Raw genomic sequence first — 58,247 nt, 5'->3', positions numbered from 1 at the left:
TGGTTCTGGAGCAGTTAGATACCATAGACAAAACAATGAACCTCAATCTAACCTCATGTCTTTATTAAAAAAAAAAAAGGATCAGCCAGGTGTGGTGGCTCTCGCCTGTAATCCCAGCACTTTGGGAGGCCGAGGCAGGCAGATCACGAGGTCAGGAGATCGAGACCATCCTGGCTAACAAGGTGAAACCCCGTCTCTACTAAAAATACAAAAAAATTAACTGGGCCTGGTGGCAGGTGCCTGTAGTCCCAGCTACTGGGGAGGCTGAGGCAGGAGAATGGCGTGAACCCGGGAGGCGGAGCTTGCAGTGAGCCGAGATGGCACCACTGCACTCCAGCCTGTGCGACAGAGCGAGACTCCCTCTCAAAAAAAGAAAAAAAAAAGATCATAGATCTCAATGTAAAAATATGAAATTTAATGATAAATTCTTCAGGTCCTAGGACTTGATGAATAATTATTAGACATGACACCAGGAAAGCACAATCAATTATAAGAATTTATTAATTGGGTGTTATCAAAATTTATCAAAATTTAAAACTTTTGCCCTGCATAAGAGCCTGTTAATAAAAAGACAAGGTAAAAACTGGGAGAAAACTGCAAACCAAACCTGATAAACCATATCTGACAAGGAGGTCATATCTAGAATATTGTTTAAAGTTTTCAAAAGTCAACAACAACAACAAGGAAAAACAATCCAATTAGAAAATGGGCTAAAAGCACGAACAGATATTTCACTGAACAGGATATATTGATGGAAAATGAGACAATAAAATAACTTTTATCAGAGGAATGCCAGTCCTTTTAAATTATCAAGCCCAGAGAGACATTAAAATAAGATAGCAGGCCCCACGCGGTGGCTCATGCCTGTAATCCCAGCACTTTGGGAGGCCAAGGCGGGCGGATCACGAGGTCAGGAGATCCAGACCATCCTGGCTAACACGGTGAAACCCCGTCTCTACTAAAAATACAAAAAATTAGCCGGACATGGTGGCAGGCGCCTGTAGTCCCAGCTACTCTGGAGGCTGAAGCAGGAGAATGGCGTGAACCCAGGAGGCAGAGCTTGCAGTGAGCCAAGAGCGCGCCACTGCACTCCAGCCTGGGCGATAGAGTGAGACTCTGTCTCAAAAAAAAAAAAAGGAAAACTGCATGTCCTGCACATGTACCCCGGAACTTAAAATAAACACATAAGTACATAAATAGAATTTTAAAAAAATCTTAATTGTATGTGGGTAGGTCCCTTTGATTGAAAGTGAGATAGAAGGCTGGGTGCAGTGGCTCACGCCTGTAATCCCAGCACTTTGGGAGGCCGAGGCGGGCGGATCACGAGGTCAGGAAATCAAGACCATCCTGGCTAACATGGGGAAACCCCGTCTCTACTAAAAATACAAAAAGAAATTAGCCGGGCGTGGTGGCGGCGGATGCCTGTAGTCCCAGCTACTCAGGAGGCTGAGACAAGAGAATGGCTTGAACCGGGGAGGTGGAGCTTGCAGTGAGCCGAGATCAGGCCACTGCACTCCAGCCTGGGCAACAGAGAGAGACTCCATCTCAAAAAAAAAAATAAATAAAAATAAAAAAAGGAAAGTGAGATAGAAATAATTTTTTAAAACTTACTATTCAAAATTTGCAAAACTAAATAAGAGTAAAAGAACTTTACATTTTGTCCTTGGATTGATATAAGACAAAAACATTGTGTGGGAAAGCTGGAGTTGAGGACAAATGAGATTCTGAGAATAAAAATCCCTGGTACATAGCCAAAATTTCAGAGTCAACTTCAGATTTTCGAAGGCCATAAAATAGGTAACCTCAAGCCACCGACTCCAACAGATAAAAGGAACCAGGTAATATCTGTGTTCCAGGGAGAAAGAATAGAAAATTGGCTGAATTCTATCACTGACAAAACTTAGGGGGAAGGAGGGATCTGGAAGGTGGGAGGGTGGAGGGATCCCCGGCTTGGGGGGTGGGGAGGGGCTGTGCTTCAGCCTCCCCCTCCCACTGCCCCTGCCCGCCCACTGCCCCTCCCCAACAAAGGAGCCCTTTGTGATGTGAAGGCCCCAGCTCTGTGATGCAGGCCTGGGCCCCAGTCCCTAGTCTCCATGGGGATGCCCAGAGCTCAGTTGCTTGAAAGCAATGCGCCTATTCACATGGAGAATCTTCCCTTTCCTCTAAAATTACTTAGTGCCTCATCGCTAAATGCCCCCAGCTCCACACCATGGGCGTTGGATATCTTCCTCACCTTGGTGTTCGCCCTGGGGTTCTTCTTCCTATTACTCCCCTACTTATCTTACCTCCGTTGTGACGACCCACCCTCACCATCATCTGGGAAGAGAAAGGTAAGGAGCCCTCAGTCCGGACCCACAGAGCTTGATTCTCTCCTTTCTTTTTATTATTAGTTCCACTTTTCCAAATCCAGTGGAGAGACTTCTGCGATGGGAAGCCTCAGGAGAGACCAGAACATCATCCTTCCAGGGAGAGGCAGGGCAGCCAGGGGTTGGTAGAGGTAGATCGTGTACAGGGATTTCCATCCCAAGCTCTCAGTCCATCTGTGGGGGAGAGCAGGAGGCATCAAGGCAAAACCAAACCAAAAAGAGACAGCAGTCATTTTGAGCTATGTATTCATCTCTTGAAACTGCTTGCTATTGCCACAAGTAGCTATAAATTAACTTAATAATGCCATACTGGACATGGTAACCCACATCCTAGAGCTTAACAATTTATAGCCAATCACTAATTAATGTTATTTCTTTTTCTTTCCTTTTTTTTTTTTTGAGACAGAGTCTCGCTCTGTCTCCCAGGCTGGAGTGCAGTGGCACAATCTTAGCTCACTGCAAACTCTGCCTCCCGGGTTCACGCCATTCTCCTGCCTCAGCCTCCCAAGTAGCTGGGACTACAGGCGCCGCCACCATGCCCAGCTCCACCACGCCCAGCTAATTTTTTGTATTTTTAGTAGAGACGGGGTTTCACCATGTTAGCTAGGATGGTCTCGATCTCCTGACCTCGTGATCCGCCACCTCGGCCTCCGAAAGTGCTGGGATTACAGGTGTGAGCCACCACGCCCAGCCAATGTTATTTCTATAACCAATGAGAATTCCTGACAAATCGCTTTGTATCAGCCCACTCCTTGTTTCCCTTTTCTGTTTCTAATAAAGGCCATATAGAGTTCCTATCCAGGGTTTCTTGGGTCTGAGTCTTTTGGGCAGCTGTCCTCACTTTCCTTTATTGTTGTTGTTGTAGTTGTTGGAGAGACAGGATCTTGCTCTGTGGCTCAGGCTGGAAGACTAGAGTGCAGTGGTATAATCAAAGCTCACTGTAACCTTAAACTCCTGGGATCAAGTGATCCTCTCACCTCAGTTTCCCAATTAGCTAGGACTACAGCATGCACTACCACGCCTGGCTAATTATTTTTGGTTTTTGTAGCGACGGAGGTCTCACTATGTTGCCCAGGCTGGTCTTGAATTCCTGGCCTCAAGCAATCCTCCTGCCTTGGCCTCCCAAAGTGCTGGTATTACAGGTGTGAGCCACAGTGCCCAGCCCAGCCTCTTACTTTTAGGTCAACAGAAATAAGCACATTAAAAGATCTGGTTCCACTCCCATATGTAAAGAGCCTGGATTCTCCCACACTTACATGAGTGTTACCTCCAGGAGCCCCACCAGGTGCTCATTGTGAACAGAAAATAAATTCCTTCGTGCACCTGACAAGGAGAGAGGGAAAGTTACCATTTGACATACAACTAGAACATAGGGCTCTGTTTAAGAAAGACCTGTCCTTAAAAGGAAATACTTAACAGACCCAGGGGAAGGGCAATTACACAATTCAGCCCACATTAGACTTCCTGTCTCACATAAAGGGTTAAAAAAAATGGCTAAGAAATTCTTCTGAAAGTCAGAGCTCAGGGACTCAGGCGCACTAGAAAATGGATATGTAATCATAAAATTACACACTGCTTTCCCTCTACAATGCCTTACCACCACATCAGCAAGGTTCCAGTATAATAACTGTGAATTATAACTAAGAGAGCAGTGATTGTTCATTTAAGAGGCACCTTAAAACAACAATATCAAAATATTCCTACCATTCAGTAGTCTATTTAATGGGTATGAGGAGACCTCAAGCACAATTTGGACTCGAATATTGCATCCTTAAAATATTATTTAGCTAAAGCTAATGTAAAATATGAGAAACTATCTCCCTAAACAACATCTTTAGACAATATTCCAAATTAGCTCCCAATGTTGACAGTTTCAGTGCCCCTTGGACATTTTTCTTGATGGCCTAAAGCAAGAAGTTGCAAACATGGTATGTAAACAAAAAATTGACTGAAAAAATTATCCCATTGTATGAACTTCAACATTTTGTAAACATTTTAAAGAGGCTGCACCTAACAAAAACAAACAAACAAACAAAAAGCCCTCATAAGAAAATGTTTATCCTCTTTGTCTAAAAGAGATCATTTTGGTTAACGTGCGAGGCACCCTCTACTTCATCTCCCTATTTGGGGCATTAATAATTCTGGCTTTCTTACTGAAGTAAAATATACATAACAAAACTTACTATTCTGGCCATTTTAAAGTGTGCAGTTCAGTGCTGTTAAGTCTAATATGTTAACATTGTTGTAAAACCATCACCACCATCTGCATCCCAGACATTTTTTTCTTCATCTTCCCAACAGAATTTTTTCATGTTTCCAACTGAATCATACCTATTAAGCAATAATTCCCCATTCCTTGTATACCCAAACCTGGCAACCAACATTATGCTTTGTCTCTAGAATTTGACTACTCTAGGTACCTCATATAAGTAGAATTATACGGTATTTCTCTTTGTGTATCTGGCTTATTTCATTTGGCACAACTTCTTCAAGATTCATTGATATCGTAGCATGTATCAGAACTTCATTCCTCTCTATGGCTGAGTAATGTTCCCTAGTATTTATATACCTCCTTTTGTTAATCCATTCACTGTGGATGGACGTTTGGGTTATTTCTACCTTCTGGTTATTGTGAAATGCTGCTATAAACATTGATGTGCTAGTAATAGTTTGAGTTCCTGCTTTCAATTCTTTGGTGGTATATACCTATCTAGAAGTGGAATTGCTGGATCATATGGTAATTTGATTTTTAAATTTTTGGGGAACTACCAAATAGTTTTTCACACCAGCTTCACTATTTTACATTCCCACCAGAATGCACAAGTGTTCCAATTTCTCCACATCCTCATTAACACTTGTTGCTTATTTTTTTCGGATAATATACATTATAATGGATGTGAAATGATATCTTATTGTGGTTTTGAATTAAATTTCCCTAAAGATTAGTGATGTGGAGCATCTTGTGCATTTGTGTATGTTCTTTGAAGAAATATCTATTCAAATCTTTTGCCCATTTTTGAATCATCTTGTTTGTATCTTTTGTTGTCAAGTTTTGGCAGTTCTTTATATATTCTCGATATTAATCTTGTATCAGTGTGTATGATCTGCAAACATTTTGTTGCAATCCATGAGTTGCCTTTTCACTCTATTGATAGTGTCCTTTGATGCACAAAGTATTTTTATTTTGATGAAATCTATATATTCTTTTATTGCCTGTGCTTTTGGTGCCTTTGATCCAATAATCATTGCCAAACTGAAGTCAAAAAACTTTTCCTTTATACTTTTTCTTCTAAGACCTTTATAGTTTTAAGTCTTATGTTTAGGCCTTTGATCCAGTTTGAGTTAATTTATGTATATAGTATACATAAGGGCCCAATGTCACTCTTTGTATATGGATACACTGTACCCAGCTTTCTCAACACCATTTGTTGAAAAGATTGTCCTTCCAAATGGTCTTGGCACCCTGGTTGAAAATCATTTGAACATAGGTACAAGGGTTTATTTCTGGGCTCTCTATTCTGTTCTTTTGATTTATATGTCTGATATCTGTCTTCCTTTTTTTTTTTTGAGACAGAGTCTCACTCTGTCACCCAGGCTGGAATGCAGTGGCATGATCTCGGCTCACTGCAACCTCCACTTCCTGGGTTCAAGCAATTCTTCTACCTCAGCCTCCTGAGTAGCTGAGGCTAGAGGCACGTGTCACCATGCCCAGCTAATTTTTGTATTTTTAGTAGAGATGGAGTTTCACCATGTTGGCCAGGCTGGTCTCAAACTCCTGACCTCAAGTGATCTGCCCACCTTGGCCTCCCAAAGTGCTGGGATTACATATATATCTGTCTTTATGCCACACTGTGTACCATGCTGTTTTGATTGCTATAGCCTTAAAGTAAGTTTTGAAATCAGGAAGCATGAGTCCAACTTTATTCTTCTTATTCCAGATTGTTCAGGCTATTTGGACTTCCTTAATACTCCTTATAAATGTTAGGATACATTTTTTGATTTCTGCAAAAAACATCATTAGAATTTAAATAGGGATTGCATTGAACCTGCAAATTGCTTTGGAAAGTATTGCCATCTTAATATTAAATATTGTAATCCGGCTGGGCACCATGGCTCAAGCCTGTAATCCTAGCACTTTGGGAGGCCAAGGCGGGAAGGCGGGTGGATCATGAGGTCAAGAGATCGAGACCATCCTGACCAACATGGTGAAACCCCGTCTCAACTAAAAATACAAAAAGTAGCTGGGCGTGGTGGCGCATGCCTGTAGTCCCAGCTACTCGGGAGGCTGAGGGAGGAGAATTTCTTGAACCCAGAAGGCAGAGGTTGCAGCGAGCCGAGATCGCACCACTCCACTCCAGCCTGGCAACAGAATGAGACTCCGTTTCAAAAAAAAAAAAAAAAAAAGGGAAAACTGCATGTCCTGCACATGTACTCTGGAACTTAAAATAAATACATAAGTACATAAATAAAATTTAAATAAAAATCTTAATTGTATGTGGGTAGGTCCCTTTGATTCAAAGAAGTGAGATAGAAGGCCTGGCACAGTGGCTCACACCTGTAATCCCAGCACTTTGGGAGGGTGAGGCAGGCGGATCACGAGGTCAGGAGATCCAGACCATCCTGGCTAACACTGTGAAAGCTCGTCTCTACTAAAAATACAAAAAGAAATTAGCCGGGCGTGGTGGCGGTGGACACCTGTAGTCCCAGCTACTCAGGAGGCTGAAGCAGGAGAATGGCTTGAACCCAGGAGGTGGAGCTTGCAGTGAGCCAAGATCATGCCACTGCACTCCAGCCTGGGCGACAGAGAGAGACTCCATCTCAAAAAAATAAAAAAATTAAAAAAAAAGGAAAGTGAGATAGAAATAATTTTTTAAAACTTACTATTCAAAATTTGCAAAACTAAATAAGAGTAAAAGAAATTTACATTTTTGTCCCTGGATTGATATAAGACAAAAACATTGTGTGGGAAAGCTGGAGTTGAGGACGAAGGAAATTCTGAAAATAAAAATCCCTGGTACATAGCCAAAATTTCAGAGTCAACTTCAGATTTTCAAAGGCTATAAAATAGGTAACCTCAAGCCACTGACTCCAACAGATAGAAGGAACCAGGTAATATCTGTGTTCCAGGGAGAAAGAATAGAAAACTGGCTGAGTTCTATCACTGACAAAACTTAGTGGGAAGGAGGGATCTGGAAGGTGGGAGGGTGGAGGGATCCCCGGCTTGGGGGGTGGGGAGGGGCTGTGCTTCAGCCTCCCCTTCCTACTGCCCCTCCCCAACAAAGGGGCCCTTTGTGATGTGAAGGCCCCAGCTCTGTGATGCAGGCCTGGGCCCCAGTCCCTAGTCTCCATGGGGATGCCCAGAGCTCAGTTGCTTGAAAGCAATGCACCTATTCACATGGAGAATCTTCCCTTTCCTCTAAAATTACTTAGTGCCTCATCGCTAAATGCCCCCAGCTCCACACCATGGGCGTTGGATATCTTCCTCACCTTGGTGTTTGCCCTGGCGTTCTTCTTCCTATTACTCCCCTACTTATCTTACCTCCGTTGTGACGACCCACCCTCACCATCATCTGGGAAGAGAAAGGTAAGGAGCCCTCAGTCCCGGACCCACAGAGCTTGATTCTCTCCTTTCTTTCTATTATTAGTTCCACTTTTCCAAATCCAGTGGAGAGACTTCTGCGATGGGAAGTCTCAGGAGAGACCAGAACATCATCCTTCCAGGGAGAGGCAGGGCAGCCAGGGGTTGGTCGGGGTAGATCGTGTACAGGGATTTCCATCCCAAGCTCTCAGTCCATCTGTGGGGGAGAGCAGGAGGCATGAAGGCAAAATCAAACCCATGGGCTCAGCAGCCAGGACCGGTCATGAGACGGGGGAGGTCTCTGGTCATGAGACGGGGGAGGTCTCTGGTCATGAGACAGGGGAGGTCTCTGGTCATGAGACAAGGGAGGTCTCTCTCCGAGGCCAGGCCCTGAGCCCTGGCTCATCAGCCCCTTCCTGGGGCAGGTGGCTCAGGGCCCAGCCTCCTCTGTGTGGGGTGATATGGGGCCTGTGCTGGGACCCCGAGGGCCTCCTCCTACCGGGGCCCGGCGTCTCCTCTGGTCTCCTGGCAAGCAGAATCCCACCTGACAGCTCAGTTGTGCCTGCAGGCCTGAGCCTGGGTGTTCCTGGAGCAGAGAAACAGGGACTGATGGCATCCATGGTGGACCTCATATTGAAAATCTGTGTGTGTGTGTGTGTGTGTGTGTGTGTGTTTGTGTGTTATTTTTATTTGTTTTATTTTTTGAGACGGAGTCTCGCTCTGTTGTGCAGGCTGCAGTGAAATGGAGCGATATGGGCTCACTGCCACCTTTGCTTCCAGAGTTCAAGCTATTCTCCTTAGTGTCCTGAGTAGCTGGGGATTACAGGCGCCCGCCACCACGCCTGGCTAATTTTTGTATTTTTAGTAGAGGTGGGGTTTCACCATGGCCAGACTGGTCTCAAACTCCTGACCTCAGGTGATCCACCTGCCTTGGCCTCCCAAAGTGCTCAGATTATAGGCGTGAGCCACCGCGCCCAGCCCCCTCTTCCTGTTTTTCTAAGAAGAAAAGCAGTTTATCATCCATTTAAACATGAGTGGGAGGAAGCACACAGAGCTCCTTGGGCAAGACAGAGAGAGCCATGCGGTTCGTGAGTGCAGTGTGCTGTGGCTGGACTGGGGGACGAAGAGGGAGAGCCGGTCCTAGCTCCTCGCCGTTTCTTGTCTCCCAGCGTCATCTTGTCTCCCCTCATCATCTTGTCTCCCCACGTCATCGTGTCTCCCAGTGTCCAGTAGGGCGGAGGGGGAGACCCAGAGGCAGGATGAAAAACCACAGTCTGAGAGGTAAGGCTCTGCCAGGGCACACTAGAGTTAATTTGATCTCATCTGTCCGGGAGGGAACTGACTCTGAAGAAGTCAGTTGAAGAAACCTGAGGTGGGGGCTTCTAGGAAGGAAATCAGAACCCCCGGGTCCTTCTCAGATTCCATGCCGGAATGAAGCCATGGTGGGCCAAGGACTGAGTGTTACCCAGCAGGGGACAGTGTGTGTGTCCTGGGGAGACCAATGCCTGCCTGGATGTGGAGGGGGGTGAGGGGCCTCCCGCTCCCTGGGAACAGCTGTTCAACTCTGCTAAGCCTGATTCCTCTTTGAGACTACCCCAGTCCTTTCTCCCCACAGGGCAGTTGTGAGGACTGTGGGGGTGGAGGGTCCATGTGTGGAAGCCCTTTGTGAATGACAAAGCCCTGTTCTCTATGCCTTGCTATTACCGTAGGGGCCATGTGGCTTTGGACACAGATGGGTGGGTTCCAGGGTCTAATTCCCCATGGTCTTCCCTGAAGAAACATACACTCAGCCTCCTGTGAGATCCCAGGCCCCTCCCTCACTGCCCTAACCAGGTCTGATTTCCAGCTTGTAGAGAGTGCCCAAGAGGCCTGGAGGAGACTTTGGACCTGCTTTCACAACTGCAGAGGTGAGGCACTTCCCCTTCCCTGCGTCCTTCCTACCAGGGCTAGGATGCGACCCCAGGGCCATAGGCAGCCTGGAGCTGACCTGGGATGGGGAGACCAGGGGGACAGAGGATGGGAGTAAAACCCTGGGGCAAGGAGTAGCAGGAGAATTGGGCGGTCAGGGTGTGGGGTGGTGGAGGGGCTGTGGCCCGAGCACCCACTGTGCCCTCCGAACCCACCTGCTCCTGGCTGCAGCTTTTGCCTCCTGTCTCCTGCAGCCTCCTGGGGCCACACCTTGACAAAGGTGACTTTGGTCAGCTCTCCGGTCCAGACCCCCCAGGTGAGGTGGGCAAAAGAACACTTGATGGAGCCTCCCGGTCCTCTCATGAGTCTATGGAAGACGCTGCTCCCATTCTCTACCCATTAGCTTCCCCGGATCCTCGAACCAAGCATCCTCAGGATCTGGCCTCCACCCCACCACCAGGCCCAATGACCACCTCAGTCTCCTCCCTAAGTGCCTCCCAGCCACCACCAGAACCTTCCCTTCTCCTAGAACGCCCCTCACCCGAGCCACCTGCACTTTTCCCTCACCCACCACACACCCCTGATCCTCTGGCCTGCTCTCCGCCTCCTCCAAAAGGCTTCACTGCTCCTCCCCTACGGGACTCCACTCTGATAACTCCATCTAGCTATGACTCAGTGGCACTTCCACTGGGCACCGTCCCTCAAAGCTTGTCTCCACGTGAGGATTTGGCGGCTTCGGTCCCAGCCATCTCAGGCCTTGGCGGCTCAAACAGTCAAGTTTCTGCCTTCTCCTGGTGGCAGGAGACTACCAGAACCTGGTGCGTCTTCAACTCATCAGTCCAGCAAGATCATCTTTCCCGCCAAAGGGAGACTACAATGTCCCCACTGCTTTTCCAGGCCCAGCCCCTATCCCACCTGGGACATGAGTCCCAACCCTTTATTTCATCCAAACCCGAATTCTGGCCCACACCTATGGCTCAGACCAAGGCTCAGGTCCATTTTCAATCCTCTTTTCCAGTCCTATCTCCTGCTTTTCCATCCCCGATCAAGAACACTGGAGTAGCTTGCCCTGCACCGCAGAATAAAGTGCAAGCTCTCTCCCTACCGGAAACTCAGCACCCTGAATGGCCTTTGTTGAGGAAACAACTAGAAGGCGGGTTGGCTTTACCCTCTAGGGTTCAAAAATCTCAGGACGTCTTTAGTGTCTCCACTCCTAACCTTCCCCAGGAAAGACTGACATGCATTCTGCCTGAGAACTTTCCAGTCAGTCCTGAACTCCGGAGACAACTGGAGCAACACATAGGGCAACGTGGAAGGATCCAAGAGTCTCTGAATCTGATGCAGCTTCAGGATGAATCACCAGGGACAAGTCAGGCCAAGGGCAAACCCAGGCCCTGTCAGTCCTCCACGTCCACAGGTGAAAGCAGCAAGGAGGCACAGACGGTGAAGTTCCAGCTAGAGAGGGACCCGTGCCCACATCTGGGGCAAATTCTGGGTGAGACCCCACAAAATCTATCCAGGGGCATGGAAAGCTTCCCAGGGAAGGTTCTGGGGGTGACCTCTGAGGAGTCGGAAAGGAACTTGAGGAAGCCCTTGAGGAGTGACTCAGGAAGTGATTTATTAAGACGCGCAGAGAGGAATCATATAGAAAACATCCTGAAAGCCCACATGGGCAGGAAGTTGGGCCAGACCAAAGAGGGCTTGATCCCCGTGCGTGTGCGTCGATCCTGGCTTGCTGTCAACCAGGCTTTTCCCGTGTCCAACACCCACGTGAAAACCAGCAATCTAGCAGCACCGAAAAGTGGGAAAGCCTGTGTGAACACAGCCCAGGTGCTTTCCTTCCTTGAGCCGTGTACTCAGCAGGTGCTGGGAGCCCATATTGTGAGGTTTTGGGCCAAACACAGGTGGGGTCTACCCCTCAGAGTCCTCAAGCCCATTCATTGCTTTAAACTGGAAAAGGTTTCATCCTTGTCCCTTATACAGCTTACTGATTCCTCCTCAGACACCTGTGAATCTGGGGCTGGCTCAAAAGTTGAGGTGGCCACGTTCCTTAGAGAGCCACCAATGGCAAGTCTGAGAAAGCAGGTGCTGACCAAATCATCTGTTCACATGCCAGAGAGTCTTCAGGCCTCCTCACCTGCGTGTAAGCAGTTCCAGAGGGCCCTGCGAGGGATCCCATCTTGGAATGATCATGGGTCCTTGAAGGCTCCTACAGCTGGACAGGAGGGCAGGTGGCCATCTAAGCCCCTCACATACAGCCTCACAGGCAGCACCCAGCAGAGCAGGAGCTTAGGAGCCCAATCTTCAAGGGCTGGAGAGACCAGGGAGGCAGTGCCACAACCCACAGTCCCCTTGGGAACCTGTATGATGGCAAACCTCCAAGCCACAAATGAGGATGTGCATGGTTTCGAGGCTCCAGGCGCCAGCAAAAGCTCTCTACTCCCTAGAATGTCTGTCTCCCAAGACCCAAGAAAGCTGCGTCTTATGGAGGAGGTTGTTAGTGAATTTGAGCCTGGAATGGCCATGAAGTCAGAGACCCAGCCTCAAGTTTCTGCTGCTGTTGTGCTCCTTCCAGATGGGCAAGCATCTGTTCTGCCCCATGCTTCAAAGAATTTGGCTTCTCAAGTGCCCCAGGGCCATCTCCAGAGCATGGCTACTGGGAACATGCGGGCTTCCCAGGAGCTACGTGACCTCATGTCAGCCAGAAGGAGCAATGTGGGGCACAAGGAGCCCAGAAACCCAAACTGTCAAGGCTCATGCAAGAGCCAAAGTGCATTGTTTCCCCCTACTCACAAGAAGGAGAACTCTAGGAAGCCCAACTTAGAAAAACATGAAGAAATGTTTCAAGGATTGAGGACTCCTCAACTTACCCCAGGCAGGAAGACAGAAGACACCCGTCAGAATGAAGGCGTCCAGATACTGCCATCAAAGAAACAGCCTCCTTCAATAAGCCACTTTGGAGAAAACATCAAGCAATTTTTTCAGAGGATTTTTTCAAAGAAAGAAAAGAAGCCAGCACCAGTCACTGCCGAGAGCCAAAAAACAGTAAAAAACAGATCATGCATGTACGGCAGCAGTGCTGAAGCTCAGAGGCTCATGACAGCAGTTGGACAGATACTGGAGGAGAAAATGTCACTTTGCCATGCGCGCCATGCCTCGAAGGTAAATCAGCACCAACAGCAGTTTCAAGCCCCAGTCTGTGGGTTTCCCTGCAAGCACAGTCACCCGTTCTACTCAGAACCCAGCAGAATGCTGAGCTATGCAGCCAGCAGTCAACAAGCCACTCTCAAGAACCAGAGTTGTCCCAACAGAGACAGGCAAATCAGAGATCAGCAGCCCTTGAAAAATATCCGGTGCAACAGGGCCTGTGAAATCCCCAACTCTTGCTCCTCAAGAAAGCTGTATCCTCAGTCAGTCCCCCTCAGCACCGGCTGAAGACACCCGGTGCCTCCAGCCACCATCACCACTGCCCAAGGCACTGTCTTTTTCAGGCAGGTATCTAATTTGGTCAGTCACAAATTCCTTTTTAGCCTTCCCTAGAGAAAAACAAGTCACCAAGAAAAAATTCACTCTATGTAGAGAAAAAGTATTTTCTCTCGTGTTAGTACACACAGAAAACTTAATATTCCACAATATATATGGTTTTTTATTCATAAGAGGGTGATGGCTTTTATTTGTGCTGTGCTTGGTGTGGGTTTGGTTTCTAGAAGCAACAGGACATGGAGGGATGCTGACAGTGGTGCTGTAAGCCCATCTTCATCCTGAGTTCCTTCACTGAACCTTATGTTTCTGTAATACCATCTTTACACAAACAACAAAAAATTCTAAAAACAAGATGAGAAAAACCTATGAAGATCCCACTCTGAAATAAGGTTCAACCCATCTTTCCACTACTTACTGTCCACCTCAAACTTTATGCAGCTGTAGGGAGAAGGTTTGCAGAGATGTCACAGGGCTGAAATCTCCATGCAGGCTCCAGGAAGTGCCACAGCCCAGTAGCTTCATGTGTCACAAAATAGTGGAAGTTTGGGTGGGGCAGTGCTGGACCCTGAGTTCAGAAGTAGGAGAAGTCTTGACTCTGGATATCCTGGTGGAGAATAGATAATGTCTGCTCCCGGGAAGCCCCTTCTCTCCCTGACAAAGGCTGGGATGGAGATGGGCTCTCTTAGCTCAACCAACATGCAAAGCAGAGAATCCCCATCCCACTGCCTCTCCCTTTCTCTCACTCTGGAGTAGTGGTGGGGACAGCCTTCCAGCTCTGTGCATGTGTAGGTGGGGGTTGGGGGGCTGGTGGGGCGGCCTTCATGGAGGCTGCTGAGGGCGATGAACTCCCCTGCTCCAGATGAGTGAATGACCCTGCCGGGAGGTCAGACCCTGCAAGGGCTGTGGGGGTATCAGGTGGAGTGGGCTCCAGGTACACCCTCAATGCACTGGGCAGGTCTCAGGCCAGGCTCCCTGGACCCCACCTGGGTGATGTGGTCACTCCCTGGGGGACTGCTGTCAGGCCCCGGCCACCCACCCTGGGCAGCACTGTCCCATCGCAGGACTGGACTTTCTGAGTCCTGAGACAGGACAGTGCTGCCCAGGCCTGACAGACTGGGAGGACCTGTTAAGTGCTCCATCCCTAGACCAGCCTCCCACACAGCACAGACAGTCTCTTACCTTTACCTTCAGGAATGATCCTTCTCGCTCTCAGGCAGCCAAGGCAGAGCTGAGGACCTGTGCCAGCCTGGGAGTCAGTCCCCTCCCTAAATGGGCCTGAGGGAAGCACCATCCCTGTCCCAATGCGCCTCAAATTTCAGCCCAGGTACACATAGGGAAGGGAGGATGGGGCCTCCCTGCTGGCTGACACTGGAAAAGCGGGACGTGGGAGAAGAGGGAGCGCAGGGCTGGCAGGGGATGCTCCAGGCCCATGGAGAGCTCGGGCTGCACCATGGGGCTGCCCCTCCTGGGCTGGGGGCTGTACCCTCTGCAGGATCTGAGAAAGTCCAGTCCTGAGATGACACAGCACTGCCCAGGGTTGGTGGCCGGGGCCCAGCCGCAGTCCCCCAGGGAGTGACCACATCACTCGGCCAGGGTCCAGGGAGCCTGGGCCGAGACCTGCCCAGTGCACTGAGGGTGCACCTGGAGCCCACCCCACCTGACACCCCCACAGCACTGAGAGGGTCTGACCTCCCAGCATGCACCTGCCTCTCCCTGCACCCCAGCTGCCCACCCTGCCTGTTCCCTGGCTTCCTCCATCCTGTGCAGCCCATAGACTGTGACCATCTCACCGGCCACTCTGGCCCTCCCTTTGCATTTGTCCTGTCAAAATCTCTGAGCAAGATCTCCCAGGTCCATCCAAACACCTGCTTTGTCCACTTTTGACTGGGCCTTTGGGCACCACTGGCCCATCCGAGCTGTCCACAGGGCCTTCGATAATGTGCATTGCATCTGGCATCTCCCAGCAGTGCTCAGCAGCCCCCGCACCAGGTCCCTGCTGACGAGATCCCGCACCTCAGGTCCTCCCTCACCACACCCTCACTGATTAGAACCCCATGACCACGCCCCACTAACCAGGCCCTGCTGCCAGGCCCACAGTGACCAGGACCCTACTGACCAGGACCTCACTGACCAGGACCTCACTGACCAGGTCCTTACTGACAAGGCCTCATTGATCAGGTTCCACCGATCATGACCCCATTGCCTGGCCCCACAGATGAGGTCCCACTGACCAAGCCTCTGGGGAACAGGCTGCCACTGACCAGGCCCTTATTAAGCAGGCCCAAGGTGACCAGATACTTCTGACTATGACCCTAGTGAGTAGGCCCCACTGAATGGGCACCCACTGCTCAGATCCCCGCTGACCAGGTCACCCCATAGACCAGTGCTACAGAAGCCACCACTGACCGTGCTCTCTCTGAACAGGCCTCCACTGATTAGGTTCCACTGACCAGGCTGCCCTGATCAGGGCCCCACTGACAAGGGCCTCACTGATGAGGACATGGCCACCAGGCCCTGCTGACTAGGTCCCCTGTGACCAGGCCTCCACTGAATAGCACCCGTTGACCTGGTCAACAGTGACCCAGCCCATGCTGACAAGGCCACCACTAAGCCCCAGCTGACAAGGTCTCCACTGACAAAGCCCTGTAGCCTAGTTTTACACTGACCAGACACCAAACAAGTGGCTGCCACTAGGTCCCCACTCACCAAGATGCCCACTACTAGATCCTCCTAATGAGACCCTCTCTAAGCAGACACCTGCTGACCATGCCCCCAGTAAATAGGCCTCACTGACCAAGTCCCAACTGACTAGGTCCACTGACGAGGCCTACACTGATCAGGGCCCTCCTAACTATACCAGAAGGCCAAGCGACAATGAGATATTTCATATGGCAGGAGTAGGAGCAAGACAGAGAGAGGAAAGAGGTGCTACATCCTGTTATACAACCAGATCTCATGAGAACTCACTATCAGGAGGATCAGCATCAAGAAGATTAACCATTGGTGAAGGAACCACTGCCCATACCACCACCCACTGTTTCCAGGCAGAAGCCTCCTGCAGAGCCAGAGCCTCTTGGGAAACTTCCACTATGGCAGTGCAGAAGGAAAATATGGGCTTGAAGCCCCCACACAGGAGGCCACCATCCTCCAGACCCCAGATTCATAAGCCCACCAACAGCTCACACCCTCAGTATGGAAAGGCTACAGGCACTCAACACCAGCCCAGCCCATGGAAGCAGCCATGGGGGCTGAAGCCTGCAAAGCCACAGGTTCACTGTCCTAATAGAGGTTTTCCACAAGCCTCTGCCTCTACAGCAGACTACTCCGCCTTCCTGCTACCCCCACCCTCCCACCACCCTACTGCCAACCTACTCCCCACCCTACCCACCCCTTTTCCTTCTAACCCCAACCCCCTCTTGCCATGAGTAAATCACCTCCCACCAAGTCTCACCTCCAACATTAAGAAGTACAATTCACACGAGTTTTGTAAAGAAACACAGCCAAACCATACTATTCTGACCCTGATACCCCAGAATCTCACATCCTTCTCACAGAGCAAAATACATTCATGCCTTTTCAAAAGTTTCCAAAAGTCTTAACTCATTCCAGCATTAACTCAAAAGTGAAAAGTTCAACATCTCATCTGAGACAAGTCTACAGTCCCTTTTGCCTATGAGTCCCTGAATTTAAAAGGATGTTCTTTTCTTTCAGGGTACAATTATGGTACAGGCATTGGGTAAGCTTTCTCAATCGAAAGGGAAGAAATTTCCCAGGAAAAAAACACAAATAGGATCACAGGCCCAATGCAAATCCAAAACCCAGGAGGCCAGTATCCATTCATCTCACAGCTCCAAAATCATGAAGAAAACTCACTATCATAAGCACAGCAATAAGGAGGTGGTGTTTAATCATTTGTGAAGAATCCATTCCCAACCACCACTTTTCACCCTTCACCCCCACCATAATCCCCTCATTCTCCCTACCCCCACCTTCCAACCCCTACTCTCCACCATGATTAAATCACCCTCCACCAGGCCCCACCTTTAACTTTATTATTCTGTCCCTGGCTCCCAAATCTCATGTCCTTCTCACATTGCAAAATACAATGATGCCTTCCCTACAGCCCCTCCAAATCTTGTATCATTCCAGCATTTATACAAATGTCCAAAGCTTAAAGTCTCATCTGATACAAGGCTACAGTCCCTTAGGTGCATGAGCCTCTGAACTATAAAGCAAGTTAACTATTTCCAAGGTACAATGCTTGTGCAGGCAATGGGTAAGCATTCTCAGCTGAAAGGAAGAATTTTGCCAGAAAGAGCAAAACACAGGACTTACAGGCCCCATGAAACTCCAAACCCAGAAGGCTAGTCATTCAATCCTACAGTTCCAAAATCATCCTTTCTGAAACATTGTCCCACATCCAGGGCACAGGGATGTGAGGGCTGGGCTCTAGAGGCCCTGGGCTGCTATGCACCTGTGGTTTTGCAGGGTTTATGCCCCATGGCTGCACTCATGGGCTGGGCTGGTGTTGCATGCCTGTAGTTTTTCCCAGCTGATGGTACAAGTTATTGGTCGGTCTATGAATCTGGGGTCTGCATGACGGTGGCCTCCAGTATGGGGGCTCCAACCCCATATTTTCCTTCTGCACTGCCCTAGTAGAGGTTTTTTATGAGGCTCTGCCTTTTTGGGATGCTTTTGTCTGGTCACCCAGGCATTTCCATACATCTTCCAAAGTCTACAGAGAGGCTTCCAAGCCTCTAGTCTCATGATCCGTCCACCCAGTGGCTTAACACTATGAGGAAGTTACCAAGGCTTCTAGCCTGCACTCTCTGAAGCAGTGACCCAAGCTGCATCTGTGCATTTTCAGCCATGGCTGGAGCTGGAGCTGCAGGGATGCAGGCAGCAGTGCCCTGAGGCTGCACATAGAGGGGGGTCATAGGACTGGCCCAGGAAACCATTCTTCTCTCCTAGGCCCCAGGGCCTGTGACAGGAAGGGCTGCTGCAAAGTTCTATGAAATGCCTTCAAGGCCTTTTCCCTATTTTCTTGGCTATTAGCACTGGGCTCCTTTTTATGCAAATTTCTGAAGCCTTCCTGAATTTTCTCCCTGAAAATCAGCTTTTCTTTTTGACCACTTGGCTGGGCTGTAAATTTTCCAAACTTCTGAGTTCTGTTTCTCATTTAATATAAGAGTTGGGACTTGTTTAATATAAGTCCCATCCACAGGTCATTTCCTCAGTCACACATCAGAGCACAGGCTGTTCAATGCAGACAGGACACCTCTAGAGATTTGCTTCCTAGAAGTTCATTCCACCAAATATGCACTAAGTCATCACCCTCAAGTTTAAAGTTTCACAGATCTCCAGGGCAGGGTCACCGTGCCACCACATTCTTTGCTACAGCAAAACAAAGGTAACCTTGGCTTCTGTTCCCAGTAAGTTCATCATTTTTATCTGAGACCTTCTAAGTCTGAATTTCACTGACCATTTTCCTGTCAGCCTTCTGATCACAAGTATTTAACAATTCTTTACAAAGATCCAAACTTTTCCTCATTTTCCTGTCTTCAAAGCCCTTCAAACTCTCCCAACCTCTATCTGCTACCCTCTTCTGAACCTGCTTCTACTTTATCAGCTATCTTTGTCACAGCCTGGCAATGTGGTAAAGGAAGGCAAGTCCATTTTCAGGGGGAAAATTCAAGAAGGCTTCAGATATTTGAATGAAAAGAAGCTGAGTGCTGATTGCCAAGACAACAGGGAAAAGGCCTTGAAGACATTTCATACATCCACTTTCCAGTACTAATTTTCTCTATGATCATAAAGAATCTCATGATTCTGCAGGCTGTAAGGAAACATAGTGGCTTCTGAATCTGGGAGGACTCAGGAAGCCACCCAATCATACCAGAATGTCAAGGGGCAATGAGATGATTCATGTGGCAGGAGTAGGAGCAAGACAGAGAGAGGAAAGAGGTGCCACACCCTATTATACAACCAGATCTCATGGGAACTCACTATCACAAGCTCAGCATCAAAAAGATGGTGCTTAACCATTGGTGAAGGATTCGCCCCCCACCCCCAACTCCCACTGTTTCCAGGCAGAAGCCTGATGCAGAGGCAGAACCTCTTGGAAAACCTCCCCTAGGGAAGTGCAGAAGGAAAATATGGGCTTGGAGCCCCCACACAGGATACCACCATCCTCCAGACCCCACAGTTATAGACCCACCAACAGCTTCCACCCTCTGTATGGAAAAGCTACAGGCCCTCAACACCAGCCCAGCCGTGAGAGCAGCAAAGCCACAGGTGCACTGCCCTAGTAGAGGTTTTCCATGAGCCTTTGCCTCTGCAGCAGGCTACTCCCCCTTCCTACTACCCACCACCCTTGCGCCACACTACAGCCAACCTACTCCTCCCTACCTTACCCACCTCTTTGTACTTCCAACCCCACCCCTCTCAAGTATATTAATAAATCACCTCCCACCAGGCCCTACCTGCAACATTTGGAATTACAATTTCCCATGTGTTTTGGTAGGGACACAGAGCCAAACCATATTATTCTGACACTGATCCCCTGAATATCATATGCTTCTCACGAGTAAAATACAATCATGCCTTTTCAAAAGGTGCCAAAAGTCTTAACTCATTCCAGCATTAACTCAAATGTAAAAGGTTCAACATCTCATCTGAGAAAAGGCTATAGTCCCTTTTGCCTATGAGTCCCTGAATTTAAAAGGGAGTTCTTTTCTTTCAAGGTACAATGATGGTACATGCATTGGGTAAATTTTCTCAATCTAAAGGGAAGAGATTTGTCAGGAAAATAACACAAATGGGATCACAGGCCTAGTGCAAGTCCAAAACCCAGCAGGACAGTATCCATTTAATCTTACAGCTCCAGAGTCATCACGGGAACTCACCATCATGAGGAAAGCATTAAGGAGATGGTGTTTAACCATTTATGAGGGATCCTGCCCCAACATCCACCTTTCACCCCTCATCCCCACCATAATCCCCCCATTCTCCCCAATCCCCACCTTCCAACACCGACTGCCCTCCATGATTAAATCACCTTCCACCTGTCCCACTTTTAACATTTCCAATTACAATTCCACATGAGTTTCTGTAGGGAACACAGCCAAATCTTATTCTGTCCCTGCTTCCCCAAAGCTCACATCCTTCTCACTTTGCAAAATACAATGATGCCTTACCTACAGTCCCTCAAGGTCTTAACTCATTCCAGCATTTACTCAAATGTCTGAAGTCCAAAGTCTCATCTGAGACAAGGCAGTCTCTTCTGCCCCTGAGCCTCTGAAATACAAACAAGTTAGCTACTTCCAAGGTACAATGATTGTCCAGGCATTGAGTAAGAATTCCCAGCCAAAAGGAAGATTTTTGCCAGAGAGAAGAACAAAACACAAATGAGACTTACAGGTCCCATTAAAGTCTAAAATCCAGCAGGCCAGTTGTTCAAACCCACAGCTCCAAAGTCATCCTTTTTTTATCCTTGTCCCATATCCAGGGCATAAGGGTGTGAGGGCTGGGCTCCCAAGGCCTTGGGCAGCTCTGCACCTGTGGCTTTGCAGGGTTCAGCCCCTGCAGCTGCCTTCATGGGCTGTGCTGCTGTTGAGTGCCTGTAGTTTTTAACCCATGGAGGGTACAAAGCTCTTGGTGGGTCTATGAATCTTGGGTCTACTTGATGGTGGCCTCCAGTGTGGGGGCTCCAAGCCCATATTTTCCTTCTGCACTGCCCTAGTAGAGGTTTCCCATGAGGCTTTGCCTTTTTGGCAGCCTTCTGTCTGGACACCTAGGCACTTTCATACATCTTCTGAAATATATATGGAGGATCTCAAGCCTCTGGACTAGTGTTCTGTGCACCCACTGGCTTAACATTATGTGGAAGCCACCAAGGCTTATAGCCTGCACCCTCCGAAGCAGTGACCAAGCTATACCTGTGCATCTTTGAGCCAAGGCCAGAGCAGTAGCTGGAGCTGCAGGAATGCAGGCAGCAGTATCCTGAGGCTGCACACAGCAGCAGGGCCATGGGGCTGGCCCAGGAAACCATTCCTTTCTCCTAGGTCCCAGGGCCTGTGACAGCAAGGGCTGCTGCAAACATCTCTGAAATGCCTCCAAGGCTTTTTCCCTCATGGTCTTGGCTGTTAGCACTGACTTTCATTTTATGCAAATTTTTGAAGCCATCATGAATTTTCCCTCTGAAAATCAGCTTTTGTTTTGACCACTTGGCCAGCCTTCAAATGTTCCAAACTTTTGAGCTCTGCTTGTCATTTAAATATAAGTTCCAACTTTAGGTCATTTCCTCAGGCACACATCAAGAGCACCGGCTGTTTGACACAGACAGGATACCTCTTGAAATTGCTGCCTAGAAGTTCATTCCACCAGATACACCCTGAATCATCACCCTCAAGTTCAAAGTTTCACAGATCTCCAGGGCAAGGTCACCCCGCAGCCACGTTCCTTGCTACAGCAAAACAAAAGTAACCTTGGCTCCTGTTCCCATTAAGTTCCTAATTTCCATCTGAGACCTTGTAAGCCTGGCCTTCACTGTCCCTCTTTCTGTCAGCATTTTAATCACAACTATTTAACAAGTCTCCACAATGGTCCAAACTTTCCCTCATCTTCCTGTCTTCTTCCAAGTCCTCCAAACTCTCCACCCTCTGGCTGTTAGCCACTTCTGAACCTGCTTTTACATTTTCAGCTATCTTTGTCACAGCCTGGCAATGTAGAAGGAAAAAAAAGGCCATTTCCGGGGCAAACTTCAAGAAGACTTCAGATATTTGCATTAAAAAGAAGACCAGTGTTAATAGACAATATGATGGGGAAAAGTAATTGAAGGCATTTCATAGCTTCACTTCACAGTACTAATTTTCTGTATGATCATAACAAAAGGGGTTTAGTTGGCTCAAGGTTCTGTAGGCCATAAAGAAAGCATAGTAACTTCTGCTTCTGGGAGGATTCTGGAAGTCTCCCCATTATACCAGAAGGACAAGTAGCAATAAAATGTTTCATATGGCAGAAGTATGAGCAAGACAGAGAGAGGAAAGAGATATCACATCCTGTTATACAACCAGATCTCATGAGAACTCTGTATCACAAGGTCAGCATCAAGAAGAAGGTGCTTAACCATTGGTGAAGGATCTGCCACCCCACGTAACTCCACCCCCCACTGTTTCCAAGCAGAAGCCTGATGCAGAGGCAGAGCCTCTTGGAAAACCTCTACCAGGGCAGTGCAGAAGGAAAATATGGGCTTGGAGCCCCCATGCAGCAGGTCACCATCCTCCAGGCCCCAGATTCATAGATGGACCAACAGCCTGCACCCTTAGTATGGAAAAGATACAGGCACTTAACATCAGCCCAGCCCATGATAGCAGCCATGGGGGCTAAAGCCTGCAAAGCCACAGGTGCACTGTCCTAGTAGAGGTTTTCCACGAGCCTCTGCCTCTGCAGCAGGCTACTCCCCCTTCCTACTACCCACCACCCTCCCACCACCCTATGGCCAGCCTACTCCTCCCCACCCTCCCCACCCCTTTCTCCTTACACTCCCACCCACCTCCCATCCATGATTAAATCACTTCCCACCAGGCTTCACAACCAAAATTTGGGATTACAAATCCACATGAGTTTTTCTAGCAAAACACAGCCAAACCATATTATTCCGACCTTGACCCTTCCGAATCTCATGTCCTTCTCACAGGGTAAAATACAATCATGCCTTTTCAAAAGTTTCCAAAAGCCTTAACTCATTCCAGCATTAACTCAACTATAAAAAGTTCAAAGTCTCATCCGAGACAAGGCTACAGTATCTTCTGCCTATGAGTCCCTGAAGTTAAAATGGAGTTCTTTTCTTTCAAGGTACAATGATGGTACAGGCATTGGGTAAGCTTTCTTAATCCAAAGGGAAGAAATTTCCCAGAAAAATAACACAAATGGGACCACAGGCCCAATGCACATCCGAAACCCAGCAGACCAGTATTCAATCTCACAGCTACAAAATTATGAAGAGAACTATCAGAAGGACAGCATTAAGGAGATGGTGTTTAACCATTTGTGAAGGATCTACCCCCACCCCTGCCTTTCACCCCCAAACCCTGCCATAATTCCCCCCAATTCTTATTCTGTTCCTGCCCACTCAAATCTCATGTCTTTCTCACATTGCAAAATACAATGATGCCTTCCCTACAGACCCCCAAATCTTAACTCATTCCAGCAAATGTCCAAAGCCCAAAGTTTTATCAGGGACAAGGATACAGTCCCTTCTGCCCATGAGCCTCTGAATTATAAAGCAAGTTAACTACTTCCAAGGTACGATGATTGTACAGGCAATGGGTAAGCATTCCCAGCCAATAGAAGAAAAATTGCCTGAAAGAAAAACAAACACCGATGGGACTCATAGGATACATGAACATCCAAAACCCAGCAGGCCAGTCATTCAATCCTACAGCTCCAAAATCATCCTTTTGGAATCCTTGTTCCACATTCACGGCACAGGGGTGTGAAGGCTGGGTTCCCAAGGCTTTGGGCAGATATGCACCTGTGGGTTTGCAGTGATCAGTCCCTGCTGCTGCCCTCATGGACAGGGCTGGTGTTGAGTGCCTGTAGCTTTTCCATGCAGAGGGGGTAAGCTATTGGTGGGTCTATGAATCTGCAGTTTGGAGGATGGTACCTCCCTGTGTGAGGGCTTCAATCCAATACATCCATTCTTTGCTGCCTTAGTAAAGGTTTCCATGAGGCTCTGCCTCTTGGAAAGGCTTCCGCCTGGACACCCAGGCTTTTCTGTACATCCTCTGGAGTCTAGACACAGGCTCCCAAGCCTCTAGTCTCTTGCTCTGTGAACTTGCTGGCTTAACACTATGTGGAAGCCATCAAGGCTTGGAGCCACCTCTGAAGCAGTGACCCAAGCTGTACCTGTGCAGCTTTCAGCCATGGCTGGAGCTGGAGCTGGAGCTGCACGGATGCAGGCAGCAGTGTCCTGAGGATACACACAGCAGGGAGGCCATGGAGCTGGCCCAGGAAACCATTCTTCTCTACTAGGCCCCAGGGCCTGTGACAGCAAGGGTTGCTGCAAAGGTCTCTGAAATGCCTTCAAGGCCTTTTCCCCATTGACTTGGCTATTTGCACTGGGCCCTTTTTCATGCAAATACCCTAATGTTCTCTAATTTTCCTCCTGAAAATCAGCTTTTCTTTTTGACCATTTGGCTAGGCTGCAAATTTTTTATATTTTTGAGTTCTGCTTCTCATTTAAATAGAAGTTGCAACTTGAGGTCATTTCTTAGGTTGCACATAAGAAAACAGGCTGTTCGACGCAGACAGGACACCTCTGGAGCTATGCTGCCCACATGTTCATTCCATCAGATACATCCTAAATTATCACCCCCAAGTTCATAGTTTCACAGATCTCCAGGGCATGGTCACCGTGCAGCCACGTTCTTTGTTAAGGCCAATCAAATGTAACTGTGGCTCCTGTTCACAGGAAATTCCTCATTTTCATCTGAGACCTTTTAAGTCTGGCCTTCACTGTCCATCTTTCTGTCAGACTTCTGATCACAAGTATTTAACAATTCTTTTCAGTGGTCCAAACTTTTCCTCATCTTGCTGTCTTCTAAGCGTTCCCAACTCTCCCAACCTTTGTCTTTTACCCACTTCTGAACCTGCTTCTACATTCTCAAGATATCTTTGTCACAGCCTGGTAATGTGGTAAAAGAAGAAAAGTCCATTTTCAGGGGGAAAATTCATGAAGGCTTCAGATATTTGCATGAAAAGAAGTTGAGTGTTGGTTGCCAAGACAATGGGGAAAAGGCCTTGAAGGCATTTCATAGCTCCACTTCACAGCACTAATTTTGTGTATAATCATAAAGAAAAGAGGTGAAATTGGCTCACGGTTCTGCAGGCTGTAAAGGAAGCATACTGGCTTCTGCTTCTAGGAGGACTCAGGAAGCCTCCCAATCATATCAGAAGTCCAAGGGGCAAGGAGATGCTTCATATGGCAGGAGTAGAAACAAGACTGAGAAAGGAAAGAGGTCCCACACCCTGTTATACAACCAGATCTCATCAGAACTCTGTATCACAAGGTCAGCATCAGGAAGATGGTGCTTAACCACTGGTGAAGGAACGGCCCTCCCACTCCCACCTCCACCTCCCACCATTTCCAGGCAGAAGCCTGCTGCAGAGGCAGAGCCAGATTCATAGACCCACCAACAGCTTGCACCCTCAGTGTGGAAAAGCTACAGACACTCAACACTAGCCTAGCCCATGAGAGCAACTGTGGGGGCTAAAACCTGCAAGCCACAGGTGCACTGACCTAGTAGAGGTTGTTCATGAAGCTGTGCCTCTGCAGCAGGCTACTCCCCACTCCCACTACACCACACCCTTCCACCACCCTACAGCCAGCCTACTCCTCCCCACCCTACCCACCTCTTTTCCCTTCCACCCCTACCTGCCTCCCATCCATGATTAAATCACTCCCACCAGGCCCTCATCCTTCTGTCATTCTTTAATCCCTCCAAACCCTCCCAATCTTTGTTTGCTACCCACTTGGAACTTGCTTCTACTTTTTCAGGTATCTCCATAGAAGGTTGGCTATGTAGTAATAACACAAAACCCGGTTTAAGAGGGAAAAATTCAAGATTTCATAAATTTGCATATAAAGAAGCCCTGTGCTAATAGCCAAGACAAATGGAAAAAGGCTTTGAGGACATTTCACAGCTCCTCTCTGCAGTTCTAATTTTCTGTATTATCGTAAATAAAAGAGATTTCATTGACTCGGAATTCTGCAGGCTGTGAAGGAAACATAGTGTCTTTTGTTTCTTGGGGCGAGTCAGGGAGCCTCCTAATTATACCAGAAGGCCAAGGGACAATGAGCTGTCTCCTATGGCAGGAGTAGGAGGAAGACAAAGTGAGGAAAGAGGTTCCACAGCCTGTTAAACAACCAGATCTCATGAGAACTCACTCACTATCAGGAAGACAGCATCAAGGGGATGGTGCTTTATCACTCGTGAAGGATCTTCCCACACCATTTTATGACTAAATTTTTTTCCACCTAGGCCCCACCTCTAATGTTAGGGAGTATAGTTCCACATGAGTTTTGATAGGGACATAGAGACAAACCCTATTATTCTGTCCCTGACCCCATGAACGTCATGTCCTTCTCATATTGCAAAATACAATCATGCCTTGCCAGCAGGAATCTTAACTCATTTCAGCATTAACTCAAAGTTACAAAGTCCAAAGTCTCATCTGAGTCAAGGCTATAGTCTATTTTTCCTATGAGCCTCTCAAATAAAAAGCAAGTTCACTGCTTCTAAGGTACAATGATTGTACAAGCATTGTGTAAGCTTTCCATATCCAAAAGGAAGACATTTCCCAGAAAGCTTCTTATTTCTATCTGAGACCTCCTCAGCCTGGCCTTCAATGTTCATGTTTCTGTCAGGATTTTTGTCACAACCATTTAACCAGTCTAAGATGGTGCAAACATTTTCTCATCTATCTGTCTTCTTTTGAGCCCTACAAACTCTTCCAACCTCTGTCCATCACCTAGTTCCAAAGCTGCTTCCACATTTTCAGGTACCTTTATAGCAATGCTCCAGTCTTCATTTGCCATTTTCTGTATGATTCATTTTGAAAAAGAGGTTTAATTGGCTCATGGTTCTGCAGGGTAGACAGAAAGCACGGTGGCTTCTGCTTCTGGGAGGCCTCAGAAATCTTTCAATCTTTGTGCAAGGTGAAGAAAGAGAGAGTTGTCTCATATGGCAAGAGGAAAACACACAGAGTAGGGAGGTGACATAGAGTTTTCAATGACCAGGTCTCATGAGAAGTCACTCATGATTGTGAGGACAGTAGCAAGAGGATGGTGCTAAACCATTCATGAGAAATTTGCCTTCAGGATTCAATCACCTTAGACCAGGATCCACCTTCAACATTAGGAAATATAATTCAACATGAGATTGGGTGGGGACACATATTCGCATTGCATCACCAATCTTGGAATATAAAGACATCCACAGCAGGCTTTATCCAGCCAGCTTCTTTGAGACTCTTCACACGGTTTGAGGTCTACAGCATATATACTAAAATATTCATCCTTCAAAAAGCAATAAAATAAGTGGTATAATTCTTCCAAAAGTTACAATGGTAGTGTAGGCATTCATAGCATGATTTAGTTCATGTTTGCTACTCTTTCTATTCTATCACCATATTAACTGTTTCCTACACAATTCTACATTCAGCTGAGTTTCAGTTGAGAACAAAATCATCCTTGTACCACCAATAGCTGGCACTAGCTCTTTGCTAGTGTTATTATTCTGCTGTAGAAAGTATCCTTGAACTGGGAACAGTCCACAGTGGAGTATCTAGTCATTCAACACTATCAATTCCTGGATGACTTTTTGAAAAACTAGTATCTCTTGTTGCAAGAAATCCTGCATCTGTGAGTTCATGTCTCTCACTCAAATTGGATGGAAGTGGTGAATTTCAGCCAAAGTGTCCCAAAAAATCCTGTTCCTGTGATTCTGACATTATCAGCCTCTGCACCTCTGTCTTCCCTTCTGCCACATGTTGCCTGCTCTCCGTGACTTTGGCAAGAGCTTCCTTGTGTATGTGGATGATGTCCGGGATGTTGGCCTGGTGTCCCTGAGACAGCATTAACAGGTCCATGACTGGGTCCAGATCCTGGCTGGGCTCACTGGCAAAGAGCTCACTGATGGTGTTGAAGGCATCTCTGGTGAAGTGATGGCCTGTTCCAGCTCCAAGGCCTGGCTGAGGTGGAAGAAGAACTGGCTGCCTTCTGATGCCTTTCTTAAAGCCTATGACCATCATCAGCTTGCAAGTCAACTCATTGGCTGTGAATTTGAGCTGAGTGCCCTGTTGTCCATCTTCTTGATGAAGCACTCGAAGCCATCAATTTTGCTCTCCCACTCCTAAAGGTTGAGGGCCACGCTGGGGGTGGGCTCAGGGTCAGGAAGAAGCTGGAACTCACCACCTCATCCTTCTCAGCCTTCCTCTTGCCCTGTCTCCAGGCTGTCTTTTCAGCACTGGGGGGGCACATCAGGAAGTGATGGAAGATGTGGCACTGTGCCTGCACCCAGAAGCTGGCCGTGTGGTTCATCCACCAGATTGGGCCCTTTCTGCACTTGAACATAGAGTCCTCCTCAAAGATGGCCTGTGGTCTGCCTCTTGGCACCCAAGAAGCCCACAGTGCTGCAGGAGCCCTGATGCATGGATTGGAGCCCTAAAGGCAACGCACACCCTGCTCCTGAGCCTGCTGCTCACTTCCTCTATGTGGCTCCATTTGTAGCACAGCTGTTGCACTGAGGCCTGTGCATGCCAGGCAAAGCCAAGCTGGCTCAAAGAGCAACCAGCCACCTCTGCAAGGGTGTGCCAGGAGCAGGTGGAACAGCCACCAACCTCACTCGCTACCAGTCAGGGTAAATCAGTTATTCTGCCCTGGAGGTAGGGCCCCAGTGCCCTCTGCTTTTCCTCAGGCCTCTGCTCCATCAGCCGTCAGGTGGCAGCCACTCAGGCTGTGGGAACCTGGACACCCCTGCTTCCTTGAGTGGATGAGGCTGGTGGCTGGTCCACCTTCTCCAGGCACACCCTTGCAGAGGTGGCTGGTTGTTCTTTGAGCCAGTGTGGCCTTGCCTGGCATGCACAGGCTGTGGGTACTGACACACTGCTCTGAGCAAGCTTGTCCTGTCTTGGGCCAAATTCTAAGTCTGGCCAGGGCCACAGAAGGCTGAGTCCCCTGGGCGGTAACCCTGACTGCTGCTGGAGGAACCATGATGCCCCTCTCCTCCTAGGGCCCAGGATGAGGCCCAACTGGGCCAGGACGCTTTGGGTATGGATCTTGTTTCCCAGGAGGGGGCCTCTGTCTCACAGGTTGGGTGAGAAGATGTACGCCATGCTGCTGGCTGCCAGGGTTGTTGGGATGCCACGTTCACCCTTCCCTCCAGGGACATCAAAGTTTCCAGCTTCCCCTTTGAGAATGACTTCCCAAGGCCCAGGAGCCATCTGGGGCTGCAGGGCAGCTGGCCGCATGCTGCCCTGGCTTCTTCCATGTTGTGCTCATCACTACCCACCAAGGGAGGTCAGATGCAGGCATCAAGCAGGGCAGTTGTCTCTGGACCTGCCTCTTGGTTATCATGGAGCCAGACTGGGCCTGGTGACAGGGCTATGATGGGGTTGTCCTGGTGGTCCTGTGGGTGTCCAGAGGAGATGCAGAATGGAATTGCTGCCAGGATGAATCAGATGACTGTCAGCATAGAACAGGCACCTGGTGAATGCTCAGGGTTTACCCTCAGTAGCTGCCCAGAGGCCAAAACCATCCACCTGATAGCGACTGTCCCTAAGCCAGGAGGATGAGAAGAGAGCAGGTTCCACTCACCTAAGTCTGATCAGTGAGCTGTGCTGAGATGTGCCTCTCACCTAGAAAATGGCCCTTCATGCAGAGCCACTCACAGACACTGCTGTGTGTCTCTAACCGCTCCACAACACATAGGCAATGGGGGCTCAGCAACAGTGACATCGTGGGGTGACACAACACACCACAATGGGAGCCTGCTTGGGTCCAGAGGGCCCAGAATCAGTGTCCTCTATCCCCTGAACTCACGTGTGCATGCAATGTGTTTATGCATGCATGTATGTGTGTGTGTATGTGCATATGGGTGTATTTGTCTTGCTTCTCTGGCCTGGCCTAGCTGCTCCACTCACAGGTGCACCCAGGTCCTCATCACTATCACCACCAGGGCCCAGGGCCAGGATTAGAGAATCCACAGGTGCTCCCCAATCTCTGCCCTCCCCACCGAGTGTGGTCCTGGGGATGCAGACAGAAGAGGGGCACCAAGCAGAGTAGAGAGGGCTGGCACCCACTCTGGGTGGAACCCAGGTTGTGTGTAAAGTTGGAGGTCTGCCAAGCAGTGCTGAATTCTCACATTCTTTTTCTAGCAACCCTCCAGGGTGCCCTGACTCACCTTCCTACAGATGGAGGCAAGGAGGCTCCGCAGACAAACCCCCTGCCTAAGGTCACACAGCGGCCAACTGGCCAGATTCCTACTGACCAGGCATCCCCCGAACCAGGTCCCCACTGACAAGGCCCCTAATGATCACTCCTCCACTGACCAGGTCCCACTGACCAAGTCCCCACTGACCATGTCTCCATAACCAGGCCCCTATTAATAGGCCTCATGGACCAGACCCCACTGTCTGGGTTCCCACTGACAAGATCACAATTTACCAGGTTGCCGCTCACCTCACCCCCACTGAACAATTCTCCGTGGATCAGTCCCCATCTGACTGAGCCCCCTCTGACCAGGCCCTCACTGACCAGGCTCCAAGCCACTAAGGACCCACACTGACCAGACCCCTAATATACTGAAAAGACCCCACCGACCAGCTTTTTATTGTTTATGTTCCAACCGATCAGACCCCACTAATAAGGCCACCACTGACCAGGTCCCCACTGTCTAGGCTTCCAATGACTAGGTCACCAGATCCCCACTGGTGAGGCCTTCACTGAGGAGGCCACCCACTAGCCAGGTCCCTGCTGATCAGGTCCCAACTGACCAGGTCCTGATGGCTAGGTCATCTCTGACCATGGTCCACTGACGAGGCCCCTGTGCAGCGGTGCCCAACGTCTCATTACAATGGCCCAATCAGCCATTGTAACGGCTGAGGGTCACCCATAGACCCTCCCTCCCTGCATGTGTGCCCAGAGATCAGGCCCTGGGGGTTTTCTTGGGCCCCAAGGCCTCTCCTCCAAGACACAGGGAGGGACAGTCAGCCTCAGGCTCCAAGTACCCAGCTTCACACTCGCCCCCCAAGGCCCTCTGGGCACATCTCAAAGGAGACAATGAGGTGGCCTGGCACTGCCTGGACATGCCATCTACCCTGTTCCTGAGTGTCAGAGTGGGAGAAAGGAAGGGACATTTGGCAGGCGAGACACCCCGTGCTGCTGGGTCTCCCAGGGCCCTTCCCGCAGAGCCCCGATCTAGAAACACAGCACAGAGGCTGCAGGGAAACTAATCCAGAACCCTTGAGACTGAGCCAGGGACCACATGAGGACTGTCCCCAGACAGCCAGAAGGCCCTTTGCTAGTTTCTTGGTACCTCAGTGGATGCAGCAACAGTTCTTCTGTTGGGGACTAGTGAATGTGTGCTGGGGAGGGCTCACCTATGCTTCCTCGGTGGTTCCAACTCTGCTTCTAAAAAAAATTACTCATTCTAGGGCTGGAACAGAGAAAATACAAGATTAGTTTAGAACATCTTGTGCCAGAAAGTAAAAATGTGCTGACAAGAGTAACAGAGACAAATCAAAAAGACATAAAGTCAGACATAAAGAAATGTCTACCACTGGCCTAATCTTGGGGAATTGGAGCACCAGAATCATGAGCTTTCCCTTCTCCTTTATTTATTGGTTTTATTTCTCCATGTAGAACAAAGAAGAGAATATGAAAATAATCATCTGGCAACCATCACAGTAATACTTGTTCAAAGACAAGACATCAATGAAATGCTAAATCTAGTGGGTTTTTAGGAGTAACCAGATATTTACAGAGCCTCAAAGTATCTCCACACAAAATACGGTTGACCTACAAAAAGAAATTCATAACATTAGTATGGACAAACCTGGCAGGTACTCCTTAAGTCTCCTACTATATATAGTAATAAAACCTGTAAAATGCAAAGAAGCCTTAGATGACCTTTACTAAAGCATCAAGGATGATTTGGTTGTTTGGTTGTTTAAACAGCTGACATTCGGGCAATTTGAGTATGTCAAACTCCATAATACTGGTGTTCATTTGCAAGATCCACTTAGAACTTAAGGGGGCTAAAAAACATCATTTAAAATACCATACAAATTTTCATCATACATATGATATGAAAATATTCTACTTTAGTAAAGATTGTGATGTTATATATTTTATGAGAAACAATTAAAATTTCATGTAAATAACCCAGTAATAAAGTTTTATTATCTTTTAAATCACACAACTTTTCCTCAAGATTTTATGATTAAATATTCTCTTTATTAGATGTGGCTTACCAGTGGATTCTAGAGAAGAAAGCAGATGGGAGCAAGTGCCCAACACAGCAAAAGTTGGAAAGAAAAAGAAAGGATTATGTTCTTTACCCAAAACATTTCAGTTAACTAAGTGTGAGTTTAAAATCTAGAGTTGAGAACGTTATCAGAGTTAAAAAGAATGAGAAATATGTACGTACAATTACAATACAAAATTACTATTAAATAACACATGGCATTAATTCTAATTGTGGTTAAATAGCACAGCTTTTTCATTCTTTATTCATGTACTCAACACCCACGTGCTAAGGCACTAGAATCAGTACTGGAATTGCAATATGAAGATGGCATGGTCCACCTCTCAACAGTCATATGCTATAACCTAAAGCAACAGACAGGCAGGCAATGTGCATATAGAGTCATAGACACTATGACAGGTATAAAGCAGGGCACTACTGTAACCCACAGAAGGGACATCTATCCCACTTTTGTGTCAATATCATGGGCTTTATGGTGGAGGAGATACATAGGTTGATACCTGAAGGACAAGGAAAAGCTTGCCAGATAGAGAGACGAGGCAAAGGCAAAGAGCCTGAGGTGAGGAAGAGCCCTACAGAGTTCTACTCCTTCCACTTTGGTGCTAGAGCAAAGGGCAGAGTGCAGTAAGTGGCAAGAGATAAGGCTGAGTAACTTGACAAGAATTACATTGACACGGGTGTTTTTATTTCATGATGAAAATTTTGGAACTTTTCCTCAGAACAGATGTAAGTCAATGACACAGTAAATGACAGGAGATTTAAAATGTCACCTGTCAAGTGACTGCTTATGAAGGGTTATTCCTCAACTAAGTGTTTCTAAATGAGTCTGAGGTCTGTTGGCCTTCAATCTCTACCAAAACCCAGAGAACTTGATGATGCCTTTGTTTTCAGAGAATCCTTTCAACGTGCTGGCTGACAGTTCCATGAGGATGGCAAAAGTGAAGAAATTGTAGAGCCAGTAAAAAAGAGATGGATACACTTCTTGGGAATTTTTTAAGCTATGGGACATGATGAATTAATGGTGCATGAGTATACTCTTCACTGTGAAAGTTTTTGTTTTCACATCTTTCATTAGATGTGTGTAAGAAAAAGATACTGAACGTAGTATCTACTAACCCAATAATGAAAAGGAATGCCATTTGCTATTTATACTTTATTACTAAAATAAACCTAAATTTAATTAATAAATTTTGGAAACATGCTTTTCTTAGTTTCTGTAATAATTTGTTCTACACAGTCTGGCTCCATCTAAAATACGTAAAAAAAAAAATGTTTAAGTTAAACAAGAGACATTATCATGAGAACAATATATCACTTACAAAATGTGGCCTTTAGTGTTTTTAGGGACTAGACATAACATGAAGTTTGCTTAAAAAGAAAAATAATCACATAAATAAAGTAAAATTCCTACTTATTTTAAGTTTAGATAATAGAGGATGTATCTGTGCAATGCTGTTTAGAGTAATCTGACAAAAATAGATAATATTGGTCTATTGGATATACATAATTTTAGAAAGGTGGTGTTTTATTAGTACAAAGGTTAAACAATGGCCAGGCACGGTGGCTCATGCCTGTAATCCTAGCACTTTGGGAGGCCAAAGCGGGCAGATCATGAGGTCAAGAGATCAAGACCATCCTGGCCAACATGGTGAAACCTTGACTCTACTAAAAATACAAAAATTAGTTGGGTGTGGTGGTGCATGTCTGTAGTCCCAGCTACTCAGGAGGCTGAGGCAGGAAAATTGCTTGAACCCAGGAGGCAGAGGTTGCAGTGAGCTGAGATCGTGCCACTGCATTCCAGCCTAGTGACAGAGCGAGACTCCATCTCAAAAAAAAGAAAAAAAAGTTAAACAATTAAAGTCATATTTTGCAATGAATGCATTGCTTTGAAATTCCTAGCAAAACTCTGTCCTTTGTAAAAGTTTAATCCATTTTTTTACTTCAATAATTTTTTTCTTAAAAAGAAATTTATATTCTTTACTTACAGAAAATTTTTTATAGTAAATTTTTCTTTTTTTTTTTCTAGTTTGTATTCTAAATTAAAGTGGTACCTGTGTAAGTTTCTTCCAAAGGTATATTGAGGGATGCTGAGGTTTGGAGTACAATTGAATCCCTCACACAGGTAGTGAGCATAGGACCCAAGAAGTAGTTTTTCAACCCTGGCCCACTCTATCCCTCCCCGTTCTTATTTCCTGGTGTCTGTTGTTCCCATGTTTATGCCAATGTGCACCTAATGTGTAGCTCCCACATATGAGTGAAAACGAGATATTTGGTTTCTCTTTCTGCGTTAGTTTGCTTAGGATAGTGAATTCCAGTTGTATCCATGTTGCTGCAAAGGAAATGATTTTGTTCTTTTCATGGCTGCACAGTATTTCATGGTATATATATGGAATTTTCCAATCTACCTTGGATTTTCAATCTATCTTTGGTGCACCAGGATTGACTCCATGTCTTTGCTATTGTGAATAGTGCTGCAATGAACATACATGTGCATGCATCTTTTTGTTACAATGAGTTATTTTCCTTTAGGTATACCCCTAGTATAGTAATGGAATTGCTGCGTGTGGGATTACATGTGCCTGCCACCACTCCTGGCTAATTTCTGCAGTTTTAGTAGAGACAGGGTTTCATCATGTGGGCCAGGCTGGTCTCAAACTCCTGACCTCAGGTGATCCACCTGCCTTGGCCTCCCAAAATGCTGGGATTACAGGCATGAGCCACCACACCTGGCCAAGCACAAAGCTTTTAACAGAAAAATGGAAATGAACCTTTCAGTGTTTTGTTTATTTAATTCATAAAATGCACTTATTTTGGATTCTATTAAATAATAAATATCTATATGTTGTTAAGTGTTTGGTTGAGTCATTCACTTGTGATTATGGGTGCAAAGAGTTAAGATAGTGCAAAGAAACTTTAAAAGTGGTATAGGCTGGGCATGGAGGCTCACCCCTGTAATCCCAGCACTTTGGGAGGCTGAGGCAGGTGGATAACAAGGTCAGGAGATTGAGACCAGCCTGGCAAATATGGTGAAATTCCATCTCTAATAAAAATACAAAATTTAGCCAGGTGTGGTAGTGGGCACCTGTAGTCCCAGCTACTCAGGAGGCTGAGGCAGGAGAATCACTTGAACCCAGGAGGCGGAGGTTGCAGTGAGCTGAGATCATGCCACTGCACTCTAGCCTAGGCAACAGAGCGAGACTCTGTCTCAAAAAAAAAAAAAAAATTGATATGAACCACAGACAAACTACAATCAAGTACAGTAAGACAAAGCATCTCAAAGTATACCGTCAGTTATTAGGCGATAACATGCAGTTTCTTTTTTTTTTTTTTTTTTTTTTTTTTGAGTAGTGAGTAGTGTAATGTTAACATCCAAGAAAGTAAAACAAATAGTCACCTCTGCAGCAGCTCATTAACGACTGGTAACACACAGAGGCCAATGTGCCAGAGCTTTAAAAAAAAGTATTGATACAATTGAAGACCCTTCCACTATAAATAGGATGGAGGATGGGTCACTGTATCCGTATTACCAATGACAGTCACCCCAAGAAACACAAGCAGCTGCATCCACCCTCTTTCAGGGGGTAGAGCCACTATACTTCTCATGAAGATCAGCTACATTGTCACTGGAGACTCGGATCCAGCCATCCTCCCGCACGTGGTAGAGGTTGACTGCACCTCCTGAGTAGGCATCTCTGTAGGTGGCTTGGTAGATGGCTCGAGGGGCCAGATCATAGGGCTGGTCCACTTCCAGGTCATAGGAATAGCCCCAATCCATGACCCCATACGCATACACAGAGCCAGAACCTACAGAGAAGGTGGCCCCTGAAATCCGGTTCCCTTCACTGTCCACGTAGTAGAGGCCTTGCCATGTTGCCCATCCTCTCAGCACACCCACAAAGCAAGTATATTCCAAATGACTTAGGTTTCAAGCACAGGACTTCAGACACAGGGCCTCTCTTATCCCAGCCACAGATCATGGTGCCCATGGACAGCCCCATGCCTTTGTACTGATACACCATGTTGGCTAGCAGTTTGGAGGCAGCTGCTACAGAGATGCGTTCCTTATTTCGAAGCTCATAGATTCGACATTGCCGAGCCAACAGCCGTTCCCAGAAGCTGCAATCCGCTGCGCCCCCAGCCATGGTGCCTAGCAGGTATGGGTTGATCTCTATCACCTTCTTCACCGTCTGGGAGGCAATGTAAGCACCCGCTGTAGCCCTGGAGTCAGCTGCAACTATGACTCCATGGCGGAACTTGAAGGCCAGGGTGGTTGTTCCATGAAGCATTTTGATTCCTGGCTCTTCTGGGACACCCCATCCGGGCGCCGCCAGGCTCAGACCATCACTGAGACTCCCTGGACCTAGATCCAGCAGATCTGCACGACCCCCAAGTCCGAAAAACCCGCGCTGGTTCACCGGTAGCGGTCTCTCCAACACGCTGGCAAGCGCCATGTCTCTTGTCAGTCGCCATACAGCAACCCTTCTTTTAACAGCAACTGGTTATTAATATCCAATATTCGTTCTCTTGACTCCTACCGTCTGGTGGAAATTCGAATAAGTAATGAATTGCCAGGAAGTGTGCATATGTATGAAATGTTGCCTCCTGCTTTATGGTTCTATGAAGTCAGTCTCTGGTCTTCCTTGTTGGATTCTAGCAGCAACATCTATCAACATCGAAATTCCACTTTCCTCTGATGCCCAGTTCGGCCCCATCTTTCCCCCAGCAGACTCTGCATATGCTGTATTGTTTTTGTTTGTTTGTTTGTTTTTTGAGACAGAGTCTTGCTCTGTCCCCCAGGCTGGAACACAGTGGCACGATCTCTGCTCACTGCAACCTCTGCTTCCCAGGTTCAAGCGATTCTCCTGCCTCAGCCTCCCGAGTAGCTGGGATTACAGGCGCCTGCCACCACTACAGGCTAATTTTTTTTTTTTTTTTAGACAGAGTCTTGCTCTGTCGCCCAGGCTGGAGTGCAGTGAGCCATCTCGGCTCACCGCAAGCTCCGCCTGCAGTTTCTAAAACCTAACTGAAATGCGACTTTTAAAGAAATTTTAAATGTGTCAGTTTAGTCACATTTATTGAATAAAGTTAGCAAATGGGTATCTCTTGAAAATGAGAGCTCCAGGGAATTAAAAAATGTAAAGTTCCCATTTCCTTTCTGTGTTAACACAGCTAATTATAATCTTAACATGCATAAGTCAACAGAACAACTCAGTATTTCACCAAATTATAAACAAGAATTATATTAGAGAAATGAAACCCAAAAGAGAAATGGTCATATAACTAACCTCAGTCAAGGAGTTCTTGCAGTTATTTGAAGTCTGTGGGTTTGAAGTAGGAATTCTTATGGGTGTTTTGGGAATATATTTTCTGTTGAGTCCTATACTATTAAGATTTTCAACACAAGGTAACTCTGGGTCTGGCCTCGTGGGAAGAGTGCTGAGAAAATATTTCATCCGCTCCTTCTCCATAAGGAGCTTGGTACTGATCACTGCTATTTTCTTATTCGATCTGTAAAGATAGCAAAGACAAATGCTTAGTATTTCATTTTTCCTTGAATGATTCTTAATGACTTGCATTTTTTAAAATGTTGCCCTGAGAGTAAACCAAATTACCCACTAAACAGTGTTTTCACACCGAAGATGTGTGAGACCATACCTCTTGTAAGCAATTATAATTTTAAAATCATTCTAAATAAGTATATGTGTTTCTAAGGTGATTTCTACCAAACAAGCAATTCAAAGTTGACAGGGAAGAGAAATGGCTATCAGTGATGTACGGCTCAACAGGTAACCTAGCTGCCTTCTAAAATAGCTCTACTTGTAAGATTCTAAAGATTCCTTTAGAAATACTTGTATTTAAAGTGTAACTATGTGGGAAAATGAATATGTTAATTTGCTTGACTATAAGAACCACTTCATTATAAATAATTATACCAAAACATAATGCTGTACTCCTTAAATAATGTAGATTAAGAAAACTAAAATGAACAAAAATAATCTAGAAATACTTGTGTTTAGTAAACCAGTTTCAGGTTTCACCCTTGTACATTTCACCCATTATCTAAGAACACTTAAGTATTTGGCACTGAGGAATAACTTAGAGCAACAACTCCTGGGAGAGAACTAGATTGTTTGGTTGGTGATCAAAAAGAACTAAAGCATCTCTGAAGGCAATTATCCCTCAACACTGTGACCAAGGCACTGGAAGTGGGGTTGTTCTTTCTGCCTTCCACACAACCCTTCAGGCTGAACAAGGTGTTATTCCTTAGCCACCTTGTGGATTACACTTCTTTTCCTTTCTGTGATAATTATTCCCTATTTCACAAGGATGACTTTCTGTGACACTTTGAAAATGTTACACAAATAGTCTTTCTTGAGGTACCCTCTAGTGGTAACATTAAAGATCACAATCAAAAACAGTCCCTGCCTCAGTGCCAGGATGTGCCCAGAGTAGCAGTACCACTTGACACTTTGGGTTTAGGTTGTGATCTACCAAAAAATAAATTAAACATATTAATATTTCTATTTAGGGTAATTCTGACATGCAATTTTATAACAAGATCACTTTATTAATTATAAAGCTTCAAAAATACTTAGTGAAAGAAACTAACAGGTCAGGTTAATTACATGAGATTTTCAGGGGAAAAAAGCCATACAGAAGCAAAAAAAAAAAAAAAAAGAGAGAGAGAGAAGAGAGACAGAAACTATCCTTGTTGAACATTTTAAAGGTAAGATTATTTACTAACACTATTTTCCAAAATTACATTATCAAATTAGCATTCACTTCCTACTGACCTCCTGAAGCCATCTCACTAAAAATTATGCTTTCAAAACAAATTAATGAGCTTAATTCATTTTCTATGAGTGTGTTTTGACTTACTTCGTTATTTTTTTTGACATGGTATTGTTAGCTTTCAACACTACTGCAAAGGCTTCCTTATATTCTTCTAATTCAGTTGTAACCTCTTCATAAGCAGTTTTCATTTTGGAGAATCATATTCTGCTTGTTCCTAAAACAAATGAAAAGAATACACTTTTAAAACAATTATAACCTAATTACCATATGTTTGTTGCCTTTCATTTTGAGTCAGTGATTCAAAGAGCAATTTTGAATATGTTAAAAAGAGGCTGAAGCTTAAAATATTTATCAGCAATATCAACAAAACTAATAACTGAATTCAGAATTAAGTCTGATTTATAAGAATTTGAAATCATAATTATGTTAGTATTAATGTAATCTAGTCATATAAGAAGTAATAGAATCCATTTATAATTTTAAAAATTGAACAATGAATAACATAGCTTAAGACCAATTCAAAGGTATCACATAATTTCTAAATCACAGTTTTCTTTTATGCCAACTGGTCTTAATCATCAAATGACTCTATAGTGAGAATCATTACTTGGAAATATTATAATAATAATGGAAATTTAAATATTTAAAAGGAAAAAATGCCACTTTTTTTGTAGAACTCTACAAAGCAAATTGCTGTAAGAGAGGCAGAGGAAACACAATATATACATATCCAAAATATAATTTGCAGTGAAATAAATGAAAGCACATTACAGATAAACTTACCTGATTTTAAAAACTAACCTGTAAATGGATTTCTTCTCATTTTTCTATTGCCTGCATTGCCCTTTCATCCAGCTCCGATTTATATTCTTGTACTTTACCAAGTTCTACCATATCTTTTTCTATATGTGTCTTAAGATTTAATACTTCTTCCAACATCTTTTTATCCTCCTCAAGTTTTTCACATTTCTCTTGTACTTTTCTCATAGATAATAACTCCTGATGAAGAACTTGATTGTCTTTGGCCAAATTGACACATTTTGAAGATACAGCTTCCTTCTCAGCCATAAGATCATCAAACTGCATGAATAAAATAGTATAGCTTGATAATGAAGTAGGCTGAGAATAATCTAACACAAAACCAATAGCAAATTTTGAAATGCATTTACTTGCAATAAAATGTTATCCGTAATGTAGTAGATGCTTCAAATGTGAACCCTTAAATTACTCAGAATTTTAAGAACAAAGTTAAAGCTACCATGAGTCACAAAAATATGCTTTACTATCATCATCTTTGCCACAGAACTTTTGCACTTGATCTTACTTTTATTTTTCTGATAATTCATTTTTGTTCCTCCTTAAATGGCACTAAGTTAACTCTTAGTAAAAAGTGTCTAACCCTCTTCCCTCATCATCATTTCCCAAAATTTGTCAAAAAAACTTTCAGAGATATCATATTGAGTTATTTAAGCCAAAGTCAGTAAATGGCTCTCAGAATAAGACTTTGAAAATAATATAATACTCTATGCTAGGCCTGGTGGCTCATGCCTGTAATCCCAGCACTTTAGGAGGCTGTGGCAGAAAGATCACTGGAGGCCAGGAATTTGAGATCAGCCAGAGCAACACAGTGAGACCTCCATCTCTACAAAAAAAAGATTTTAAAAATTAGCCAGGCATGGTAGCTCAGGCCTGTAGACCTAGCTAGTTGGGAGACTGAGGCAAAACGATGGCTTGTACCCAGAGTTCAGGGCTGCAGTGAATTATGACCACATCACTGTACTTCTGCCTGGATGACTGACAAAGACCGTATCTCAAGAAAACACAAAATAATGAATCCTGTAAAGAAGGATTCTGATGCCATAAGCCTTTCCCTAAACTGCAAGTGTTTCGTGCAAATTTGAATTGTACTTTAAGAAGTAATGATTCTTGGGGTAAATGCCATAGAATACAGCACCCAGAAATAAATCCACATATTTCCAGCCAACAGATTTTGGACTAAGGTGCCAAGAACATACATTGGGGAAAGGACACCCTTTTCAAATGAATGGCACTGGGAAGACTATCCATATGGAGAATGATACTAGCTTCCTGTCTAACACCATATAGCAAAATAAACTCAGAATCGATTGAAGACTGAAATGTAAGGCCCAAAATTATCAAACTACTATAAGTAAACATAGGGAAAATGCTTCAGGACATTAGTCTGCACAAAGATTTTTATGGGTAAGACATTAGAAGCATAGGCAAAAAACAAATGATAGACAAATGGTACTACAACTGAGTGAAGAGAAAACCTGTAGAATGGAAGAAAATATTTTCAAGCCATTCACCTAATAAAAGACAAATATCCAAAATATGCAAGGAACTCAAACACCCTCACAATAAAAAACAATAATCTGAGTTCAAAACTGGGCAAAAGATGTGATTTTTTAAGAAAAAAAGAAATACAAGTAGCCAATAAATACATTTAAAAATGTTCAGTATCACTAATCCTCAGCGAAATACAAATCAAACCTACAATGTGATATAATCTTGCTCCATTTCAATAAATGGCTATCATAGAAAAGACAAAAAAAAATGCTGGTGAGGTTCCAGAGAACAGTAAACTCTTACATGCTGTTGGTGGGAAGGTAAATTAGTGCAGCCATTATAGAAAACAACATGAGGTTTTCTCAAAAAACTAACAATGGAACTGCTGAGGGATCCAGCAACCCCACTACTGGGTATTCAGGCAATAGAAAAGAAAACAATAGATCAAAAGGATACTTGTCCTCATATGTTTATTGTAGCACTATTCACAATAGCTAATGTATAAAATCAACCTACATGTCCATCAACAAATGAATGGACAAAAAAATTGTGGTACACATATACAATGGAATACTATTCACCATATAAGAAAATGAAGTCCTCTTACTTGTGGGCCACGTGGATCAGTCTGGAGGATGTTATGCAGACACAGAAAGATAAATACTGTACATTTGCACTCATGTGTGGGAGCCAAAGAAAAATTGAAGGCTGGGCAACACAGCTGATGCTTGTAATTTCCTAGCACTTTGAAAGACCAAGGCAGGAGGATCACTTGAAGCCAAAAGTTCCAGAGCAGCCTGAGCAACATAGAGAGATATCTCTACAAAGTAAAAAATCAGACAGGTGCAATGGTGCACGCCCATAATCCTAGCTGCTCAAGAGGCTGAGGTGGGAGGATCACATGAGCCCAAGAGTTTGAAGCTGCAGTGAACTATGATCAAATCACTGTCTCTAGTCTGGATGACTACAGTTGCCCAGAGCCCAGACTACACTAGCAAGACCTTGTCTCTTAACAACAAAAAGGCTCATAGAAGTAGGGGAGGGGAGTCTGGTTAATGGATACAGAATTACAGTTAGATAAGAGGAATGAGTTCTGGTGTTCTGTGGCACTGTAGGGTGAATATGGTTAACTATGGTTTATTGTATATTTTTAAAAAGCTAGAAGAGTTTGAATGTTCACAATTCAAAGAAATGAAAAATGGTTGAAGTAGTAAATATGCTAGTTAGCTTGATCATTACACACTATATATATGTATCAAAATGTCACTCTATAGCCCATAATTATGTATATACATGTCAATTTAAACAAAAGAGAAGCTATATTCATCCCATTAAAAAAACAGAGTATGGGCCAGCCTTAACTGACTTCCTCCTAATGAATAGAATGCAGTAAAAGGGATACCATGTGGCTTCCCTATCTCAGACTGCTTTCCCTTCAAACCCAGCCCCCAGACTGTGAGAGAGATGAGGCCACAAAGACAGCCTGGAAGTGCCAGTGTCAGTGTTCATGCTGCCTGCCCCAACCAAGCTTCCAGCCAATGGTCGGCAACAACCGCCAAACACATGGGTGAGCAAAACTTCAGGTGATTCCATTTCCCCAAGTGATCAGCTGTTCCTAGGGAAGCTGAGGGGAGCAGAGGCAAGCTGTCCTGGCCAAGCTTTTTCCAAACCACAGGTTCATGAACAAAATAAGTGTTTTTCTTTTAAGCCACACAACTCTGGGTAATTATTAAAAAAATAAGTTTTAAAAAGAGACAACAGGAAGCATAACTTATGCAGTAGAAAAGAGTCTCCTTTAAAGTAGGATCTAATAAATGTTGAGATTAATTTATTGATGACAAACATTATTGAGAAGCAGCAGATAACCAGGAGAGAGACATAAGCTGCTGAGGAGGAACTTTTCCTAAAACCCCCTTCAATTATGAACTCTGATAACAAGGCAAGGGTGTCTCCTTACAATTTCCCATCAAGTTAGGAAATAAGACTGCGAAGCAAGAAGACATATGATTTGAAAACCAACTAGAAATACTTGGTTACATAACTAAAGTCAGACATTTACCTGATTTCAGTTAACAAAAATTCTAAAAGAAGAAGCTTTGAGTATTTATTAATCAATCTAGTATTTGATTTTCAGTCTCCTTTTTCTCAATGAGGAAATGAGAAAATTATGGAATGACTTTTACTCTTCACAGAAGTAAAATAAACAGAGTGTGCTTTGAGTGTTAAGACATCAAATGCAATTTCTCCTTTACCTTACTTCAGGCTTGTTTGTACGGAGAAGTTAAGACCATCCCATCTCTATGTTATACCACAATGCTTCTCTATAGCACACAACTTGGCTCTGAAATTTTGAAATTCAAAATACTAATCTACTACTTGTCTCTGATAAATTGCCTGAATATTACTTGATTTTTAAGTGCTGTCCTCCTAAAACTTTTTCTTGGAATGAGTTAAACTTTTTATTCCAAGAATCCTCTAATGAGCTAGAAAGCAGAGCTGTGTATCTCTGTTTCAGTAAAAGGAGGTGAATACAGAAACTGTGGTTTCTGAGAATGCAAGATCTGCACCAAGAAAAGGATTAGCCACAGTGCTACATGTGAGAACCAGCTACCAGATGGAAAGAGGATCTGCAAACTGAAAGATGATGACTTCACTTGATTTCCACTGAGGAAAGCTGGCAGCTCAGACTTAAACTTCTCCTTCCTGGATGGCAAACATCTATGGATGATTCTATGAATTATAATAAGTTAGTAAAACATAAGGCACTAAATAGTAGACTATGTCAGCAGATCCTGTGACCAAAATTTACTGAAAATCAAACTATAGAGGGAGGAACTGGATCAGAGACTAAAAGTTTAAATGGAGAAAAAAAGAAATAAAGTGTGTCTTGTAAGCCTGACTTCCCATCATGTCTTAGAGTAAGTAAGGTATAAGCTGGCCACAGACTCCTTTGAGACACAAAAGGTGAAGTTAAAGATACTCTACTACATTAATTTTTATTATGACATAAGACAACTGGTAATATGCAACATGACTGAAAAAAAACTTCTCATTAAATTCGATTTGGTCCTGGTATAAGAATAGACATAAACAAACTATGAATTGATAATCTAAAAATAAACCTGCACATTTACAGTCAATTGATTTTATACAAATTAACAAAAAAACAGAATGGGAAAAGAATAGTCTTTTCAACAAATGGTGTTGGAACAACTGGGTATCCATGTGCAAAAAATATATATAAAGTTGGACTCTCACCTAATACCATATTTAAAAATTAACTCAAAATAAAACAGTTAACTGTAACAGCTAAAACTATAAAACTCTCAGAAGAAAACCCTGGTATAAATCTTTGTGACTGCATTTGGCAGTGTTTTCTTAGCTATGACTCCAAAGGAAAAATGGATTCAGTGGACTTCAAAATTGAAAACTGCTGTGCCTGAGAAGACAGCATCAAGAAGTGAAAAGGTAAAACACTGAGTAGAAGAAAGTATTTGAAAAGCATATATCTGATAAGGGACTTACATATATAGGATATATGAAGAACCCTTGCAATTCATAAATAACAAGATAACCCAGTTTAAAAAATGGGCAAAGATTTTGAATAGATATTTCTGCAAAGAAGATATAAAGATAGATAATAAGCACATTAATAGATGCTTAATGTAATTAGTCATTAGGAAAATATAAATCACAACTACCTTGTGATATCACTTCACACCACAGGATGAAATCTTAGTTCAATAAAAAAGAGAAAATAAGTGTTAGGAAAAATGTAAAGAAATTAAAACTCTTATCCAATGCTGCTGGGGATGTAAAGTGGTGCAGCCACTTTGGAAAAGTGGCAGCTCCTCAAAAGGTTAAGCATGAAGTACCATATGACCCAGAAATTCCAGTCATAAGTGTATACTCCAGAAAAATAAAAACATATACAAGCACAAAAACTCATACAGCAGCATTATTAATAAGAGTCAAAAAGTAGAAAGAACCCAAAGGTCCATCACCTTATGAATGGATACATAAAATGCTTGATGTATCCATACAATGGAATATTACTCAGCAATAAGAAGAAATTAAGTGCTGATACTGATAGAAGCAGGAGACAGCAAAGTGCCTAGGCAGATATGGAAGGGTCCTTGGAGAATCTCCAACCAGGCCCACAAGTGTCTACACCAGATAAAACATCTGCTGCAGATAAGAGAGCCTGCACAGGGTCTTGCCTGGACATGCCAGCAGCGGACCGGAGGCCCACATGCACTGGGGGGTTGGGGTGGAGCCACCAGGAATTCATGCCTTATGTAGAGGAGGAGCCTGGCCTCTTCAGCTTAGGTGTGCTGGTCCTGCTATTCAATTGTGAGGTGGAAATCTGTTTGCAGGACTCCTCTCTTTGCTGAGAGCTTTCCTTTCACTTAATAAATTCTGTCCTCCTCACCCTTCAGTGTGTCCACATGCCTAGTTTTTCCTGCTCATGAGAGAAGAACCCAGATTTAGCTGAACTAAGGAACAAAAACCCTGCATCAATACCTGCTACAGCATAGATGCAGCATGAAAAAGTATGCTAAGTGAAATAAGCCAGCCACAGTAGACCACTTGCTTTTTATTTCAGAGGCTTATAGGCAAATCTATACAAAGAAGGTGGGTGGTTCCCTAGAGCTGAGGGAGGAAGGGAAAATTAGTGAAGATGGCTAAATGATGTGGGGTTTGTTTTTAAGGTGATGAAAATGTTCTAAATATTCTAAAATTGATTCTAAAATTGTTCTAAAATGTTCTAAAATTGATTGTAATGATGATAGCATAACTGTCTGAAAATACTAAAAGTCAATGACTTGTGTATTTTAAATGAGTGAATTGCATGGTGTGTTAATTATTTCTCAATAAACCTGTTACATCTGAAATTTATTTGGTACTAGTGATCTGGAGACATGTGCTGCTTGGTTTTGGATGACTGGCCAGGGTTCAAGACAAAAGAGAATTGACAGCATGTCTTTAGTGTAGAAAAATATATATATCTATTTTAAAGTATCCTTTTTATTAGTATCGAGTCTGTAAAATTAAATGAAAAATCTTTCACTGCTTAAAGCACTGAGAGATTTATATTAAGGAGCAAGACCTTGTATTCTTTTGCCCCAGTTTCTATCTAAAGGGTCTGGGAATCACACCCTTCAAACAATCAAATCTCATCAGATGGGTTTTATTAACTCTTATAATGTGGCTTACTTTCTAACCTGATTCTGGTGCAGCATCACAGAGAGAAGAAGCTGAAAAAAGTCAAAGTATTTTACCCCCAAATATATATTTTTTGACATATTTTGAAATGCTGTTGCAGGGCCAAGAGATTGAAATGGCCGTACAAAGCTGCCTTCTGTGGGGGAATTTGCATCTGTAAGAAGTCTTCATTAATGTAGCCCAATCTCTCCCCTTCTATGCCTTCCCAGATCTAGGGAAGATTAACTAAGAGCCTGATGCATTTAAAGTCTGAAAAGATATATTTACCCTCTATTTTCTCTGAGGGCTGCCAGCTATGAGGCTTCATCTGCATAATAAGAACATTAACCTCCATAACCACCTTATCTTGATTAAGGCCTTCCTTTCTACCTATTTCCAGTCTTAGACAACAGATTTTCTTTACCAATTGCCACCTAAAGAATCCCTAAAACCCACCTATGACTTGTTAGTCCCTCCTTTTTGATGTCCCACTTTTAGGCTGAACCAATGTATGCCTTCCTCATATTGATATAAGATTTTCCCTACAACTTCTGTCTGCTGGAAATGTACAAAACTAAACTGTAATGTGACTGTCTCATGAAACATTCTCAAGATCTCTTGAGAGTGAGTAATCCAGTCATCATACTGGCTCAAAATCAACCTCCTTAAACATATTTTGGCTGAATTTGGATTTATCCATCATTAATATTTCCCCAAATTACATAATTTTAAAATTATGCAATTTTTAAAATTACCTTATATTGGAATATAAACTATTCTAGTATAAAGATACATGTGTTGGTATGTTCATTGCAGCACTATTCACAATAGCAAAGACATGGAATCAACCCAGATGTCCATCAATGATAGACAGGATAAAAAAATGTGGTATATATACATCATGGAATACTATGGAGCCATACAAATGAATGAGACTATGCTCTTTGCAGGGACATGGATGAACTTGAAGCTGTTATCCTCAGCAAACTAAATGCAGGAACAAAAAACCAAACACCGCATCTTCTCACTTATAAGTGGGAGCTGAATGATGAGAACACATGCACTTGGGGAGGGGAACAACAAACACTGGGGCCTGTTGGAGTCAGGAGGGAGAGCATCAAGATTAATAGCTAATGCCTGCGGGGCTTAATACCTAGGTGATGGATTGATAGGTGCAGCAAACCATCATGGCATATGTTTACCTATATAACAAACCTGCACGTATCGCACATGCAATCTAGACCTTAAGATAAAATAATTATTTTTTAAAATTACCTTCTGTTTTAGCTTCTTAAAGAGAATATCCATTTTCAGTTGATCTGTATTTAAGTCTCCATGGCAACTGCAGTCTTCATTTCCAAATACATTTAACATATTTATTGTCATTTCTAGGCATTTCTTATATCTGCAGAAATGTACAGAACTAGTGAGTCAAGTATTTTTAAGAGTAAATATTTAATAACTGTTTAAACAGATATTATGTTATAGCATATCAAAGAAACAAATCTATAAACTATGATCCTCTCAGTTTCAACTGAACATAGTTTGAAAGCATTTTATATGAAATTATAATCTTAGATAAATAATATGAAGAACAATTTTATGGCATGTATGGCAGGTAAAGTGATATTATAACCATACAGTTTTGTTTTTTTTTTTCAGATGGAATTTCACTCTTGTTGCTCAGGCTGAAGTGCGATGGCATGATCCCGGCTCACTGCAACTTCTGCTTCCTGGGTTCAAGTGATTCTCCTGTCTTAGTGTCCCAAGTAGCTGGGATTACAGGCATGTGCCACCATGCCTAGCTAATTTTGTATTTTTAGTAGAGATGGGGTTCACCATGTTGGTCAGGCTGGTTTTGAACTCCTGACCTCAAATGATCTACCTGCCTTGGCCTCCCAAACTGCTGGGATTACAGGCATGAGCCACCACACCTGGCCTAACCATACAGTTTTTTATAAATAAACTATTTATATCCATTTTCATATGCTAAGATAAAATAACCTATTACTAAATAAAAGCCATAACCCAGAGATGAGTAACCAAGATAAAAAAAAAGTAAAACACATGTATGTTTGAAAAAGACACAAAAGTACATTTTGATGTCCATTGACTGCAGTCTATAAGAAAAAAAAGTACACACAAAAAGCATCAAGGAGGTCATTCAATGTAGAGAAAGAGAAGTAAGGAAACATCTTTAATATCTAGTTGAGGAGAAAAAGAAAACAGGCCATTTTAGAAAAAAAGGAAAGGTGGAGATAGATATGTGATGATTTAAAGACTTTGAAGAAGAGATCTAGAGATCTTTACTGACATAATGTCAACAAACTGAAAGAGATACAAAACCATGTAGAGAAAGGCAATGACAGAAAAATGTTGATTAGAATCAGAGAACCAACTTAAGTGCTCAGTAAATAAATAGAAAAGTAGCTGTGTTCAGGGCTTCAAAGACACATTCCATTTTTTTAAAAAAATCTGTGATCAAAACATGAATGCCCATTTTACTGTTTTTCTTTAGGTTATTCATATATTTTTTATATATATAATTTATTTCTGTAAAACAGAAGTTTAATAAGATGTATATTTCATGTATACAATGGAGGTACCCATGTAAAATGAATAAATTTCCATAATATGTTTTAAATATAAAGACTAAAAAATAACTTATTTGGAAATTAATCCATGTTCCAGGTGAGGTCATAGTTTGTGGTGATAGTGAGACAGAAAGAAGCATGGCTGGAAACTATGACTGTGCTTATAAATGCTTCATGTTAATAAGGAAGACCCTGTACACACAAGAGATTTAGACACTCCCGCCGAGAACCTCGACCTAATATTATTTGTTATGAATCACACCTCAATAATAAAACTCTAGGTTAATGACTAAAATTGCTGTACGCTTTCATTTAGAACATAGTCCTCTATCTGATATAAAATCAGCCCAGATGGCAGAATTGATTGTATTTATTAAAACTTTCCAATTTGTCAAACTAGAATATAAATGCGTTTTAGGGCAGCGCATGGCTTTGGGAGGCCTTGTAAACAAAAAAGCATCTCATATATTCCGGAACACCCACAAAAATGGGCAAGTTAGGAAACTCTTAGAAGCACTCCTTATCCCAGATTCCTGGCAAATATAAAGGTGGAAGTCAATGCGAAAAGAGGTAACACTGAAGCTCTGAAAACTGCCACAGCAGATCATATCCTCAGAAGATAAAACTGCTTAGAGAGTCACAGATGTTATCAAAAAATATCAACGCTTAGCCCCGATCTTAAATAAAAATGAATGAAAAACATCTAGTTATCGACTTTACTTAATTTGTGCCAGATTGTTACAAATGAATATTTGTTGTATTTCAGTTCTATAATTTATACAAAAATTGGTTATCAGATTAAGACAAAACTTTGGGGAAACTTAGAAAAGACAGCAGAGGTTAATTCTTGATGAGGTGTAACCAGCTAGCCACAAAATCCTGGGAGAACTCTAACATTGGGGCATAGACAGAAACCAAGCCACAGGGACCTTGGGACACATTTAGGCAAGCTTTCCTCAGTTTCCACCCTTGAGGGGATGTGAACGTATTTTATTTATCATCTATCTGTGTTCTCTGTGTCTTGAAATAATTCCTTGACAAAAGCCTACAGCCCTTTCAGTTGATTAAAAACTTCCGTATTTTATGTTTTTAGCCTGTGACCTGCCAGGTTTTGTATGAACTGAGTGAAGCACACCCTTGAAAGGAACGATTATAAAATGATTGTGTGATATGTGGCTGATACAAAAGTACTACATTGTTATAACCTCCCACAATCTTCCATATAAGTTTAAAAGAATGGTATTCTTACATTAAAATTATTACAATTTTAAGGAACGCTTGAACTCCCATGGCCACGTGTAATCCTACTAGCACTGTGGCATTATGGTCCTCTGCCTCAAGGACATATCTGTTATTGTCCTATGACTTGGCAGTTGGAAAAAACACATTTAGAGATTTCACCTGCAAATACTAGCCTTTGCCATATTGTATTTGGATGAGGGAGAACACTCAAAAAGATTCATGTATTATGTTCACTCCTATCATCAAAAGATTGAAGCTGCCATTCCTGTATGTCTTTTTAACAGCCTTTTTATTATCTTTAGCCAGAAAAATGTATATATTGGGAAAAAATTAGAGAAAAACTTCCCTTGAAACACTAGAAGGAAGCTTATTAAATAGTTTTATCAACACAGCAGTAAAACTCCATGGAGTCAGTCCTTGGGATTATGTTTTACAACTCAATAAGGAATTAAATATTCCACACAATTGGAATGCTACTCCCACAGAGGGAATTTTGACCTACTTAATTTAAACACCATCCTTCACTAAGAGGCACTCTCCTATGGGATCCCAAAGCTAAACAGATCTCTGTAACCTGCTGAAGTCTCCTCAATGCACTTTTTCTCTAGATAGCCATACATGAAAAGCAATTTTGTGTATTTTTGTATGAGTGATCTGGACACACCCCTGGCATTTTAACTGTTGGAAACATGATTACTTCCTGGGAACTCATATTTAATAGCATTCAAAAATTCATCACCCTCGTGATGTGGTGGCAATAGGTGGCTCTGAGAAATATGCTGATGCTTCAAGTGAACAAGTTCTAGACTCCTCCCTTGACTTCTCTGTTTCTCACTCAGTACAGATGTGTCTATGAGCAAAACACAACACTGATATCCAGCACTTTCTCCTCTTGTTAAATTTACTTTTTCTTTTTGTTAGCCTGACTCTCTCTCTCTCATTCTCTCTCGCCTTCTCATTAAGATTTTTGCTGTATCATTCTGAAATCTGCCAACAGTATGTATCTTGAATTACTCAATTTCCAGCCTCAAAAAGAAAACAGTACACACTCATAAATTTCTGAACAAGGTTAGAAAACCTCCTGCATTTCCACCAGATCCATTAGAGACTCCCAATGAGAATCATGATCAAATATCATTTATTTTTGGATCACACCTCAAAACTGAAACTACTTTTTATAATGGCTATTCCATTTGTATTTCCACTGTAGTGCACAGTAGTATGAAGACTCCAAAATAAAATAAAAATAGAAATACCTGATGACTCAGCAATTTCTCTTCTGGGTATGTACCAAAGAAGATAAAATCACCACCTTATAAAGACATTTGCACTCCATGTTCTTTGCAGCTCTATTCACGATTACCCAGATATGAAAGAACCTCAGTGTCTATAGGTGGACAAATGGATAGAGAAAATGGAATGTATGTATGCAATAGAATATTATTCAGCCATTAAAGACAATATCTTGTCATTTGCAACAATATGAATGGAACTGGAAGTCATTATGTTAAGTTAAATAAGACAAGCAAAGAAAGACAAATATTGCATCTTCTTACTTTTACGTCAAAATTAAAAAGCTGGATTTCCTGTAGACAGAGAGTAAATTGTTGCTTACCAGAAGGCTGGATGGATACAAGAGAGAAGGGGATAAAGAGAGGCTGATTACTGAATACAGATATAGCAGCTGTGGCTGAAATGCATCCAGACCCACCTCACCTGCCACCATTACATTACCAAAGAATTAACATGCAGGGGCAAAGCCACTAACACCTCTGTGTTACTGGCACTGGAGGAACTCAAAGAAACTGTGAGAGAAGGAAAGAAAAGCTCCAAAGCTCTGTCCTTTATCTCAGGAATAACAGCCTCATCTCCCACCTCTTCTCTCTTCCCTCAGGAATAACAGCCTCATCCTGCTGGGAAGGGCAGAAAAGAAGAAGCTGAAGACATCAGTGGGAAGACATAGTGGCTGCTGAAAGAAGACCGGGGAAAAAACAAGGAGACACTCTGACCAGGAATGGGAGGAAGATGCAAGAATCAGCATCGCACCTGTAGAAGGGGCAGGGATACTTGGAAGGACACACCCTGATCCAGGACTGTGATGTCTGCCTGGAGTATGGCTCCCTCACAAGGACAGAGAGTGCCTGTTCATTGCAACCCCTCCCACCACATTAATTGTCAGGTCCATGTGGCTCTGGCATGACCATGCGGAGATGAAAAAAAGAGTCTCTCTGGATAGCACAAGATTAAGGCCCAAGGCCAAGCAGAAAACAAAAGTAAGGTGTCACTGGAGGAATCTGAGTGTCTGGTGGCTGCAGAGAAAATGCACTCCAATTCCGGCAGCCACTGCATCAATGACTTTCAAATGTGTCCCTGACTAGTTTCAGACAATTTTCTACAATAAAGGCCTATAAAAGATAGGGTGTGACCATCTACAAGAAATGAAAAAATCATAAAGCAAACAATTAGCTGATATAAGGAATCTGACAAAATTATCTATGGAACATAACGTTTGAAATAACTTGCATAAATACTTTGAAACATTTACACTTGATTCCATAATTCGTTTATGTGTAATTTCAGAAGAAACTGCCAACGTGTTTATTTTTAATAACTAATATTTTATTAATATCATGCCTGTGAATGTAACAAAGACCACAGAATAGGTTCTATTAGAACTATTGACAAAAAAGCCAACTTTGAGGTTTGACAGGTGTGGCTGGCAAGATGGCTGAATAAGAACAGCTTTGGTCTGTAGCTCCCAGCAAGATCCACACAGAAGGCAGGTGATGTCAGCATTTCGAACTGAGGTAACCGGGTCATCTCATTGGGACTGGTTAGACAGTGGGTACAGCCCATGGAGGGCGAGTTGAAGCAGGGTGGGGTGTCACCTCCCCCAGGAAGTCCAATGGGTCAGGGAACTCCCTCCCCTAGCCAAGGGAGGCCGTGAGGGACTGTGCCGGGTGAGAGACTGTGCCGTGAGGAATGGCGCACTCTGGCCCAGATACTACACTTTTCCCACGGTCTTCAAAACCCACAGACCAGGAGATTCCCTAGGGTTCCTACACCACCAGGACCCTGGGTTTCAACCACAAAACTGGGCCATTTGCAGACACCAAGCTAGCTGCAGGAGTTTTTTGTTTTTTGTTGTTGTTGTTGTTTTTTCATACTCCTGTGGCACCTGGAACGCCAGGGAGAGAGCACTGCTCACTCCCCTGGAAAGGGGGCTGAAGGCAGGGAGCCAAGTGGTCTAGCTCAATGGATCCCACCCGTACAGAGCCCAGCAAGCTAAAATCCACTGGCTTGAGATTCTTGCTGCCCGGACGGCAGTCTGAAGCTGACCTGGGATGCTCGAGCTTGGTGGGTGGAGGGGTGTTTGCCATTACTGTGGCTTGAGAAGGCGGTTTTCCCCTCACAGTGTAAACAGAGTCACCCGGAAGTTAAAACTGGCTGGAGCCCACCAAAGCTCAGCAAAGCTGCTGTAGCCAGACTGCCTTTCTAGATTCCTCCTCGCTATGCAGGGCATCTCTGAAAAAAAGGCAGCCATCCCAGTCAGGAGCTTATAGATAAAACCCACATCTCCCTGGGACAGAGCACGTGAGGGAAGGGGTGGCTGTCTGGCACTGGTTATGCCTTGAGGGTAGAGGCAACATATACTTGTTTTAATAACCCAACCGGCGCTCCTGGGCTGGTACCACCGTGCTGCCTGACACTGATAGACCAGCATTTCTTGCCTGTAGCTTCAGAACTGGTCACCCAGCTTCCATTCTTCTGTGCCCCCACTGTAGGCTCCACGTGGATGTCAGAGTGTTACTTTACATATTAGTCATGTCACTTCCCGGTTCAATATTCTACAGTAACTTCTCATTTGTGCAAAATGAAATCCAGACACCTGGCCGGGCGTGGTGGCTCATGCCTGCAATCTCAGCACCCTTCACATCCCCCACCTCCCACCGCACCCTTCACGTTTCCCACCTCCCACCGCACCCTTCACGTTTCCCACCTCCCACCGCGCCCTTCACATCCCACATCTCCACTGCACCCTTCACATCCCCCATCTCCCACTGCACCCTTCACATTCCCCACCTCCCACTGCACCCTTCACAACCCCCATCTCCTGCTCCAGTCATGACATATCCCACCTTCCAATGCACCCTTTCCATTCTTCATATTTCACTGCAGCCATTACATACCCCATCTTTTACTGCAGCCTTCACATACCCCACCCCATCCTCTTGGGCCTCCTGGGTACTCCTTGAATATCTCAAGGCTATTTCTATCTCGGGGCCTTTAGCTGCTGTTTTTTTTGTTTTTGTTTTTGTTTTTTTTTCCTTAGCTTGCTTGTCATTCTAATCTTTGCATGAGTCACTTCTTTACATTTACTATTCAGTTTTTTTTCTTGGTTTTAATCATGTGACCCGATTTTCCAGGTGCCGTCTGTCACCCCTGGAAGGGGAACTCCCTGACCCCTTGCGCTTCCTGAGTGAGGCAATGCCTCGCCCCTGCTTCGGCTGGCGCATGGTGCACTCACCCACTGACCTGCGCCCACTGTCTGGCACTCCCTTGTGAGATGAACACGGTACCTCAGATGGAAATGCAGAAATCACCCGTCTTCTGCGTCGCTCGCGCTGGGAGCTGTAGACCGGAGTTGTTCCTATTCGGCCATCTTGGCTCGGAAACTGAGCTCCCAATAATTGAACATAGCGACCAACCAAGAACCAGGGGTTCTTGGGCCACGGGCCAGGTGAGGCAAAGTTGTCTGGAACTCATCCCTGTTCACTAGGACCTCATGCAGTCTCTAGTCAAGGGGAATAAGGGATACAGAACATGCACCTCATCATTCAGGACACGCATCCTAACTTGAATAATAATAATAAGAGAACCATCTTCCTATTTGTGCACTACTCTCCTTCCTCTGCTGAAAAGGAAACCAGCCTTTCCAGACCCTTCTACTGAGAACGAGCAAGAACCCACACCTGTCCCCCATTCATGAGGTAGTATAAATGGAATAGGAGCAAATTCTTCATCTCCACACAAACACAAAGTGCAGAGGACAGGCCATGAGCTAGCAGAAAAGAGGAAGTAGGTCTGAAGACCTGAGCTTCCACAAAAGGGCAAACAATTCAGAACAACTCAGGAGGCCCAGGCCCTGTGTTGCCTGAACTTCCCCATCTGCCCCCACCCCTGTTAAATCAAAGCCAACAGCTACCTGAACTGATGGAGAAGCCAGCTCTGGGGAGGGAGCTGAGAGGCTCTGGGCTGTGGCAGTTACAGTGGCCCCCAGCCTTGCCCACCCAGAGGCTGTCACTACATGCTCTGTCACAGCCAACCCACCCAACAATTTTGTGGCTGAGACCACTTCTCCCCACTCCTCCCTAAGATCTAGAAAACTCCAGTCCAAATCCCTCTAAACACTATGGAAGGGCACCTTCCATGTGCCTGAAGACATGGCACAGGGCTCAGGCTTGCCTGTCATCCTCCCTGGGCCACCAGCACTACATGATCCCACCACTCCATACAAACACACAATGACGTGACCTGTCCCCCTCTAGAAAGGATCAATCCATCCACTCCATCCTTTCCCCTACATGGTGTATTCCCCCAGGCATCTTGATCTGCCTCTAAGGAGCCATCCTCCCTAACCACAGACTCAGGGTGCCATGGCCATCACCAGGTGTGATGCCCTTGGGGACATCCAGCGCTCCCTCCCTCCTCAACATCAGCCCTATCAGCTGTCCCCAGGGGCAGTTCAAATTTGAATTCCCAAGGAGTTGAGGCATGGCAGACTCGGATAATGCCCCCATCCCTACAGGCTCACCTCCATTTGAAGCCATCCCCTCAGGCTGGGCACTGACCACCGCTGTCTGGCAGTTTCCGCAATGAGAAAAGTCAAGGGTAGGACCCAGAAAGTGAACTGGCTCAGCAGATGCTCCTGAGTCCAAGTGGAGCAGGGAAAATTTGAATGTAAATAAGTTTAGAACATAGGACCCCAGACATTCTGCAGAGGGGGAGGGGCAGTGGGCAGCTGGTAGGGGTGGGGGACATTCTGTGAAGGGCTCCGGCCGTTAGGCAAGAACCTGAGTTTCCCTTCCAACTGGACGGCAGTGACACAGATGGCATGTGCCTCTTTAGGCAACTTTTAAATTGTCCTTCTGACTCACAGCAAAAGCTTCTACCTGATGTCCCCTTTACTTCCATTCTTTATCAACAGAACTACTTTTGTGCCAATCAACCCATGCTCCTTCCCACTCTGGCTGTTTTCCACTCTTGATGAATTTGAACAGGGGACGCACTTCCCGAACAAAATTCAGTACACGTTTTCAGTCTGAGCAACACGGGGGTTCTTAGGAAGGCAAGGGGACTGGGTGTTTGAAATCAGGATGGTCTCAGCCGATCCAGGCTATTAGGTGGCTGTGTGCTCAGCATTGTTTAGGAAGCAATCCTTGTGCCCCCAGGTCATGTATGTTGCTGGAATCTGTCCACACCAGCAGGCCAGCCTTACTTCCCTTCCCTTTGCTGGAAAGCCTCAATCCAGGAGAGTGGCTATGCGACCTACAGCACCAAGACCAGAAATCCTTTCATTTTGTTTCACAGCATATTGTGCTGGTGTTAAAAGTTTATTTTTATCTTTTGAATGGTTTTAATTTAACCAAGCAATACTTTTGCATGGTTCCAAATTCAAACTGTGCACAATGGAATAGACAATGACCAGCCTTCCTCCCATCTCTTTTCCCTGGCCACATTTTCTTTCCTGGAGGAAACAGGTGTTATCTGATTGTTTTTTATCTTTCCAGCTATATATTATGCAATCAAAAGCACAATGAAGCCATTTTTTGCTATCTAAAAATGCTTTCAGGTTTTTGGGGTGAAAATTAATATATTAATATGTTCCAATGTTTTCCTGATATTTACAATGACTGTGTTTATCCTAGTAATGTGGCTCCTCTATTTCTGTAGGTAAATCCTAGAATAAGACATTGTACTGTTCCTTAAAATCAAAAATATGCAAAAGAATAGAGTGGCAGGATTTAGCAAGTATGAATAATGAATACCAAGTGGAATTTGAATTCAAGATAAACAGTGAATTAGTTTTTATTATAATTGTGATCCATGTGATATTTAGAGTATACTTTTACAAAAAAATCTGTTTTTCCTTTATCTGTGTTATTCACATTTCACTGGGATCTTGCACTTTATCTGGTAACTCTTCCCAAAAAAGTGCAACATATGAAGTGATTATTGTTAACTCTCCAGTGTAAGAGTGACAACTTGTGGTAAGGAGACTCAGGTGTGAATCTTGGCTTCACCACAAAACACAACCATTGCAGAAAACAATAGCAGGCTGATTTGATGAGAGGAAGTCAGAAGTAGCCATTATACCCTTCTCAGCTTCCAGGTTCAGTGGCAGTAGGCACAGTTGTAAGGGACAGGAGGGCAGAACACCATCTTTTTCTTTCCTAACATAAAGCAGCTTACAATTCCTGGAGCTCTGGTTACCCCAGGAGTTAGAAATCCACAACCCATGTCCGTTCTGAGACAAGCCAGTATGCTGTTCACCAATGTCCCATCCCCATTCCCATGCATCCCCTCATATGTGTGAATCCTGGCTGGCCTCTCTCAGCTCACTGTTGGCCTCATCTTCACTATACATTCTTGCTGTTTGGAATCCAGTATCATTGCATGTGGTTCTCTGCATGGGAATTATTGTAGCCTGTCTTTA

General features: G+C 44.4%; 3 protein-coding genes across 6 annotated transcripts; 1 reads left to right on the top strand and 2 right to left on the bottom strand.

Moving 5' to 3' along the window:
- Positions 1-2,090: 2,090 nt before the first annotated feature.
- On the top strand, positions 2,091-13,508 carry LOC100431661 (putative spermatogenesis-associated protein 31C2). 4 transcript variants are annotated; one of them, XM_054520201.2, is made up of 5 exons: positions 2,093-2,330; positions 9,114-9,225; positions 9,791-9,851; positions 10,107-10,168; positions 10,871-13,508. In XM_054520201.2, the coding sequence occupies exons 1-5, from the start codon at positions 2,094-2,096 to the stop codon at positions 13,285-13,287; spliced, it is 2,889 nt and encodes a 962-aa protein (XP_054376176.1). In that variant the 5' UTR covers position 2,093; the 3' UTR covers positions 13,288-13,508. The 4 variants fall into 4 exon arrangements, with proteins under 4 accessions (XP_024108366.3, XP_054376176.1, XP_054376174.2 ...); XM_054520200.2 differs by lacking the exon at positions 2,093-2,330 and adding an exon at positions 7,681-7,950; XM_024252598.3 differs by having other exon boundaries at positions 2,091-2,330; positions 10,107-13,508.
- Positions 13,509-29,417: 15,909 nt separating this feature from the next.
- LOC100939323 (ankyrin repeat domain-containing protein 18B) lies at positions 29,418-56,476 on the bottom strand. The gene is given in 9 exon segments (XM_054520197.2): positions 29,418-29,525; positions 31,434-31,525; positions 32,371-32,423; positions 33,586-33,632; positions 37,670-37,892; positions 39,264-39,393; positions 39,981-40,259; positions 47,970-48,099; positions 56,346-56,476. Coding segments are annotated over 6 exon segments (627 nt in total). The 5' UTR covers positions 39,368-39,393; positions 39,981-40,259; positions 47,970-48,099; positions 56,346-56,476.
- On the bottom strand, positions 35,697-36,838 carry LOC100457600 (proteasome subunit beta type-5-like). Its single transcript, XM_054520198.2, has 2 exons — positions 36,330-36,838; positions 35,697-36,265 (listed from the first exon to the last, which is right to left on the bottom strand). The coding sequence occupies exons 1-2, from the start codon at positions 36,833-36,835 to the stop codon at positions 35,959-35,961; spliced, it is 813 nt and encodes a 270-aa protein (XP_054376173.1). The 5' UTR covers positions 36,836-36,838; the 3' UTR covers positions 35,697-35,958.
- Positions 56,477-58,247: the final 1,771 nt, after the last annotated feature.

This window comes from Pongo abelii, chromosome 13 (genome assembly GCF_028885655.2).
Source record: "Pongo abelii isolate AG06213 chromosome 13, NHGRI_mPonAbe1-v2.0_pri, whole genome shotgun sequence".
NCBI classification, from domain to species: Eukaryota; Metazoa; Chordata; class Mammalia; order Primates; family Hominidae; genus Pongo; species Pongo abelii.
This window is presented reverse-complemented; position numbering and strand designations above follow the sequence as displayed.

Excerpts from the sequence above, each read along its gene's own strand:
- LOC100431661 (XM_024252598.3), top strand. The coding sequence starts at position 2,094 with ATGGGGATGCCCAGAGCTCAGTTGCTTGAAAGCAATGCGCCTATTCAC. Across the intron at positions 2,331-9,113 it reads CATCATCTGGGAAGAGAAAG|CGTCATCTTGTCTCCCCTCA; the intron begins GTAAGGAGCCCT and ends CTTGTCTCCCAG. Across the intron at positions 9,226-9,790 it reads GAAAAACCACAGTCTGAGAG|CTTGTAGAGAGTGCCCAAGA; the intron begins GTAAGGCTCTGC and ends TCTGATTTCCAG.
- LOC100457600 (XM_054520198.2), bottom strand. The coding sequence starts at position 36,835 with ATGGCGCTTGCCAGCGTGTTGGAGAGACCGCTACCGGTGAACCAGCGC. Across the intron at positions 36,266-36,329 it reads TGGGATAAGAGAGGCCCTGT|AGGATGGGCAACATGGCAAG; the intron begins GTCTGAAGTCCT and ends GGGTGTGCTGAG.